Source organism: Eulemur rufifrons, chromosome 3 (assembly GCF_041146395.1).
Source record: "Eulemur rufifrons isolate Redbay chromosome 3, OSU_ERuf_1, whole genome shotgun sequence".
In the NCBI taxonomy this organism is placed as follows: domain Eukaryota; kingdom Metazoa; phylum Chordata; class Mammalia; order Primates; family Lemuridae; genus Eulemur; species Eulemur rufifrons.
The window spans coordinates 96,217,416-96,289,148 of record NC_090985.1 but is presented as its reverse complement, the minus strand read 5'-3'; the positions used below and the strand labels follow the sequence as shown (position 1 = coordinate 96,289,148).

At 38.1% G+C, this 71,733-nt stretch overlaps 1 protein-coding gene and 2 pseudogenes across 1 annotated transcript; all 3 read right to left on the bottom strand.

Annotated features, from left to right (window-relative positions):
* Positions 1 to 18,305: 18,305 nt before the first annotated feature.
* On the bottom strand, positions 18,306 to 29,161 carry LOC138381411 (oligosaccharyltransferase complex subunit OSTC-like; annotated as a pseudogene).
* Positions 29,162 to 32,132: 2,971 nt separating this feature from the next.
* MOS (MOS proto-oncogene, serine/threonine kinase) lies at positions 32,133 to 33,176 on the bottom strand. Its single transcript, XM_069465621.1, has one exon. It carries the CDS (start codon positions 33,174 to 33,176, stop codon positions 32,133 to 32,135), a length of 1,044 nt encoding a protein of 347 aa, XP_069321722.1.
* Positions 33,177 to 46,934: 13,758 nt separating this feature from the next.
* LOC138381873 (cytochrome c, somatic pseudogene) lies at positions 46,935 to 47,252 on the bottom strand (annotated as a pseudogene).
* Positions 47,253 to 71,733: the final 24,481 nt, after the last annotated feature.

Here is a 71,733-nt window from a genome sequence, read left to right as displayed (position 1 = left end):
TTTCAGTTGTGTAACCACAGAGACCAACACATGTCTATTCCGCAGGAGGCATTGGAGCAAAGGGTGGAATAGCAAGAAGGAGCCAGCCACGTCATAATCGGGGGAAGAGCGTCTTAGTCAAGAGGGACAGTGACTGCCAAGTCCCTGGGGTGGGAGTAAGGCCTGCTGTGTTTGAAGAACAGAGAAGGCTTTTGCAGCTTCAACACGGCTAGCGAGCGAGGAGACGGAGAAAGGGAGAAGTCAGGAGCCAGGCAACGTAGTACCTTGTAAAGCAGAATTAGGAGCTTGGGTCTTTTCTGAGCACAATAGGAAACTGCCTGTATTAGTTTCCTAGGGCTACTGTAGAAATTACCACAAACATGATCCCTTGATCATGGTCCCCTCCCAGTTCTGGAGGCCAGAAATCCAAAATCGAGGCATTGGCAGGGTTGGTGCCTTCCGAAGACACTGAGGGAGAGCCTGTCTCTCTTCTGTCTCCTAGTTTCTGCTTGGCGCTCCATGGCTTGTACGGTCATTACTCTGCCTCCGTCCTCACACGGCCTTGTCCCTGTGTCTCTGTGTCAACTCTCCCTCTCCTTTCTAAGGATACCAGCCATTGGATTTAGGGCCCACCCTAAATCCAGAATGATCTCGCCCCAAGATGCTCAACTTTATTACATGTGCAAAGACTCAACTTTATTACATGTGCAAAGACTCTGTTTCCAAAGGTTCGGAGGTACTGGATGTGAGGGCTTGGACATATCACAGTGGGGGACGCTGTTCTATCCAGCACACTCTGAAGGACTTTTGGCAGAGGAGGGATGTGATCTGATTTACATTTTTTTTAAGGAGATGGACTGTAGGAGTGAAAACAAAAAGGTAGGAGGCTTTTGCAGTGATTTAGGTAAGGGATAATCTTGGTGGTATGTACAAAAGTGGTAGGCTTGGAGATGAGGACAATCAGAGAATGGAAACAGCGTGGAAGAATATTCTACTAATATATGCCTTGCTGATGAGTTGCACGTAGGTAGTGAGGAAAAGGGAGGAATCATGAATGACTCTTGGGGCTGGGCGTGGTGGCTCACACCTGTAATCCTAGTGCTCTGGGAGGCCAAGGCTGGAGGATTGCTTAAGGCCAGGAGTTCAAGACCAGCCTGAGCAAGTGAGATCTCATCTCTACAAAAAAATAGAAAAATTAGCTGGGTGTGTTGGCACGTGTCTGTAGTCCTAGCTACCATGAGGCTGAGGCAGGAGGAATGCTTGAGCTTTTGAATTTGAGGTTGCAGTGAGCTATGATGGTGCCACTGCACTCTAGCCCAGGCAACAGAACAAGACCCTGTCTCAAAAAAGAAAAAAAAAAGAATGACTCTTGGGTTTGAGCCCGATGAACCAGGCCATTTGTGGACATGCAGAGGCCTGAGGAAGGAACAGGTTGAGGAAGGCAACCTGAGACCTGTTTAAGATGTGTCAGTCTGAGATGAATGTTAGACATCTAAGCTAAGTGCACTCTGGCTACTAGAGACTGAGGCAAAGGAAAGTCATACTGATGCTGTCTTCATTTAGAATTGTGATATTTGGTTTGTCTTAGATTGTTTTGCTTTTGACTTTTAAAACATTAAATTCCAATATTATTTATCTTGAGTCCTGTTTGTTTTTTTTTTTTTTTTTGGCACCCGTTGAACTGCTATCCCTGGCTCTGAAGGGCACATGCAAGGGCAGAGCAGTGCACGGCACCGGGATGCTGGAGAGGAGGTGAGGACGTGCTGAGTCCAGACTCCTACTCGTTAGGCACTACCTCGCCAGAGCGTCATCTCCACGGGCCCCAGGTTTCTCATTTGTGGAAGGAGGGTGTTCAGCTGGGTGATCTCCCGGCTTGGAAAGGCTATTGCATGGAATCAAACAGATCCAAGGATATCTCTCCACCCCCAAAACATTGCTAGATGTGCCAGATGGCTTCTGCCTTCTCTCTCCCTCCTTCCCACTCCCCAGCATCAGAGTGGCTGGGTTTAGAATCCGCAGGGGGAGAAGCTTGACAGAGTAGAGGAAGGTTCCTCCTCCCTGTTTCAAGTCCTTCAACCTATTTAGGGTGCCTATTTATCCCCTTTGCCCGATAGCCTCAGTCCACGGCCAAGGTACTATTGTTATTACTGGTGCCCACTTTTCACTCAAGAGTGTTACAATTTCTATTTTAAACTGTATGGTACCCTGACTCATACTCAAGTGTAACCAGTTGATAGCAGAGGGGAAAGCTTTGGACTGGATATTACTTTAGAGTTTTAAACTGAACCGGCCTGAGTTTTAATAACCTGAAGTTACCAGAAAGTAATAGACTCTTTCCTAGATTTTTATTAAAGAATGGGAAAAGGTGATTTGACACAATTTAGTTGAAACCAGTAATTAAAATTAAAATAAGACTTTTCTATGTTTATACCCCACTGGGTTGGGACTCACCAGGAAACCAATTGCTAAGAACCACTTTGAGATTAGTTTAAAAAATCATCCCATAGTTTCTTGTAGTAATTTTATGATTTCATTTTGGAATGACTCAGAATTTTATCAAATGACTTTTCAACAACTAAACAGGTGTTCATAGGATTTTTTTGATCAACGAATATGGTGAATAGATTTCTTAATACTGAGACTTTCTTGCATTTGTGGAATAAATATCTCTTTACAAAGTGTATAACAAATGAGGTTTTTAAAAAGATGTGTGTGTATGTGTTGTGTGTGTATTGAAGTTGTGCTGGCATCATAGACACAAAGTTGGGGGCCTTTTATTCATGGCCTGGAAAAGTTTATATAGTAGTGTGGTTATGTGTGCCTTAAAGATTAGGTAGAATGCATGCTTTATTGTCTGGTAACTACATACTTTCTTAATTTATTCAGTGGTAATTGATGTGCCTTGATACCTATTTTTCTGGGTTCAGCTGGGCAATTAATAATTTGAGTAAGCAATTCTCAAACTTTTTGGTCGTAGGAACTCATTACATGCTTAAAAATTATTGAAGATGACAAGGATCTTTTGCTTATATGGGCTATATCTATTAATTCTTGCCATATTAGAAATTAAAACAGAAAAAATTAGAAACATTTATTAATTTTAAAAAATAACAAATCCATTAATTAACATTTTTATGAAAAACAGTTATATTTTTCACAACAAAAAAGTTCAGTGAGAAGAGTGGCATTGTTTTTACATTTTTGCAAGTCTCTTTAATATCTATCTTAATAGAAAACAATTCAATTTTCATATCTGCTCTGCATAAGACTTCTCCATGTTCCATGTCACAATATTTTTGTTGCTTTAGTTGAAGCATGTTATGTGTAGAAAATCTGCGTGAACACAGATATGTGGTTGGAAAAGGGAGGAAGATTTAAATAATCTATTCAGATATTTGTGGATATTCTTCTTTGATTTACACTCGAACTACCTAAGTGGTAGTTTCTTAACAATTAGTTAACAATGGGAAGCTGAACATTCACATTAGCCAACTTTTTGTACTCTGTTACATTAAAATCACCTGGCATCTCTTGTGCTTTGAATGGATCTTTTACCCATGCATGACTTTGTACATCATGCATTGGTCTTTGGGAAAATATTGGTTCACTGACTCATGCAGATTTTCTAAATGTTGACATATGTCTTTACATAAAATCAAAAAATTGCAGTTGTTAACATTGCTACTGATCTTGTCAGAAAAGTCTTTAAGTATTGGGAAGCTCATGGTGACAGATACTAGTTTCCCAAAGTTCTAATTTTAGCTTGAAAGCTCAAATTTTATCATTGACAATTGGCTATTAGTTGTTTTCCTCATAGTGACATGACTACTTTGTTCCTTTCCAGGGAAATATCTGCCAAATATTCATGTCTGAAAAACCATAGTTTTTCAGGTTTTTTTCCAAATAAAAATGGTGTTTCTTGAGAAAAGAGGCTTGTTCACCTTGCAATTCCATTGCACAAGTGCTTTTCCTCCAAGCAACCAGAGTACCTCGGCATGCAGCGGAAGGGCTTTATATACTCTTCCCATTTGGTCATATAGAATATTAAAAGGACAAGGATCAAAATCTAGCAAAATTCATCATTTTATTGCCCACCCTAACTTTAGCAACCACTCAAAGGTGTGTTTCTGTTACTACGAGTGAATTAAGCATCATTTCATATGTTTAAGGGCTATTTGTATTAATATTTCCTTTTCTGTGAATTGTCTGTTCCTATCTTGTACCAGTTTTTTTCTGTTAGGTTACTGATATATCACTCATCAATTTGCTAAGAGCTCTGTTATACAAGTTAGCTCTTAAACTATGATCTGAGTTGCAGAAATTTTGTTTCAGTTTGTCAGCTGTCTTCTGATTTTGGTCATTATAATTTTTACTATGAAGAAATTTTATTTTTATTGTTGCCAAATTAAATGAGCTTTTCTTTTCTTGCTTTGGGTTTTGGGTCATATTTGTCTCTCACAACTTGATTTTTAAAAATCCCCATGGTTTTATTATGGTGTACTTCTTTTTTGTTTGTTTGTTTTTTAATTTTAATTTGACAACAACTCAAAGATATTATGGTACTTCTGAGGTTTCATTATTCATATTTATTTCTTTGCTACTTCTGAGACTTATTCTGGTATAAGATATTAGGGTATTCAAATTATTTTTTCCAGATGTTTACCTAATTGTTTCACTCTATTTTTTTAAAAAAAAAATCTTAGAATTTTTTGATCTCTCTTGTATCTTGTTATGGAAAAAAATTGGTCAACAGTTATTAGCTGACCTCTGAGTGGTGCCCAGCAGTGTGCCACGTGCTGTGTACTTTCCCATATCAAACGTGGTCATCTTTACCTTACCAATGTTGACTTGAAATAGTGATTGAAATAGAGCCTACTGACGTGCATTATTTTTGTTTTAAATAGCTTTACTGAGGTATAATCAACACGAACCACACATATTCACTGACTTATTTTATTTTAAAATTTCAAAAATGCACATGTACTGGTTCTGTCCACTGAAGAGGCCTAGGGGCAATGATAACCCAATTGCAAGGAGCACAGTTCATGCCTGGACTGCAGTCTCTAACTACCATTCCCCACTGGAAAAATCCAGGCCTCACTGGAGGAATAACTGATTCTGAATCTGGGCATGAATTGATAAGATGAGCTTGTAAGAGAAAGCAGAGAGCCAGGAGGATTAGTAGAGTATGTTCAAAGAGCAGGGGCCAATGTGAAGGAACCCCATTCATCAATTATGAGACAATTTGAGCATCAAAAATAATTATGACTAGAATTGACAGACATTGAATATATAAAAACCAATAAGTTTATGATACCGACAGAGAGAGAGAGAGAAGCAATAGAGAAGAAAACAGAAGACCACAATAACTCATTGGAGACCACAATAACTAACTAGGGCACCAACTTCTTACTCTGAATATTGTCAATTAAAAGGAAAAACTTAAACATTTATCTTAACTTTTTTATACTTACTATTTTTCCACAAAATTTCTCTATTTTACGTGGAAGGTTTTTTTTTTTTTTAAAACAGAAGAATTCCAAATAATAAATAGGGTAGAAATGATAAAATTAGGGTAGCTTCATTTTGTAATTGCTAGTTAAATAATCAAGTCAGACATCATGTAATGGATGGAACTATTGCAGGACAGGAAGGTTGAAGGGACGCTTACAATGGAAAGACTTACTGAACCCATTGATCCATCTTATCTCTAAAGGAGAAAAAACCGTGTTCCTCCGGGGATGCAGCACACAGCACCACATGTGAAGTATTCTTCCTCAAAAAGTTGAACTAGAACTTAGTCAAGTCCCTAAAACTAAATTCCACTCACAGGGAATATGGGAGATAATAGAACGAGTTAAATGTCATCACAAAGAAGCCAATAGACAAATACAATACTAGTGTGTGGGACATTCAATAGAAAATTGTCCTGGTTTCTGCAAACAAGCAAACAAACAATGGTGTGGGGGGATCTAGATTAAAAGAAATATGTACACCTTATTTGGATTTTGATATAAACAAAACCATAAAACATTTTTTGAAAAATTAGGGAAGTTTTATTATTGATAAATGATTAGGTATTATCAAGGAATTATTATTAAGGGTGACAATGTCATTATGGCTATATAATAAGATGTCCATATTTTAGAGACGCTTCCTGAAGAATGACTTTTGTGTTTGCTTTAAGATATTTTGGTAAAGAAAAAATAGAAAAATTTAAAAAATGAAATGGAGCATTTTTGGCAAATTGTTAATGACAATGTTAAATAGTGCAACTGCTATGGAAAACAGTATGGCAGTTCCTCAAAAAATTAAAAATAAAATTACCACATGATCCAGCAAAGCAATCCCACTTCTGGGTATATATCCGAAAGCATTGAAAGCAAGATCTTTAGGAGATATTTGCACAGCCAGGTTTATAGCAATCGAAATCAAAACCACAATGAGATATCACCTCATACCCATTACAATAGCCACTATCCAAAAAACAGAAAATAACAACTGTTGGTGAGTATGTGGAGAAATTGGAACCCTTGCACTGTTGATGACATAAAGTCATACTGATGCTGTCTTCATTTAGAATTGTGATTATTATTGTTTTTTCCTTGCCAAAGCCAAAGAGTTCTGAAAAGATTATTGTAGAAATTAAAGCAGGTAATGGTTGTAAGGTTTTTGGAGTGGCCGACGCCAGAGAAAGACAGACAAGCAGAGTTGAAAGGGATAAGTAAAGAGGCTTTATTGGGGCGCTCCCAGGTAGGGGTGACGGGTCCCAAGAGAGGGGCCCAGGCGAGCCTCATGGTCCCACGAGTGGAACCAGAGAAGCTGTCCCACCCAGAAATCTGGGTGGGTTTATATATGTTTTTAGGGGTGGGGGATGGGAGTTTCTCTGGAGGGAAGAGTGAGGAATTTCTTTGTTTCAGCTTTACGGCGGGGATTGAGGAATAGGAGGGGCTTCTGCTTTTTCATTAGGGAGGGGAGGGGTGCCCACCACCAGCCTTACAGTGGTGAGGGCCTAATCTAAGACAAAGACAGTGGACAGCTTTGTGTTCCCAACGACTAGTAAAATGCCTGGTACATACTAGATACTCAGAGCTATTTTTAATGAATATATATTTCCTTTTCTAAATGACAAGTTATTTCAGGAAGGCTACCCTGTTTTTATTGTATTTGTGTCTCAGATGTCCTACTCATTCATTCCTTCAACGAATATTAATTGGGCATCTACTATGTGTCAGATACTGTTTGAAGCCATATTCATTACATCACATAGTGGAGGAAGATGGAGTTTTTTTGTTTTCTGTTTTTTAGAAAGGTGATACAATTTGGATGTTTGGCCCCTCCAAATATCATGCTGAAATTTGATCCCCAGTGTTGGAGGTGGGGCCTGGTGGGAGGTGTTTGGGTCATGGGTGTGGATCCCTCATGAATGGCTTGGTGCCCTCCCTGTGGTAATGAGTGGGTTCTCACTGTATTAGCCCACATGCGAGCTGGTTGTTTAAAAGGGCCTGACACCTCCTCCCCACCCCTTTTCTTGCTCCCTTTCTCGCCATGTGACGCCTTCTCTCCGCTTCACCTTCCGCCTTGATTGGAAGCTCCCTGGAGCCCTCCTCAGAAGCAGATGCTGGCACCAGGCTTCTGCAGTCTGCAGAACCACGAGGCAAATAAACCTCTTCTCTTTATAAATTATTCAGCCTCAGGTATTTCCTACACAAAAGGTAAGCAAATACATAGACTAGTTTCATATCATGATAAATATTATAAAGAAAATAAAGCAGGGTAATGATATAGAATGAAGAGTGGCTGGGGATGGGATAAAGTGTGAGTGTTGCTTCTTAAGATATCAAGAGAAGATTCAGGGTAGAAGACATTTGAGCTAAATTCTGAATGATGAGAAAGAGCCAGACATTCCTTGAGGCAGGAGGAAACTTGGCATGTTGCAGGATGGAACTAAAGACAGTGTGTGTAGGTATGGTGAATGAGGGAGAGGGATGGGACATAGTCAAGGCCCAGATCATGTTGGGTTTTATAGGCCATAGTAAGACGTTGGAGGTTTACTATGATGGAATAGAAAGGCAATGGAATTTTTAATTTTTTTTTTTTGAGACAGAGTCTTCCTCTGTTGCCCAGGCTGGAGTGCAGTGGTGTCATCATAGCTCACTGCAACCTCAAACTCCTGGGCTCCAGCAAGCCTCCTGCCTCAGCCTCCCAAGTAGCTGGAACTACAGGCATGCACTGCCATGCCTGGCTAATTTTTTTATTTTTATTTTTTATAGAGACAGGATCGTGCTATGTTGTACAGGCTGGTCTTGAACTCCTGGCCTCAACTGATGCTCCTGCTTTGGCCTCCCAAAGTGCTGGGATTATAGGCACGTACTGTGCCAGCCAGAATTATTTTTTAAACTCCATCTCCCCATTTTTCCCATCCCCCTCCTTTGCCCCATAACCACTTTTCTATTCTCTGTTTCTATGTGTTTGAGGAGTTTTTGTTTCATTTTGTTTTGTTTTTTGTTTTTTAAGATTCCTTATATAAGTAATATAATACAGTCTTTCTTTGTGTCTGGCTTATTTAACTTAGCATCACGTCCTCTAGTTTCATCCAGGTTGTTGCAAATGGCAGGATCTGCTTCCTCTTTAAGGCTGAATAATATTCTGACAATGGAAATTTTAAAGTAAGTGGTATGATGTGATTTAGTTTTTCAAAACCTAGATTGGGCTGTTTCATGGAGAATTGACAACAGGGAACCAAGGTGTGAGAAAGTTCTTACATTCTCTCCCAGCAGCGTGGGCTGGCCCTTAGCAATGTAGATGATAAGTCGTTGATTCCTGGATACATTTCTGAGGTCCAAATGACAGGATTGGAGGATGGAGGAAAAAGAAGAACTAAGATGATAATTTCTAGTTTCTGGCTTTTAAAAGCAGTGCATTTGGGGGTCATTAACTGAGATAAGGAAGACTTGGAAAGGAGTGGAAAACAATCACTTTGTTTTGAGCAAGTTAAGTTTGAATTGTCAATAGCAAATGTAGATAGAGAGAAAGCAGCAGGATATGCTATGAGCTCAAAAAAGAGACGGGGCTAGAAATGTGTTTGGGGCCCATTAGCATGGAGATGGTCCTGGGACTGATGACATCACTGAGGAGAACACACACAGCCTGAGAAGAGAAGGGAACTCAGAACAAAGCCCTGGGGCACTCAGCATTTAGAAGGAGACTGAGGAAAAAGAACCCAGGAGGTAGGAGGAAAATAGAATAATAAAAGCCAAGAGAAGAAAGTAGAGTAATTTCAACAGGAGGGAATGGTCAATTAATGTATTATACTACAGTAATTTGAAAAAGACAAAAACCACATGATCATCTCAATAAACGCCAGAAAAGCATTTGAGAAAATTCAACACTCCTTCATTATAAAAATACAGCAAACTGGGAACAGAAGGAAACTTCTCCAATCTGATAAAGGGATTCTATGAAAAAGCCACGACTAATATTTTACTTACAGGTGAAAGACTGAACATGTTCCCCCTAAGATCAGAAACAAGACAAGGATATTTGCTCTTGTCACTTCTGCTGACCATTTTACTGGAAGTTCTAGCCAGGGCAATTAGGCAAGAAAACAAAATAAAAGAGATCAAGATTGAAAAAGAATTAAAGCTATTTCTATATACAGATGAAATTATTTTGTATATTGAAAATCCTAAAGAATACATTAAAAAAAACTATTAGAATGAATAAATTCATTCAATAGGTTGCAGGATATAAGATCAATTAAAAATCAATTGTGTTTTTATACACAAGAAATGAACAACCCAAAAGTGAAATTAGGAAAACAACTGCATTTACAATAGCATCAAAATAATAAAATACTTTAGAACAAATTTAACAAAACAAATCCAAAATTTATACTCTTAAAACTACAAATAATTTTGAAAGAAATTTAAAAAGACATAAATAAATGGAAAATACATCCCATGTTCATTGAGTGAGAGACTCAATATTGTTATGATGACAATACTACCAAATTGATCTATAGGTTCAATGCAATCCCTATCAAAATTCCAGCTGACTTCTTTGCCAGAATTGTCAAGCTGATTCTAAACCTGTCAACAGAAAAAAATGCCAAACTCTGTAAAATAATTTTAAAGAGTTTTACTCTGAGCCAAATTTGAGGACCATGACCCAGAGCCATGCTCAAGAAGTCTTGAGCAAGTGGACTCGCTATGGCTGGGTTACAGTTTGGTTTTATACATTTCAGAGAGACACAGGTTACAGGTAAAGTCAAAAATCAATACGTGGAAGGCATACATTGGTTTGGCCTAAAAAGGTGGGCCATCTCTAAGGGGGGGCTTACAGGTTATAGGTGGGTTTAAAGATTCTTTGACTTGTAATTGGTTAAAGACAGGAAGCTTTGCCTAAACGCTTGGAATGTTTTTACATAAGGAGCTGTTTATCAGAGGAAGCTGTTCAAAACCTAGATTGGGCTGTTTCATGGAGAATTGACAACGGGGAACCAAGGTGTGAGAAAGTTCTTACATTCTCTCCCAGCTGTGTGGGCTAGCCCTTAGCAATGTAGATGATAAGTCCTTGATTCCTGGATACATTTCTGAGGTCCAAATGACAGGATTGGAGGATGGAGGAAAAAGAAGAATTAAGATGATTTCTAGTTTCTGGCTTGTCCAGCCAAGCCACGGGACATAGATTTGTTGTGTAAATTGAGGACGTGTAGGTTTGTCTTGCACATTCCTAGGCCTGTTAATGGGTTACAAAGGATGTCCCCAAGAAGAGAGGGGGGCATGATGAGGCATGTCTGACCTTCCTCCTCTTGGCAGGCAATTTAGTTTTAGGATATTCCTTTGGCCACGAGGGCATCTATTCAGTCACCCAGTGGCGGGGGAGGGGGGGTGAGCCTTAAAATTTTATTTTAGTTCACAAACCTCATATGCCTATTGTTAAACTATCTGGAAAAAGCAACATAAAGTTGGAAGACTCACACTTCCTGAGTTAAAAATTTGCTTTAAAGCTACGGTAATCAAGACAGTGTAGTATTGTCATAAGGACTGAGTTATAGCTTAGTGGAATAGAATTGAGAGCCTGGAAGTAAACTCTTAACATTTATAGTCAATAAATTTTTGACAAAGGTGCCTAGAAAATTTAATGGAAATTTAATGTTGCTGACATAATTGGATCTTCTCATGCAAAAGAATGAAGTTGGACCCCTACCTCACACAATATACAAAAAAAAAAAAATTCAAAATGGCTCTAATATCTGCATGCACTCCCATGTTTATTGCAGCACTATTCACAATAGCCAAGATAAGAATCAATATAGGCATCCATCAACAGATGAACAGATTTTTAAAATGTGGTATATATACACAATGATATACTATTCAGCCATTAATAAGAATGAAATGCTGTCATTTGCAACAACATGGATGAACCTAGAGATCATCATAAGTTACATAAGTCAAGCACAGAAAGACAAATACTGCATGATCTCACTCATATGTGGAATCTAAAAAAGTTGATCTCAGAGAAGTAGAGAGTAGAATAGAGGTTACCAGAGGCTAGGGATGGGTGAGGGGAGGGATGGAGAGAGATTGGTCAATGGGTACAAAGTTACAGTTAGACAGGAGGGATAAGTTCCGGTGTTCTATTGCAGAGTAGGGTGACTATAGTTAACAATAATGTATAGTATATTTTAAAAGAGCTAGAAAAGAGAATTTTGAATGTTCTCACCATAAGAAATAACAGGTATTTGAGGTGATGGACATATTAATTATCCTGATCTGATCATTATACAATGTATGCATGCATTAAAACATCACCCTGTGCCCCATAAATATATACAATTATTGTGCCAATTAAAAACAAAATAAGGCCGGGCATGGTGGCCCACGCCAATAGTCCTAGCACCCTGGGAGGCCAAGGCAGGAGGACAGCTTGAGGGCAGGAGTTTGAGACCAACCTGACCAAGAGTGAGACTCCATCTCTACTAAAATTAGAAAAAATTAGCTGGCCACCTAAAAATAGAAACAGGCCAGGTGAGGTGGCTCACGCCTGTAATCCTAGCACTCTGGGAGGCTGAGGCGGGTGGATTGAGCAAGACCCTGTCTCTACTAAAAAAAATAGAAAGAAATTATATGGACAACTAAAAATATATATAGAAAAAATTAGCCGGGCATGGTGGGGCATGCCTGTAGTCCCAGCCACTCAGGAGGCTGAGGCAGGAGGATCGCTTGAGCCCAGGAGTTTGAGGTTGCTGTAGGCTAGGCTGACGCCACGGCACTCTAGCCCGGGCAACAGAGTGAGACTCTGTCTCAAAAAATAAAATAAAATAAATAAATAAATAAAAATAAAAATAGAAATGGAAACAAAAAATTAGCCAGGCATGGTGGCATGTGCCTGTAGTCCCAGCCACTTTGGAGGCTGAGGCTGGAGGATCACTTGAGCTCAGGAGTTTGAAGTTGCTGTGAGCTAGGCTGATGCCTCGGCACTCTGGGCAACAGAGCAAGACTTTGTTTAAAAAAATAAAAAAATACATACATACATAAATAAAATGTAAAACTCTTAAGAAGAAAACATACATTTTTGACCTTGGATTTGGCAATGGTTTTGCAGATATAACACCAAATGCATCAGCAACAAAATAAAAAAAAGATAAATTGGACTTCATCAAAATTAAACACTTTTGTATGGCAAAGGAAAACTACCAGAAAGTGGGAAGACAACCATAGGATGGGAAAATATTTGCAAATCATATATCTGGTAAGGGACTTACATACAGAATGTATAAAGAATTATTGTAATTTTATAATAAAATGACAAATAACTCAATTTAAAAATGGGCAAAAAATTTTGAATAGAAAATTTTTCCAGGAAAATATAAAGATGGCCAACAATCACATGAAAAGATGCTCAACATCATTAGCTATGAAAATGAAATCAAAATCAAAATCAAAATGAGATATCACTTTATGCCTACTAGGAAGGCTACAATTAAAAAAGACAGACAATGACAAGTGTTAGCAAGGATGTGGGGAAATTGGGAACCCTCCTACATTGCTGGTTGGAATGTAAGATGGCTCAGCTGCTTTGGAAAACAATTTTTCATTGCCTCAAAAGTTTAAAAATAGAGTTAACATATGACCCAATAATTCCAATTCTAGGTATATACCCTAGAGAAATGAGAACATACATCTACACAGAAACTTGTATATGAGTGTTCTGAGCAGGATTATTCATAATAGCCAAAAGGTGAAAACAATCCAAATGTCTACCAACTGATGAATGGATGAAACAAATGTGTTATATCCATAAAATGGAGTGTTATTTAGCAATAAAATAGAATTAAGTGCTGATACATGTTATAACAGGGATGAACTTTGAAAACAATAGGATAAGTGAAAGAAGCCAGTCACAAAAGATTACACAGTATATGATTCCATTTGTATGAAATGCCAAGACTAGACAATCCAACAGAGACAGAAAGTAGATTAGTGGTTGCCTAAGGGCTAGAAGGGGAGTGTAAGTGGAGTGGCAGGTACAGGGATTTTTGTAGGGGGAAGGGGAGTTGATGAAAATATTCCTAACATTGATTGTGATGATGGTTGCACAACTTTGTGAATATACTAAAATCCATTTAATTGCATACTGTAAATAGATGAATGATATGATGTGTGAATCATATCTAAATAAAGCTATTATTAAAAAACAAGACTGAAGACAGAATTGAGGATTGATTTCATAAAATGGAAGCAGTGGGGCAACTTTGATATGAGATGTTTCAATAGAATATTAAAGTGGTTTGAAGTAGAGACAACTCTTTCAAAAACTTTCACTTTAAATGGTATACGGGTAGGTGTTCAACAGCCAACAGCCATTTTATTTTATTTTTGACTTCTTAATTTTTTATTAAGATGAGTACTTATTAAGATTTTTATTAAGATTGATACTTACTAAGATTTTTTATTAAATTAATAACAATTAAGATTTATTAAAATGTGAAATAAAATTAATCATCATAACCATTTTAAGGTGTACAGTTCAACGGTATTAAGTATATTCACATGGCTGTGAAAGAGATCTCCAGAACTTTTTCATCTTACAAATATGAAACTCTAATCCATTAAATAATAACTCTCTTTCCCCACTCTTCTCAGCCCCTGTTAACCATTATTCTTCTTTCTGTTTTTATGAGTCTGACTACTTTGGATACCTCACATAAGTGGAATCATACAGTATTTGTCTTTTTGTGACTGGCTTATTTCACTTAACATAATGTCCTCAAAGTCCATCCATTTTGCAGCATGTGACAGAATTTTTGTCCTTTTTAAGGTCCAATAATATTCCACTGTATGCGTAAACCATATTTTATTTAACCATTCATCCCTCAGAGGGCATTTGGGTTGCTTCTACCTCTTGGCTATTGTGAATAGTGTTGCTATAAACCTGGCTGTGCAAATATCTCCTAAAGATCTTGCTTTCAATGCTTTCGGGTATATACCCAGAAGTGGGATTGCTTTGCTGGATCATGTGGTAATTTTATTTTTAATTTTTTGAGGAACTGCCATACTGTTTTCCATAGCAGTTGCACTATTTAACATTGTCATCAACAGTGCAAGGGTTCCAATTTCTCCACATACTCACCAACAGTTGTTATTTTCTATTTTTTGGATAGTGGCTATTGTAATGGGTATGAGGTGATATTTCATTGTGGTTTTGATTTCGATTTCCCTGATGATTAGTGATATTGAGCATCTTTTCATATGCTTGTTGGCTATTTGTTTTTTAATTTTTAAAATTTTTTTTCTAGAATACACTTGGAGATATAAATTTTGTATATGTATTACTGCAAGTTCTTTGCCCATTTTTTAATCAGCTTATTTCATTTTTTGTTGCTGAGTTGTAGGAGTTCTTTATATATTCTGGATATTAACCACTTATCAGATATATGATTTAAAAATATATATTCCATATGTTGCCTTTTCACTCTGTTGATTGTGTCCTTTCATGCACAAAATTTTTTAAGATTGATGTAATTCTATTTGTCTGTTTTTGCTTTTGTTGTTTGTGCTTTTGGTGTCATATCCAATAAATCATTGCCAAATCCCACGTCATGAAGCTTTTCCTCTATGTTTTCTTCTAGGATTTTTAGGTCTTACGTTGTGTCTTTAACCCTTTTGAGTTAATTTTTTATGTGGTATAAGATAAGAGTCCAACTTCATTATTTTGCATGTAGACATCCAGTTTTCTCAATATCGTTTGTTGAAGAGATCATCTTTTCCCCACTGAGTGGTCTTGATGCCCTTGATGAATATCATTTGACCATATAGATAAGGGTTTATTACTGGGCTCTCTATTTTATTCCACTGTTCTACTTGTCTGTTTTTATGCTAGTATCACAATGTTTTGATTACTGTGGCTTTGTAATATGTTTTGGAATCAGGAAGTGTGAGTCCTTTAACTTTGTTCTTCTTTTTCAAAATTGTTTTGGCTATTCAGGATCCTCTAGAATCCATATGAATTTGAGAATGAATTTTTTTTTCCATTTCTGCAAAGAATGCCTTTGAGATTTTGATAGGGACTGCATTGCATCTATAGATTCCTTTAGGTAGTATGGACATCTTTACAATATTAAGTTTTCCAATCCATGAACACAGGATGTCCTTTTATTTATCTGTGTCATCTTTAACTTCTTTCAGCAATGTTTTTTAGCAAATGTACAAGTCTTTCACATCCTTGGTTAGGTTTATTTCTAAGTTTTTGTTCTTTTGGTGCTACTGTAAATGGGATTGTTTTCTCAATTTCCTTTTCAGATTGCTCGTTATTAGTGTACAGAGAAGCAAGTAATTTTATTTTTAAATAGGTGTGTATGTCATAAAGAATTTCTAGAATTTGGAAAACAAGAAAAGTCTAAAAAATAAAGGAAAAAATCCACAGTCCCCCAGACAACTAGCCCCAGACAAGGAAAAATTTTGTTTTCAGTCTTTTCTCTCTGTATGTTTTAAGAAAATTTGTAGATTTAAAAAAACAGTTATAATCAGGCCAGGTGTGGTGGCTCATGCCTGTAATCCTAGCAATCTGGGAGGGCAAGGCGAGAGGATTGCTTGACACTAGGAGTTCGAGACCAGCCTGAGCAAGAGCAAGACCCCATCTCTACAAAAAATAGAAAAATTAGCTGGCTGTGGTGGTACATGCCTGTAGTCCCAGCTATTCAGAAAGTTGAGGCAGGAGGATCACTTGAGTCCAGAAGGTGAAGGTTGCAGTGAGCTATGCTGATGCCACTGTACTCTAAACAGGGGGACAGAGCGAGACCCTGTCTCCAAAAAAAAAAACAAAACCAGTTATAATCAAACTGAATGTGTACTTTTGTACTTTGACCCATTCATTTAACACTGTAGTATTTCTATGTTAGTAATGTTAGTGCAATCATCATAACATTTTGAATCAACTCTTGCATTGTAATTTATTTAATCATTTTTGGACATTTATCTTGCTTTGAATTTCTTTCCAGAATAAATGACTCTTAGTGAATTTTGTCAATTATTAATAAAATTATTTTGCAGTATTTCATAGGATGGATTTCCAGAAGCAAAATTACTAAGTCAGTGAATATAAGCATTTTTTTTTATTATTTTTTTATTATTAATAACAATTTAATTTTACAGAATCAAAGAGTCTAACAGTATATCTTGTTAGATACAGTATGTCCTCATAATGTATACATTATTTCTTGTACAATGATATGAATATGGGAAATATTCATGATAAATTATTAAGTGAACAATGCAAGTTAAAAACAACAGTTTCATATTTTTTTCCCACCCCCCCTTTCCCGAGTCAGCACCTTCAAGTGTTACCACTGCCCAAACGGTGCGCAATGCACTCATTGTGTAGGCATACCCCCATCCCCTCCCCCACCCCCCACCTCAGTCTGATGTCCAATTGGTGTCGTTCCCAGATTTGTATTTAGGTGATGATCAGGGAAACCAATTTTCTGGTGAGTACATGTGATGCTTGTTTTTCCATTCTTGGGATACTTCACTTAATATAATGGGTTCCAACTCTCTCCAGGAGAACCATAGAGATGTCGTATCTTCATCATTCCTTATAGCTGAGTAGAATATAAGCATTTTTGAGGTTCTTGATACACTGTCAAACTACAATTGCTCTCCAAAAAGTTGTGGTAATATATTGTCACTAGCAGTATATAGAAGATCCTGTTACTACATTAAGAAGTTTTTGTGTGTGTTTTAAGATACCTTATTTTTAATTTGCAGTTCTTCAAGTACTCATAAGATAACATTTTCCTATTTTTCATGTTTGTCTACTGAATATGTTTTCTTTATCGTGAATTGACTTTTCAAGATTTTTGTTCATTTCTCCATTAGGGCATGGTGATTTTTCACTTTTATTTGTATGTGTTCTCTCTATATTTTTTTGATTATAAAAATTATGTATTTCCCCTCCTTTCATACATCTTATTGTTCAGGAAACAGTCTCAAACACGTCTCTGAAATAATGTACTGTCACACGCTCTGTTTAAAGGCAAAGCACCGTAGGTAACACTGATGAGCTGTCCGAGTTCTTAGCTTAGGGAAGCTTGCTTACTGATTTTACATTAACTTATGGAAATCAGAAACGTCGTCTCCAAAAGATGTTAAGGAGGTTGTAAAAAATAATCATTTTATTTAATATTATAGTTGTAGATACGGAGTATATTTTAAGAAATGAAAACCTAAAAAGAAAACGCCACTTAACATCATTGGTACGTCAGTATAGGTCTGCAGGAAAAAATACCGTGATAAACTTATCTTTGACATGAAGAAGTTCTAGTCCAAGCTGTAATACACTTCACTAGATACTTTACTGCTGCTCTTCATTCTTTTCCACATTTCTTTTCTTTCTTTCTTTCTTTTTTTTTTTTTTTTGAGACAGAGTCTTGCTCTGTTGCCCGGGTTAGAGTGCCATGGCGTCAGCCTCGCTCACAGCAACCTCAACCTCCTGGGCTCAAGCAATCCTCCTGCCTCAGCCTCCCGAGTAGCTGGGACTACAGGCATGTGCCACCATGCCTGGCTAATTTTTTCCATATATTTTTAGTTGCCCAGCCAATTTCTTTCTATTTTCAGTAGAGATGGGGACGCTCTTGCTCAGACTGGTCTCGAACTCCTGAGCCCAAACGATCCACCCGCCTCAGCCTCCCAGAGTGCTAGGATTACAGGCATGAGCCACCGCACGCGGCCCACACTTCTTATTAGAGGATTGGTACAACCTTTAAAACTTCATTAACAGAAGCAAATCCAGTATCCTTTGATTTCTTCTCAAAAGGCACTCTAACCCGTCAGACAGCTGGGCAGTTTCATTCTCATGAATACTATAGCCATGGAAAAACTCAATAGAACACAGGCAAATCCAATGAATAGAAGAAGAAATCTACTGAGTTTTGGAATATTTGGTGCATTGGATTGGTCCTGGATTATGAAGCCTAAACCTCCCGTTGTCAACAGGAAGCTGATGCGAGTCCTTCCATAATATATTGTCCATTTACTCTGTAGGCCAAGAAAGCTACTGGCCTCTGACGCCCGTGTTCATCAGTCGCAGAGCCAACACTCGGAGGTTCAACAATAACGTCCAAAATTATTCCTCTGGTGATGAGGAATTAAAACACCATCAGCAGAGCACACACCGTCACGGCCCACGGCATGTGCACGCAGGGTGGCTTCTTCAGCTTCAGGTTGGGGACATTCGAGCACTAAGAATGGGACTTGGTACAAAGTCTCCACGTTGATGGCAGCCGGGGCAGCCCTGGGCCTCAAGCCCCACGCGCCACCCGGAAACAGTGTACGTGTTCTCTACATAATAAAAATATTAATTTGTTGTCTCATTTTGACAAAATTTTTCTCAGCCCATTGACTGTATTTGACTCATATTTTAATATACAAAAATTAGCACTTTTGTAATTAAATGTGGCAATCTCCTCTATAGTTTTTCCACTGCTTTTATGCTTAGAAATGCCTTCTCTCTTCCAATTTATAATGACTTTTCAATTCTATGTTTTCCAGTTTTATATATGCTCTTTAATCCATCTGGAAATGATTTTGGTATGTGGTATGTAAAGTATTTATTGAAAAAAAAATATCATTTTAGTAAAACTAATGGTGGTAGTCTGAAAGCTGCCTGAAAACAGGAAGCATGCTTTATTCACTCTTGGGTCCCCTGACTCTCCCAGCCAGAGGAATCACTAAACTCAGCTTCTCTTTCCTCAGCTACCGCAGCCCAAGCTACGTTCCAGAAAGATGGGTCTCCACTCCTCCTATCTGCTCCCTCTGCTAGGAGACACTAACCACCTGTCCCCTTGCTGGGGTCATGACATCTACCCAGGGTTGCTTCCCCGCTTGTCCCTTGTGGGCATCTTCCACCTGAATCTGCGGAATCAGGGAAAAGGCTACCTGCTGCAGGGCTCCCCAGCCTTGGGCCAGCAGCGCCCCCTGGCGCCTCTCGTATTAATCGTTCGTACAACGCTCCACCCTCCCCACAGATAATTCCACCCCCCGCCCCCCAAAGGCCCTTCAAAAGAGCCTCTCCTTCAGCCCCTAGTCTACTTTGCTCTGACATTCTCTTTAGGGTGCATTTCTTCTGCATTTGAACAGCTCCTCCTCAGCTAAGGAGAAGCCATTATTTCCTAGTTGCCTTTTTATTTTTTGATATGGAGAGGTGGAGAGATGTGGGTAGATGCCAACTGTGAACTCCAACTTCTCCATGATCTCTTCCATGAAATCTTTGAGGCTTCCATGAAATCCCAAGGTCTTCCTGCTGCCCACGCTAATGCCTGAAGTTGCAAGTTACAACTACATGTCTGACTCCGAAACTCTCCTTAGAGAGTTTAAAAAAAAAAAAAAAAAAAAAGCCTACAAAATTCTCTAGAATTTAATTTTTATCACCCAAGAAGAAATCTATGAAATAGGGAAGGCTGGGAGTGAGTACGAATGAATGAAACCTAGAAGTAGTCTTCAAATCTAATTAAAACCAATATTGAATAGAGATCCTGTTAGAAAATAGAAAAATAAATTGTTGAATGTATCTGCATCATCTTTTCTCCGAACACCCTAGGGGAGGGCTGATGAGTACCAGAATGGCCAAAATGTGGCATCAGGAAAGCCAGGAGAGAAAATCCTGAACAATCTGCTACTTGCATACTCAGGCCTAAATTCAGTTGACTCTATGTGCAGAAACAGAATCGTCCTAGTGATGGGTTTATTCTAGCTCAAGTTACAACAGCAGGAAACTATGAAATGATTATGGAAAGATACACTCTAGGAGACGATGAATGATAGTCATACAATCTACCATAAACTACCATGGCCCTTGTCACAACATTCATTTGAGAAATATGAGAGAAAGGTTTTTTTCTGTCTTTCTTTTTTTAAGGATTTATTCTTCTGATTGTTTGTGGTAGAATCAAAATTTCTTAAGGCCTTAAAGATTACTCGATGTTAGACAAATGTTTGGTCAGACTGACTGTACAATGTGTTCTAATATGATTCACTGTTCCTGAAAATGGGAAAATCTACTTCCAGTTCTGAAGTCAGGGAAATTCTGTAATTTGACCCCTCTGCGAGGGGACATGCTTCTGGCATTGGTTGCCATTATTCTGTCAAGTTTTTTTCTCCTTTCTCTTTAAATGTCTCCTGGCTGCTCTCTATTCGTCCATAGACCTTTAGGTTTCCCTCTTTGTAATCTGACTCTCCGTGCAGCAGGCTGGGAAGCTGTCTCCTGCTTTAGTCCTGCTCAGCTGCTCGCTGCCTGAGCTGAATGTGTGGCTTGTTTCATCTTGTAGGTTTTCCCCTTTCCAAGGGGCTTGTACGATTTTAACATTCTTTATGAGGAAAGTATGGATTTCACATAATGAATTGATTCACCTGTATCAAAGTAACCAAAAAGAATATTTAGTTGGATCTCTTTGATATTGTTTCTTAAAACACATATTTCACAGAAAAAGGACATTAAAATATTTACCTAGCATCCACCTTCTCCTAAGACATACCCAAACACTCATTTTATTTTTATTTTTTAAATTTAATTTTGATTTTCATGAGTTATACATGAACACCAGTTAAAGAGTCAAATAGTTACACTAGAAGTGTTGTGTAGAACAGCAGGCCTTAGGGTGGTGCCACAACAGCTCCTGGAGTCTCCCAACCATTTTCAACTCCCTTCTACTGTTGATTTTGGTGTCAAAACTTCATACCTCTAGAGAGTGTGCTTATGTGAATATTTCATGATTTTTTAAAAATTTTAGGCAGTATCTATCGACTTCTCTCTTTGGAAAATGAGGATTTAGATTTTCTCCCCTTCTTATCTCCAGTACATCTGGTCACAATTCCCTTCCCTTCATCCTTCCACCATACTTACCTTATAACTTTGGTTAAATCAACATACAGTGTTGCAATATTGTATCTATAAAAGGCTATTTTGAGTTGTACCATTTTTATGCAACTATTTTCTTTTGTTGCCCAAGTTTTTGTTTCTCTTAAAGTTAATAAATTTTTTGTTTCATGTGCTTTGTTTTCTCTGTACTCATCATTGAGTTAACCCCAAACTCTCCTCAAATTGTGGAAATGTTCTTTCAATCCACTCAAATACACGGATTCATTAGTTTTATCTTCTTTGAGTCTTTGGACCTGCTCCAGTCTGCACTGGTACACAATTGACAGCTCATGATCAATCTTCATTTGCCATCATCTTTGGAGATCATTTGTCTCTCCATTGAGTCCCATCTGTTTCCTAGATCCCATGTTCTCTTCTTTCTTCGGTTATGCTCTTGCTTTGGTGTAATACCCGCTCAAGTAACTTCCTGAGAAAGGCTACATAGGAATAAATTTTTGAGATCTGGCATGTCTGAAAAGGTCTTTATTCAACCTGCACAGACTATCAATAGTTTGGCTGGGTATAGAATTCTAAGTTGGAAATGATTTTTGCTCAGAATTTTGGAGGCAGTGTCCTCCACTGTCTTTGTCTTTTGTATGTGACCTGCTTTTGCTTTTAATTTCTGAAAGCTTTTAGAACTTTGCTATTGCCCCAATACTATAAAATTTCATGATTATATGCCTTCTTATAGTCTCTTTTCATTCATTGTCTGGGCAATTGATACATCGTTTCAAACCGAAAACTTTTGTTTCTTAAGTGACTTTTTACAATTTTCTCCTGGAACTTACACTATTTTTATTATTCTATTTTTTAGATGTTGAACTTCTCAGACTGATCCTCCAATTGTCTTATCTTTGCTGTTTTCAATTTTTTTATTTTCTCTACTTTCTGAGAGATTTTCTTATTTGTATTTATCAACTTTTCTAATGAATTTTTATTTAGATTATTATAGTTTTAACTTCCAAGAGCTAATTATTTTTTAGTTTTAAAAAATCTTATTTTTGTTTCATGTAGCCCATAGCTCCTTTTATATGTCTCCGAGGACAGTAAAGATTTTTTTGATCTTCCTCTTTCATATTAAAGGATCTACTCAGAAATAAACTAGGCTGTCTGCTCCCATTTAAGAGTAAGGCACTAAAAGCTGATTGCTAACTCTGCGCATGTAGATGGACTATTAAGAATGAAAACTTCACTGTAAATTATTCTGTTGTTTTACTGGGGAACTTCCATCATCAGTATCTTCATGTCTATTTACTTGGACTATTCATATTTTCCTGCCTAGAGGGTATTAGCTCAGTTGCCAGATCCTGCCAATGACGTGATTTTGGGGCATTCTGTTGTACAACTCAGGTTGCCTCTTAGTTTCCCCTGCTGCTGGCTCAGGATTAAACTTTCTAGAGCATATTGAACTTGCCAGCATCCAAACTTTTGCTCCGATAATTTTCTCTCTCATCCTTTTTGTTTTTGTGAGTTAATGCCTTAAAAAAATCCATTTACTGTCATGTAATGAGGATTTTAGGAGGGAACAGAGATAAATGAGGATGTTTTGCCTTTCATCATTCCCTAGAAGTTCCAACACTTTCCAAGACTATTTATCAAGCAATTTCAAACTTTGGAAGTGTATTCATCATACCAATAATGAAATTGGTATCTATAAAATCTTTTTTTTTTTTTTTTTTGAGACAGAGTCTCATTCTCTTGTCCGGGCTAGAGTGCCATGGCATCAGCCTAGCTCACAGCGCCCTAAAACTCCTGGGCTCAAGTGATCCTCCTGCGTCAGCCTTCTGAGTAGCTGGGACTACAGGCATGCGCCATGATGCCTGGCTAATTTTTCTAGTTTTAGTAGAGACAGGGTCTTGCTCTTGCTCAGGCTGGTCTAGAGCTCTTGAGCTCAAGTGATCTTCCCACCTCAACCTCCTAGAGTGCTAGGATTATAGGTGTGAGCCACCCTGCCCAGTCTGTATCTCTAAAATCTTGAATTAAATTTAGTAGTGGATGATCTCTTCAACTAGAATGTAAAATCAACTCTTGGGACTATGTGTACTTTAGCTTTCCCCCACTGAGACTGGCATGATGCTGAGGATATGTTGATGATGAAATATATGCTTGCAGAATATCTGTCTACATGGATAAGAGTTACTTTATGATCAACGTGAAGGAAAATATTAAGTACACACTATAACTATTTCCTTTTTTTAGCACTGGGCACCACATTGTATTTTTCATGTACCTTTTCTGTCTCAATTACAGTATTCTAATATTTGTATCAAGTAATGTCTTCTATAGTAATTTCTTGGTTTTATTAAATGAGTTAGATAAAATAAATTGTTTAAACATTTGAAATAATGAAGGCGAAAGCAGGGTATTCCCTGCCACCACCACCATCCCAGGTGGTGGAGTGTGGTGGTTAAGGACATGGGTTCTGCCCCCATTACTTGGCTGTGTGACCCTGGACAAGTTACTTATCCTCTCTGGGTCTCAGTCTCCTAATATTTAAAAAAGAAATAATAATAGCAAACATGTTAGTTTAGTTGTGAGGATTTTATTTTTATATATATGTAAAACACTTTACAATTCTTGGCACATAATACTCTCAATAAATTTTAGCTATGATAACAATAAAAATGATGATTTTTTTTCTGAGCAGTGAAGATAGTAATTACAGGAGTGATGAGTGCCATGAAGGAGTGCAGTGCAATGGGAGTGTTTATCAGAGGGGCATAACTTAACTGTGGTGCGTTTTGGTCTTTTTCCTTCAAAGGCTATGGCCCTGTCAGCTGCCCTCTGCTTTGAACCTCAGAAAGTGGTTAGAGAAAAACGAATTTCCTGGCACAGTTAAAGGCATGTTTACGTGATTCAGCTAGCTTGAGGAAAACTGGATGAAGGGAAAGGGAACTAGTGTGGTATACAAGCAAAAGGAACAACTGTGAAAGTGGACTTGTGCAGACTGAGGTTTCACTTTATGTTTCAATATGTGTGACTATTAAATGTTATTCTTTTTGAACAGGCAACACATTGACATAGCTCAAAAATCAAATGTAAAAGGTATGCAGTGAAAACTCTCATGCCTATCCTTGCCACAGATAACTCTTTTCTTTACCACAGATAATGACTTTTTTGTTTTCCTTTCTAGTGTTCTTATGCAAATACAAACAAATATGAATATGTGTTCTTATTTCCTGTCTTTCACGAAAAGCAGCATACTGTGGCACACTCAGTTGCATTCATTACTGTCTTACACTTTGCTTTTAATTTAAAAGTATATTATGCAGATTTTTCATTAACAGTAAAAAGCTTTTTCGTTCTTTCTCTTCATGTGCATAGTATTTTATTATATGGCTATATCGTAATCCAACCAGTTCTTATTGATGGTTACTTGCTTCCATTTTGATCTAACAAAAATCCTGCAAATGAATAAACCTGTTCGTATGTCTGTTGATATGTCAGCAAGATCAAAGTTTTCCTCAAAACGATTTTATACGTTTTTTTATTAAGCTTTGCCTAGGTATTTTAATTTTAATTTTTTAGCTTGAAATAATTTCTAACTTGCAGAAAAAGTTGCAAGAGTATACAAAGATCCCCCAAATTCTCTTCATTCAACAAAGATTACCCGATTGTTAAGTTTGAGCATTTATTCTCTCTGTTTACGATTATTTTTATTCTGAACCATTTGAGAGTAAGTTGCAGACATGATACCTCATTACCCTTTTGGTATTCACTGAGTATTTCCTAAAAACAAGGACACTGTCCAACATAACTGCAGTGTGACTATCAAAACCAAGAAATAGATATAATAGTATATAATCCTGGGACTCCATTCAACTTCATCAGTTGTCCTAATAATCTTCGTTACAGGACCACCTTCCTATCCAGGAGTATGTGTTGCATTGGGTTGTCATGTACTTCCACATACGACAGTTCCTCAGTATTTCTTTGTCTTTTATGACCTTGATAGTTTTGAAGTGTATAGACCAATTTGGGTTTATAATCATTTTCTCGTGATTTGAGTCAGGTTATGTATCTTTCTCAGGACCACCATAGAAGTGGTGCTGTGTTCTCAGTGCCTCACGTGAGGTGGCACACTTGTCCCATTGCTGGTGACATTAACTTGATTAAAATATCTATCTGTGTATCTCTCCATATCACTGCCAGACAATGTCAGCAGGACTTCTTCACTGTGAGGATAATTGATAAGTAATTTGTTATTTATTAGTAATTAAGATTAATTGACATTCTGTTGTAAGGTAGAACATTTCTTTTTCCCATATTTATTTAGCTAATTATTTATATCAGTAGAAATTCCCATTTTATTCACTATGACTATTTGTTCCTATTTTATTTACTATCATCAATTATTTTAATGCTCAAATTCTTTCAGGCTGGCCAGTAGGAGACCCTTCAAGCTAGCCCCTGTGTCCTTTTGACACGTTCCTATCATTCCTGAGCATGTCCTTATTTGGAGTCACGAGATATTTCAGGTTCATTTTGAATTTTCCCTGCTCTGGAATAAGCCATTTTTCCAAGAAGTCCTGGTTTCCTTCTGTTGTGGATAATTAAGAATTCAGAAACTAAAAAGTCAGAATACAGAGACTAAAATCTGGGGGCTAAGTCTACTCCAGAGTGTCATTACTTTAGGCTCTGCCAAAGGACAAAACTAGGAAATCCATGTATGTGCATACACACATATACACACATTTACGTCTATTTCCGTATCTGTCTACATCTCTGAAAAAGTGTGAGGTCATTCTGATACAATTTCAATTTCAATCCAACATTATAGGGGTTACTCCTGACTTCCTTGTTTCTGTTCTTGTAATCCCCTTTGCCAACACTCAACAAAACCTGGCTGTCATCCTCAATATATTTACTTACTTGTTCAGCTCTCCTGTATATAATTAATGTCCCTATCATACTGGCCAAGTGTCCCATCCTCTGGCCTTGGTATCACCAACCATGCAGGCCATGGCTGTGTCAGAGAGAATATTTTATCTTTTTCATTGGTATTGTGAAAGGAATCCTCTTCTTTTATAAATTCTAGCTGTTTTTTGTTTATATGTTTGAAGCCTATTGATTTCTGTATGTTAATTTTATATCCTGTGACCTTGTACAATTCTCTTAATGTTTGAGTTAATATTTCTATTAATTCTCTTGGTTTTTTTTTTTTCCAAGTATACATCCTGAAAATAGAAATCTGCAAAGAGAATTTGTTTTTCCTCTCTATTTACAATTTTTAGATCTCAAATTTCCTTCTCTTTTTTTTAATATCATGACTAATAAAATGTCAAATCATAGCAGCAGTAGTGGGCATTCTCATACTGTTCCTAACCTTAGTGGAAATGCCTCCAGGGATTTCCTGTTAAGATGGTGGCTTTAGGGCCGAAATGTATGTGTTTTTTAAGTTTTTAACTTTTTTTTTTTTTTGACACCTCTATGGCAGGAGATAACTTTTTACTTAGAAATAATTTTAGAAATATAGAGAGTTGCAAAGATAGTACAGAGAATTCTTGTATATCTTTCACTCAGTTTTCCCTAATCTTAAGATCTTATGCAACCAAAACTAAGAAATTTATAAAAACTAAGAAATTAACATTGGTTATGTGTGTGTGTTTTTAAAATCGGGTTAAGGATTCATTCCTCTTTTTGAGTCTCTTTTAATAATTGGGCATGAATGTTTAATTTTGTCGAATGTCTTCTCAGCACACATTCTTATTTTTCTCTTTTGACCTACTAATGTGATGAATTAAATTAATAGACTTCCTCATATTGAATGATCCTTGCATTGCTCTATGCAAGAAACCTTGGAAGAAACCCACATGATTAAAAATATCATGGGCATGATTTTTGAAATTAACTATTAGATTCTGTTCACTAATATTTACTTAGAATTATTAACACTGATAGATGTTTTTTTATTTATTTACTTTTTTTTTTGAGGCAGGGTCTCACTCTGTTGCCTAGGCAAGAGTGCAGTGGTATCATCATAGCTCACTGCAACTTCAAACTACTGGGCTCAAGCAATCCTCCTGCCTCAGCCTCCCGAATAGCTGGGACTACAGTTGCACCCCACCGTACTTGACTAATTTTTCTATTTTTTGTACAGACAGGTTCTCACTATGTTGCCCAGGCTGGTCTCAAACTCCCGACCTTAAGTAATCCTCTTGCCTTGGCCTCCCAAAGTGCTGAGTTTACAGGCGTGAACCACTGCACCCTGCCAACACTGGTAGTTTTAAATAAGATTGATTTGTAATTTCTTTTTTTAAAGCAGTCTTTGTCAGGTTTTGGTGTAAATGTTATCCTTAAAAGGAATTTGGCGATTCCTTCAGTGCTCTGGAATAATTTCAGTAGCATCAAGATGACCTGGTGTTTAAGGTTTGGTAAAAGTCAATGAGACTTTTGGCCTTAATGCTCTGGAGACAGGAGGGATTGGATAACCCTTTCTACTTCTTTAGAAATTGATCTCTTTAGACTTTCTACCGTCATTGGGGCCAGTTTTGGTAATTTATAGTTTCCTAGAAAATTATACATTCTCCTAGGTGTTAAAATTTATTTCTATCATTACAAAAAGTTTCCTCCTAAAATTACAAGCATTTTCCTGTTTTGATCATTATTCTATTTCTAATTTTGTATATATATGATTTTATTTCTTTTAATGATAAGGAAAACCCCCATCAGCCACCTGAGACCCCCACCCCTCACAGAAGACCTGCATCAGCATAATACTAACCTATTACCTGGCCCATCAACTAATCTATTACCTGGCACATCAGCATAATTCTAACCTATTACCTGACACGTCAACTAACCTATTACCTTAGCCACCTGAGACCCCACCCCTCGGACCACCCCAACTTAATAAAAGTGGGAAAAATCGGGTGGATGGGGCTCAGAATTTGGTGGTGGGACCCCTCTGAGCTCACCGGTGAATAGGCCTTGATTCTCCAACTCTCCGAGTGAGGCTGGGTTTGTCCTCGGGACCACCCCCTGTAACACTTGCTGTAACATTAAGTTAGCTAGTGGTTTGTCTGTCTTATTTTTAATTCAACAAAGTATTTTATTTATTCATTTACTTGTTCTATTTCTTTTACTCATGTCTGCTTTAACTCCTGTTTTTAAATTTCCCCATTTTTTTGTTCTTTTCCTAACTTTGACTCATATTTTTAAACTATTTTCTTTTTCTTTTCTTATTAGCACTTGAGACTACAGATTTTATTCTACTTTATTTTTATCCCATAGTTTCTAATATAAGTATTTTCATTATTCTTGCTCTCTAGAATTGGTACAGTTTTGACTAGCATTTTCTTTTGACACATAGTTGCTTGAGTTTTAAAATTTCCAAATAAATGGTGATTTTTCTTTTCTAATTTTGTTAACATTTCAATTTTATGTGTCCCTATTATTTTTCAGTTCTATCATTTGTCTGTATATAATTTTCTTAATCCCGGACCACATTTATCTATTTACTATTTCTAGGAGCAATGATAGCCATGACAGCTTGTATCTTTTCCCTCTTCCCCACCATAACTTCAGTCAATAGTATTATCTTTCCGAATATTTATCTTTGTACTTACTGTTAAATGTGCCTTTACCTCCGATTCGATATGTCAGTTTTAAGTAATATCCGTTGACTCTTAGCTATTGCGGATGGAGCAGTCAGTGGACTTTTAGCTGTTGCAGATGGAGCAGTCAGTGGACTCTTAGCTGTTGCAGATGGAGCAGTCAGTGGACTCTTAGCTATTGCAGATGGAGCAGTCAGTGCGCTCATTCTACCTCCCATCAGGGAGGTATTTCGACAGCTAAGACTTCCTTGTCTGCTTGTTTCCTTTCAATGCCACATTGCTGTGGGTTTCTCCATGCGGCCACAACTTTTTCTCTCCAAAGCAAACTGGGCTCAGGAGGCTTCTGCCCCTGTCTCGTATTCCCTGCCCCCACCCCCAGGGTGACCTTCTCATGTCAGGAGCTGAGCTCTGCGGCCACTCCCTGAGCTCTGCATGGCTGGACCCTCCTTAACAACTTCTGTTCCTTCTTTTCCACCAACTCTTGTAAACTTAGCTGTTTGATCTGAGCCCTGTTCTCAGGAATTTCTTCCCCAACTTTTGCACTTCCCAGCGGGTTTCTGTTCTCCAGGGTGTCTAATTTTGCAGGTCTTTCTGGGATCTGTCACTGCTGGATCCCTTGGTCCCCAACACCGACACCTGATATATCCCCTGCATTCCCTGCACTCTTTCCTGGCAGCTTTGTCCAGGCATCACTGTATACATTTTGGAGTTTGTTTTCTCTCTGTCTCCTACTTTCACTGATTATGGAGTTCACAGAGTTTCTTCTCCCTTGTTTACCTTGTCACGCTGCGTGGTTTGCGGGAGAGAGGCCGATACTTGAATCTAAGCTGTGAAGTCAGTTCTGGATTTTAACACCTTTAATAGAGGATCCTCATGTAGCTCACTGGCAGTTCATTAATGAGGTGTTCAGCAGGAGATTCAGTCTGAGTCTCATTTTAACATACTTGGTGAAACAAAACTGCTCCGTTGTAATTTTTCTTAATTATATTTTAAACTTACCAACATAAACTCCTATTGCTACAATAAACAGAGGAGGGAATTATTTGGATAATTTGTTCCTCAAGCTACCTGGACAAAGTTAGTAGTACTCTGTTAATATTGTACATGGCCATATACAGCTCCCTTTTGCTTTTTAACAGTTCTAAACCATGGTCTCACCCTGCAGACACCCACCCTCAACCAAGCTGAAGAGAAAACGTAGAAATCCACAGGTCGGGCTTCCTCAGCTCCCTTTTTCCTACTTGTCAGGGTGTCTCTAGGGGCAGTCCCCACCCTCACTGGTTTCCATCCTGGGAAGAGATGCCCTCTCTCTCCAGATTGCAATCTCCTTCCCTAGGTACTACACTTCGTCTCTTCTGCAAGTTTGTAAATTTTATTATTTTTGTCTCCTTTGGCTTATTCCATAAATAAACTTACTCTCTTTATCCTAAAAATAAACTAAACCAGACCAAAAGTCCCCAAACATTCCTGTGTCTCTTATACCCCTTTATGGTTTCTGTTTCTCCCTCCTTCCCTGGCAGCCTCTCTGCCTCCAACCCTTGCCGTTCCCTCTCCCTCTCACTGAAACTGCTGAAATAAAGTCAAAGCTGTCCTAATGACAAGATCCAATTACCGCCTTCTTCAAATCCTATGTACCAGTACAGCTAGAATGGCCAATCTAGTTCTGTCTGCTCTCTCGTCCCAGGGTTAATTCCAGTATTCCTCAAGGTTATCATTTGCCCTCACATCATACAATCTTACTTTATATTGTCATCTCCTTCTGAGCCCAAACACCAGGGAAAAGAGACTCAGTTTAAAAGTATTTTAGCAAAATTTTTCTACTCATGGCAATGCACAAATTCAAAATATTACAATATGCCATTTAAGGTATTATTCCTTTGAAAATAAATTTGCCTCAGCTTGTGAATTTTATGTTAAAGGTCATTATAAACAAGAAATTCTATTGGGAGGAGTGGGAAAAATTAATTTTTAAAAAGTTTTTATTGATTTGGTATGGGAGCAAGTACACTGTTAATAGTTTGATCGCTCAACGTGATGGCATGTATTTGTGGTCCCAGCTATTCAGGAGGCTGTGGCGGGAGGGTCACGTGAGCCCAGGAGTTCCAAATCGCAGTGAGCTATGATCATGCCCCGTACTCCAGGCTGGGCGACAGTGAGACCCTGTCTCTAAAAAATAAATTAAAAAAAAAATAGTTTGTATTTAGGTGGTAGGTATGGGGACATGTGAATTTATAGAAAATGTCAGGTTTTAGTCTGAAAATTTCGGTTCTTGGTGCGTCCATGGGCAAAGAATGACCAGAAATCCCAAAGTAAGGCAAGCACAAAAATGAGGGTTACTGAGGAGAGAAAGATAGGATTATAGGGCAAGAGCAAGATATAGGTTTACAGAGCATGACACATGCAGCACAGATGACGACCAGACCCATTGTTGTAGCAAACTGAGAGCCAAAGGAAAGGCGCAAAGAGAGGGATTGGCGATGGTCCGCGTCTTATTTTATAGTGCCTGGAGAGAGACCTCTTTTGTGGTTCAGAGGTCATCATGGAACCACTTTGATTGGACAGTTAGGAGTCATGTGACCTGAGCCTTAACTATGCATGTGGGTTCTAGGTCACTTTCTGGGCTTTATGGTACCCACACTGTTTGGCCCGTGGGCTAGAGAGTCCTCTGCATTCTTTTGCAGCTGGCGCTCCAAGTTCTGATTGGCAGATTCATAGTGTATTCCCTCCTCCCCCAGGTATGGAGAATTAGGGTGGGGCAGGGCCAAGATGGGGGCAACAGCACCAACTTTCGTCCCTCAGAGACCCCAGAATCCCTCGCTATCTACCTAACAAAAATTTAGCATTTCTGCAATGGGGTTCCATTTTGGACAAAGTGGTTTTATCAATAAATTTGAATAAATGCACTACTACGTAATGGTTTAAGTAAGCGCATTGGCCACAGAAAGCAAAGCATATAACTATATAAAATAAAAATGTCAGTTATTAACCACTGAGACAAATACAGGTACCAGATCTGTAGCTTTGCCATTTGTCTTAGAGAAAGCATTTAATACTAAAGGGGTTTTTAGTAACTTTATTTTCTAAAACTCCATACTAGGAATGTTTTCTTCTACATGTCCATTTCTTTAAAAACAAATAGAAACAAAGACAAAAGCTTATCTTGATACAGGTTTGCAGTCAGTCAAATTCAGCTTTTAAAGAGTTAAGATCCACCAAGAGCAGCTCAGCACTTGGCCTCTGAGAAGCGCAGGCCCTCCAGCAGCACTGAATGATGTCCTCGAGTCGCTGCCCAGGCAGGGAGTTGCTGAAGACAGGCGCCGAGAGAGACGGGCGAAGGTTGTAGGCCACCACAGCGTAGAGCACTTGCTGCTGCTCCCCCGAGTAAGGCAGCTCCCCGGTAGTCATTTGCCAGAGGGTGATGGCAAAGGAATAGATGTCCGCCTTGGGTGTTATGGTCTCTCCTTTCAGGAGCTCCGGGGCTCGGTGGGTGTATGTGCCTCCTGGGTGGTAAGGATGAGTCTGGAAGCACAGCAGATCTTCCAGCTTCTGGGAGCAACCAAAGTCACTAATTTTACAGACATCTTGCTCACTGATCAAAATGTTTGCCGGCTTCAGGTCCAAGTGCACGATGCTCTGTGAGTGAAGGAAGAGCAGGCCGTTCACAACATCCAGGGAATACTTCACACACTTCCCCAGACTTAAGTGTCCTCCAGCAGAGCAGTGAGGCTCCCCCGCCTCAGCGTAGCCTGGAGCACCATAGATGACTTGGTGTAAAGTGACATTGCCACCAAACTCCATGATTATGGTACCCAGACTGTTGGAGCCCGCCGGCGTGCGCGTGCTGGCGGCCACAACCTGCACTATGTTGTCGTGGCGCAGCCTTGCTACGTTGAGCTCAGCCCAGAAACTCCGCTGGGATGCTAGGCGGTTCTTGGTGCACTTGTTCACTTGCTTCAAGGCCACAGGGACACCGTGGTAGGTCGCCTTGTACACCGAGCCAAACCCTCCAGCTCCCAACTTCTGCAGCAAGCACACCTGCTCCCAGTCTATAGAGCACCAGGCCAGCCGGCGAGGCAGCCGCGGGGCCCGGGGAGGAGTGGCCCCCAGGAAGAGCTTCCCCACCTTCCCGGGGAGCTCGGCAGGGCTGCTGCAGGGCCGCGAGTCCAGGGACGGGGACAACTCTCCCGGGAGGTAGGGCCGCAGGGCGAGAGGCGAGGGCATCGCACTTTCCAGGTGGACCTCAGAGTCGCTCCGGTGAATGAAAGCAGGAAAAACCGCGGGAGTTTGGGAGCATAACTGACTACTCCTTCATTCCACCCCAGCCCTTTTCTCCTCTCCCTTCATTTCTCCAAATGAGATACATCTGTGCTGTCAATCAGCAAGGACTTTTATCGGATGGGGGCCGGGAATCAGAACGAAGCACAACAATCCCTTTCAGATGAAAGCATTTCCTTGCCACACGTAAAGTGAAGTCTTATAAAAACAAGCTCTCACCAGATGAACAGCACTGAGCTGCCCTAGAACTCACTCTCCTTTTTACACTAGTTCTTTAATTTATAATAAAACGGGCTTTTTTCAAGTCTCATTTGCTGAACATTATCAGTCCTTAGGGTAAGAAGACCACAAAGTGGAATGAGATCGTTTCACACTTCGCAGGCTAAGATGATTGTTTGTGTTATTCTCCAGCTGCATCAAATCGCTCCCAGCAGTTATGGGCTGGAAGGGTTGAAATACAAACAGCAGACATTTGTTTAACCAATTATGGTGAAAATTAGGTGCAATATTCATATGGATGAAAACGTGTATCCTTAAAGTAATCAATCCAAATAGAATCACTGATACAGGTCAACACATACACACATCCCAATTCATCAGGGGGAAGGAGAATTCTCTTACACTTTATTCAGCTCATATAGCAAATTAGCAAGACTTCTTAGCAACATACTGACTTCTTAACAACCCTTCTGTTCCAAGGCAATTCACAATTTGCCTCACTGGGTAAGCTGCTTGCAAGAGAGATTCCAGACTGCACAGCAGAAGAGTGGCAGAAGTTTTGAATCAGAGTTGGGGGATGCAAAAAGAACGAAATTCAGAGCCATGATCAGACCTTGAAATAATAACAGATATTGGAGAATAGCAGAAGAGGAAAAATCTGAAGAAATAAAAATGGCGCAGAATCACTGGTACCTATATATAATGTGGAAAATCAGATGTTGAAATTAAATTCAGGGTCTTGCCATCAAACAATAAATGCTTCCTTTCTGATTTCTATAATAAAAAATTAATTTTCATACCACGTCTTTGGGAAAAAGATCAACAACATTACCCTGTTCATTAAAAAAACACACAAAAGTGTTAAGATCTACATTTTAAAAATTAAATGGTAAAGTTCCTTCTTCTAAAGCACCCTGTAAAGAACCTCTGTGTTTTAGAGCACAAAGGTGATGTGGGTAACCACATTTTTATGATGACAGTTGTATGCTTCTGAAGTATATTGACTCTGAAAGGGTAAGTTAATAAACATGAGCATTTACATAAACAATTTGAAGTCCGTGAAGCCCTAGAATAGGATTTCTATTCTATACTATCTGTGTGGCTTAGTATATGATCTTATGTATAATGTTTAAGCTGTCTGAGCCTTAATCTTTTCATGTAAGAAATTAGGCTAATAATTATCAAAATAAACATTATTTTGGAATAAAAGTTGGGGAGTTCTGTCCAGATTAACAACAACAAAAATCTTAAAAAATGTAAAATGTGGAATATTTTATTATTTTTTTTGACACAGTGTCTCTCTCTGTTTCCCAGGATAGAGTGCAGTGGTAACATCATAGCTCACTGCAACCTCAAATGCCTAGGCTCAAGTGATCCCCCTGCCTCAGGGACTACAGGTGCTGGCCCACCATGCCTGGCTAATTTTTTTTTTTTTTTCCATAGAGATGATGTCTCACTATGTTGCTCAGGCTAGTCTGGAACTCATGGGCTCAAGTGATTGGCCCACTTTGGCCTCCCAAAGTACTAAGATTACCAGCAAAAGCCACCATACCCAGCCAACTGTGGAATTTTAGTAGAAATGCAGTTGTGTGTAATTGTAGCAATCCCAAAACATAAAAGGATGACAATAAATAGAGAAAAATACAAAAGAAATACAATCATATTCTATAATAAATCTACATTGCAAAATTTACTCAATAGCCATCACATAGTTGGAATTATAATCCAGGGCTCTGAAAAGATTTTATATTAGGAGTGCTGTGAATAAGAGCAGAATAAGAGCAATAGAGTGCCTTAGCTCCCTAGGTATTACACATAATGCAAAATGATGTGATTTGTTATATAATCTTTATTTTTAAGATAATCACATAAACAATTCATTTTCAAAGTTGATATTACTATTTACATAAAACATAAGATATTAAAAATGTGGTACTCTGTGTATCCACAAACCCCAAGTTCATTAGATCTGTCATCTGCCAATCTGCCCAACAATATTTATTTGAGTGACCACTTTACAAGAGCTTTTGTTTCCTTTTTTAGGGATCTTAAAATAGTTCTCTTACTTAGCAAACTGCAGTTACCCTGAAAGCAGGATCTATCTCCCTATTTTTTCTCCCTGTGAGTAGCAAAGTGCCTAGCACATAAATTCTTATGTTCTTACTTAAATTTAATGTTTAATCCTGATTTTGTTATCACACATATGTGCACTATATAGTATTTCGTATGTGAGAAAGGGTACAGCCTAAGCATGGTGGTAAGGAAGGAGCAAAGGCTTCGGGGGCCAGATGGCCTGGGTTCCTTACCATGCCAGAGTTTCAGTTTCCTCACTTGCAGGTGAGGAAAACATGCCCACCTCAGGATTGTTGTGAAGATTAATAGAGTTTCAAATACTTAGATCAGGCCCTGACTTAGCGTGGGTAACACCTAAATGCTAATTATTATTTGTGAAACTCATTAAAAACATGCATGGGCTTATATTAATGCGGAACAGATTTGTTAGATAGTGTTGGTTTAAAACTATACCAGGGCGGAAGTAACTTATTTTAAGTTAAACTAATTTAAAGTTTAACTTAAGTATTTTTCCTGCTCTTAAATTTTGAGGTTAAAGATATAAAAGCACGCTGCATTATTGGTACAGAATATACTAAAAACGTGGAGGGCTATTACTAATCTGATAAATACAGTGAGTTTATGTCATCCCTAAACAAAGGCAAAGAACGAAATTTGATAACAGGGTAGGCACCACATGGAAATAGAAACGAAACAAAGGAGAGGAAGCAGAGACTGCGTGTGAGACCGTGTCACCTCCTGGGGAGCGGGCAAACTCTCGAGTTCTTGGCGTAAAGGCTTTTACGTTTTCTGCCCTTTCATTGGCAGCATGATTGTTAAGATACTTCAATATCTGCCAAACAGCAAATTCATCATAAGATTTGGCAAAAGATATCAGAAGTAACAGCTCCTTTAACCCGATTTTAATCAAGGAGCCTGAGGCTCCAGGGTCGCCGGAGGCTTGCTGCGCGCACAGGGCTGCAGTCGCCGCAGCGCCGGGGCGCGCACGGGGTTCCGGGACGCCGGGGCTGCGGAGGTGGTTCTTCCTTCCCGGATTCCGGAGTCTCCGGGAGACCGGCCTCCGTCGCCGCCGCCCCTGTGCGCGCTGCGCCTCGTCGGCTGCGGAGTTTATGCGCGTCTCACAAACCGGCCCGTCCGCCCGATGCACGTGGACGGGGCCCTCTTCCCCCTAAAAGACGATCAAAGATGGGTCCTGCTTGCCCTTCTGCGTACGCAGTAACTTTTCACTTCAGTTCGGAGCCGTCACGTCATCCCTTGGAAGACATTTTTAAAAGGCCACAAAACCCCACAGGCGTAACAACGACGCACAGAGCCGGGCTGATGACGGCCGCGTTGCGCGGGCGCCGGCCGCGAGTGCGCTTGCGCGCGGGTGCGGCCGTGCTCGAGTCTGCGCCCGGGACCTCGCCGAGCTCTGGCTACCGCCGGTGTCCGTGTCGGTGTCGGGGCGTAGAGGGGCGCGGGCTGGAGCCCTGGGAGCGTTGTTAGCAGTCACAACCATGGGTTAAGTCGGACCATAAAGATGTAGATGAATACATATGCTTTACTAAAAATTCCAATACAAAGGTTGTAGAGTCAAACCTGAAAACCGTATCATTAATTCTTTTTTTTTTTTTACTTAAGTGGACTTTTAATATTATTCTGAAATTTGAATTGTATACCCAGCAATATAACACAGACTGTTTCCATATCAGAAAAGTACATATACAGCCAGTATAGTTTTTCCATGGTCAGCACAGTATGATGGGGCAGATCCCCGGAGGTAACCTAAGCTCACTGCCTGTTTCCCCTGTCCATTCACGGAGGTTGGTTGCTTCCCTATGGCCTGGTCACTCGGATTCTGGATTTTTTACTCTTAAGATACATGATATATTTTTACTTCTTCTCTAATACCTTTTAACTTGACAAGATTTTAAGACAGGCAAACGTCTTTCAAAGTGGCTTTAGAGACTTTTGAGTTTAATGGTATCTTGCAATTTTCTCGTATTAAGACCGTAAAATACTCATAGATATTTGCAATTTTATCTGATTGAATGAAATTTGGCTGTCTTGAATGACTTTGTCCAACTTATGGTCACAATTTACAGGATCGTTCTATTGACATCTTCCCTTAAGCCAGAAAGCGCTTTCTATATATTTAATATTTACTAAATTTTGTACTTTTCACTGATAAAGCAAATGAGTCAAAATAATAGTATGTTTGAATAAAGGATTCAAAAGTAATATAATCTATTCATTTCACCATCTTTTTTCAACTTTATGCAAATCTTTCTCCTGTATATTATGATGGACTCATGGCTTTTTATAGATTCAATGTGATTTAATCAACTGCAGTAATACTTATATTTTATTGCTCAAATTGACACACTTTGGCCAGTGAGGGGCCCTGGCTAGTTTAAATTTTTTTTTTTTTTTTTTTTGGTAGAGACAAGACTCTCACTATGTTGCCTAGGCTGGTCTCAAACTCCTGGCCTCAAGTGATCCTCCAGGCTCAGGCTCCCAAAATGCTGGGATTGCAGGCATGAGCCCCCTCATCCGGCTTCCTATTGATATTTCTAATTTGGTTCTGACATTACAGTTCCCAATTAAAGCATTTTGATTTTATTAGTTCCCTCTCCTTACTTTATACTTAAAATCTTGATTCCAAACAAAATCAATCTAATTACTTGTTATCTGATAAAATTATTAAATATAGTTTAAGATTTCTTTGCAGTTATTTTTATCCTTATACTCTATGCCATTAATGATGTGTAATCAAATTATTTTCTTGTAGAGTTATGCATCATAACTCATTCCGTGAGGCTTTGTATTCCATGGGTCATGTGTGATTATGTTTTCAGTTCTGGGAAGATATCGGTATAACTAGCTGGCAGTTCTCTCAGAAGGTGGTAGTTTTCAAACAAGAGATTTTTTTCTTTTGTGATAATAAAACCCTTGAGGATGGTAGAAAAGTATTCTCAGAGTCTACCTTATGAGATAGAGGTGAAGGGAAAATCAAGCGAATGAATTTCCCCCGTTCTGTATAAAAATTTCATTTAGCCATATCTGGTCCATATGTAGTTACCAAGTGCAATATTTGTGCATAAGATTCATACACACACGTTCTGGATAGGCACTCCAATTCTGGCTTCTACTATTCAATTTCTTGAAATATTAGAACACACATAATTTCATGTATTTCATTAAAATTTGATGTAGTAAATATTAAGTGGTATCAAAGCCTCTAAAATTTTTTATTGTCTCTTTTTTGAGCTTCCTCCTATAATATGTAGCATTTTCCTACTGACTGAATATTATTTTATTATTCCAAAGTTTACAATGTATAAATCCAAATGCATCTCTAAACTGATTATAAAAAAATAATAATAATAATCCAGTCCCCAAATCTTTAATTTTCCTCCCTTTATATATAATTTCTCTTAGTATATATAGAAAATATATCTTCTCAATACATCTTATTTGACTAAGTTTTTTTTTTTTTAAATACAAATAATTTCCTTCTCACCTGGCCTTCTGCAGTCTAGATTTATTTGAGGAGAGATTTACTTCATTTTTCATCTATTCTAAAATATTCAAATATTCTGCCTTTACTGGATGAAAAATATTCTAATTATTTCTGGGGTGTGCCTTCTTAATGGCTTAAGGATTTCAGTGCTAATGCTTTGAGGCTTAATTTTATGTGAGATTAAGAGGCACTTTATAGCAAAGCTCCTGGCATCTCCGGCTGGCATCTTCGGAAGTGGAACATCGGCAAACTTGTTGCAACTCCATGCAAGGTGATTTTAGGTGACTCTGGGGGCAGAGAAGGGGGAGGAACCCAGTGATTAGGTCTTCAGCTCTTGTTGAGATGGGAGGCTGGGGTACGGTCTTAGGGGTCGTACTTGGACAGGAAATGGAGAGAGAACCTTCTTGAGGGCTTCTCCCCAGTTCTTCTGTCAACATCTTTAATGAGGTTTTGGCCACTTTCTTGGCAACTTGTGTCAGAGCCTCATCTTGTCACATACACCATGAGTCAATCTGGCTGGCATGGTGATTTCCCTGGTTCTCCTTTAGACATTTCAGGATATCATAGTTTGGGATCTATAAAGGGGATTAAATTAAAATTCAGGCCCACCCGTGGTATACCAATAACAGATTTTATAGACCATTCACTATAAATGATCCAGCACAAATTGAGGAAGGCTAGAAATGCCTTCCTGCTATTTAGACATGGTGATACCCAAGGCTAGTCAGTCTAGTCTAGGGAGGAAGACAGGATATTCAATCCTTTTATTGGATGTTATGGGAAAGAGATGGGGGGTGGGGTGTGAAACACTAGGCTAGACAAAAATGTTTCATTTATGATTCCTACCTGAGACGAGAGGTTCTGAACTAAATAGAGGCGAGTGTAAACATGGTAACCCGGGGCTGGAGAGGGCACTTGCGGAGGGCAAGTGCACAGGAAGACGGGAGCTTAGCAAAGCCAGATCATTCTGCAGCCTCCTGAGGTCAGCTTCCCTGCTGCTCTGAATTCTTGTGGAAATTCTATGCCAAATTCTTGTGGAAATAAAGATCATGGTTTCAAACTTTAAGACTGTGCCATGTACTACTAATCTGTGCATGGAAGGAGAAATAGAGAAGCACACACACACCGGAGGCTCCACTGCCAGGCTTCTTAGAATCAAGTTTTGTTTGCTCTTTTAATATTTGTGTGTGTGTGTGTGTGTGTGTGTGTGTGTAACAAATATGAAGGACTTTTAATTTAACAACTTTAGCAACCCATTTACTGGGCAACCCAGAATATTTCTGGGAATCATTTTGCTCTTTGTGGAGGGGACCCCTGGGGAGAGGGACGTGTGTGGGGAGGGACACCCGTGTCAAGGGGCTGTGGGTGCTTCTGAGAGGGACGGGCAGGATCTCTATCAAATGATATCCTTGAGCTTCAACCCAGGATACCAGTGGACACTTAGTAGATATTTCCCTTTTAGTCACAGAAATATTTGATTTAGGCTTTTGTATTTATTAGAGCACGGCAATGTAATTTTTAATTATCCATGGAATGAACCGCCAGAGGCTGATTTGGGGTTTATGTAGCCCAATTGTTGTTGACACTTTTTTTTCAAAAAAGTGATTTACTAATTACCAAAAAGAACAGTTTGGTCCCTTCCACAATTGAGTGTAATCCCCTCTGGCCCAGCTCTTGCCCATTGACAATGTCCAATTATATAAGCAGATGTTATTAATAACTTGAGTTCATATTGGTCCCCACATTCAGCCCAATGAAAGCATGTGTGTGTGTGTGTGTGTGTGTGTGTGTGTGTGTGTGTGTTGGGGGAGGGTTACACAATAATTTGTCCCAGACGGCCGCAGAGGAGATAGCAGACATTCTGTAAGTTGTCTTATTTTTCCACCAAAAGGAATAGTTTTGAGTTAGCACATTAGCAACATTGTTAGATCCAGGTGAAGTAGGACTGTGACTCTAGCTTTGAACAGCCACGAATGCCAGAAGCAGCAGGGCCAGGGAAACATAGTAGGAGACAGGAAATTGCTATAACTCACTATTTTAAAAGACTTTGGGTTTTAGGTTGTATTGTCTCTTATTCAATTCTGTTTCCTCTGTATTTATTTATTTATGAGACAGGGTCTTGCTCTGTCACCTGGGCTAGAGTGCAGTGGTGTCATCATAGCTCACTACAACCTCAAACTCCTAGGCTCCAGCAATCCTCCTGCCTCAGCCTCCCAAGTAACTGGGACTACAGGTGCGCACCACCACACCCAGCTAATTTTTAAATTTTTTGTAGAGATGGGGTCTCACTCTTGCTCAGGCTGGTCTCAAACTCCTGGCCTCAAGCGATCCTCCTGGCTGGGCCTCCCAGAGTGCTAGGATTATAGGCATGAGCCACGAAGTCTGGCCTGTTTCCTGTGCTTTTAACTTACACTTTTTTTTTTGGTGTAATTACCCTATATCTTGTCCTCCATGTTTGCATTTTCCCTAATAAATATATTATCAGTGTCATGGGTAATTATAATATTTGGATCTAGTTTAGGCCATCGGTTTAAATTCCATTACACCATATTATGACACAAAAATGAGGAGTGTATATATTAAATTACCATTGATTGCTAGTGGTGTTAACAGAGAGAGAGAGAAGATTATATTAGCCTGATTTATAAGAGCTTACAAAAACTGGCAGGAGGTATAATAATCTTACAAAATAGAAACAAAATTAGACATAGCATTGATACAGTGGGAACGGCATAATTCAATTTACTGTAATCCACAGTTATTAGTTAGGGTTGTTAGGTTCCAAGAAGCAGTAGAAACCAATTTAATCAAACTTAAGCAAAGAGAAAATTTTTGGATTTTTCAGAATCACAGACTCAATGGGAACCTGAAGAACTGTGCTCCAAAGTGGGCAAGAACCAAAACACACTTAGAGAACTAGGAAGCAGGAGCCACGGTAACAGTCCCTGCAGGAAGATATGGCCAGGATACCACCACCAAACTGAATGTCCCTCAGCCTTTTCTTTAGGAAGCAGCCCATAGGCCAGTTTTGTTTGCTTTCTGACTCCCTGGCTGCACCAGTGTAGAGAAAAATAAGATGTGAGCCTTTGGCCCTCTCTTGTTGGCAGGCAAGCACCTGGATATGCTATTTCAACCAGACCTTGATCTTTTGGGGAGAAGCAATTTCTCAAATGTAGATCAAGGTGCTGCTAGGAAGGACTAGATATTGTGCAGCCAAAGGCAACAAATGTCCTGTTCCCTCACCAGGGACCTATCTCTGGCAAAGAACAGGGGAACAGAAGGGAGTGGAGGTGTAAACTAGCCTCGGGTATCCAGTTCCTGTATTCAGCTGTGATGACTTTCAGTTCTCTAGGCCCCTCATGCTGTTTCATGTTTATAGTTTGGGTTGGGGTAGAGGATTCCAAAGACTCCAGTTTTGCATGGCCTAGTTACACTCATTCCCTTCCAAAATGTGCTGTCTACCCCTTCAAGGGTAATTTTCCTTTTTTCCTCAAGACCATAATAAATCAATTCATGGGAAGAGGAAAGCTATCACAGGTAATTCACCAGGCCCGCCCACCTGGCTCACTTGGCGTGTTCGCACAATTCAGTCATTTTGGACACTCACTTCTCCTTAAGTTTCAGTGGTTATGGAGGCTCTTTTCATGTATTCGGGTCTGCAGGCCTGGCTAATCATCACATTCTCTTTCTCTTGGTTATCGTGATTGGTTCAATGAGACTCAGTTGCAGGAGTTTTCTAGAGCAATGAAGAAACAGTGCCTTTGGGAGCATGCTTGCTTGAGAGTGAAATGAATGCAGAATAAAGCAGAGCAAAAATCTGGTAAAAAAGAGATGGAGAACGTTTAACAATGTTTGAACTCTTAGGACTGATTCTGTGTGAAGCTAGATCTTCTCATGGACACATCAGTTATGTAACCCAGGAAATAAATTATATTTGGAGAAATGGTGGATGTGAGGAAGTCCCGATAGGGGTTAAGATAGAATTTCCTCACAGGTTGGTGAGATAGGAGTGCCTTGCTCCACACCATCTCCCATCCTTACCTAGTTCTTGTCACCCAGGTACAACTAATTTCAACTTTTTGAGCTGTATATTGGGTATTTATTTCTTATCCTGGCATACATTTCTCTAGCTCATCTATTCCAAAGTGGATGGTTGTTCTGGCCTACTGCATAGCTAACATATTGGGTTTTTCCCTTTACTTTTATTCTTGGAATTCTCTTCACCTCAGTCTTGGTTTAGATCCACTTTTTCCTGAATTCTGTGCCTTCCTCTTATCTGGTCTATTTTCTTGTTTTGGTGGAACATATCCTTCAGTAGCTTACTGAAAAAGAATGCATGGGAGATAATTGGTTCCAGTTGCTACATGTCTGATAATGTATTTTACTCTGACATTTGATTAAAAAATTGGCTGGTCCAAATTGTGTATTGGAATTAATTTTCCCTCACAATTTTAAGAACAGCTCTTGAGAAGTCTAATGCTTTCTTCCTGGTACTTTGCATGTAACTAATTTTTTTTTCATGGAAGTTTTTAGGATATTCTCTGAATTAGATAGCTATTGTGGCATAACACATTACCTCACAACTTAGTGTGGGTTATGTCTCACATTTATTAGCTCATAGTTTCCATGTGATCAGGAATCTAGGTACAGTTTAGCTTGGCCCTCTGGTTCAGGGGCTCTCAAAACACTGCAATCAAGCTTTCAGCTGGGGTTGCAGTAAGGTTTGTTATAATTAATATAATTTTCTTATGCTTTCACAGACATCTTATCAGAAACTATTCAAGCTAGAGGATAAAGGAACAATCCTTAAACTGCTGAGAGAGAGAAAAAAGTAAGCATCACCCTGTTATTCTTTATGTAGCAAATATATTGTTCAAAAATGAAGATGAAATAGACTTCTTTAGGCAAATAAAAGCTGAGAGAATTTGTTGCTTGCAGACCTGCAATACCAGAAATGTTAAGGGAAGTACATGTGCAAAAAGAGAAATTATACCAGGTAGAAACCTGGACATATACAAAGCAATAAAGAATATTGGAAATGGTAAAAAAAATAGGCTAAAGTAAAAGATTTTTATTTTAAAAATTTCTTTAAAAGACTACTGAATGTTTAAAGTAGTAGTAGTAGTAATAACAATAATGCATTGTTGGGTTTAGAACCTATGTTGAAAGCAAGAAAACAATGGCCCAAAGGAGAGGAAGGGGAAATGGAAGCCTGTTGTTGTAAGGTTCACATTATAACTGAAGTGATATAATATTATATGAAGGTAGATGATGATAAATTAAGGATGCATATTGAAACCGTAGAGGAACCACTAAAACAATAAAACAAAGAGGTATAGCTAATAAGCCAATAGTGGAGATTTTAAAAAATCTTAAAACTTATTCAATTAATCCAAAAAAAAATGAGAGAAAAAGGAACAAAATATCTATATTATAGATAGAAAGGAAATTGTTAGATGTTATATTTAAACCTAAATCTATCAATAGTCAAATTAAATATAAGTGGCCTAAACATTCCAATTAAAAGGCTGAGATTGTTGAGATTGTTGGACTGCATAAAATGGCAAAACCCAACTCTATGTTGTCTGTAAGAAAACTAATTTAAATACAAAGATACATACAATATAAAAGTAAAAAGATGGAAAATGAAATATTATCCGAAGACTAATGAAAAGAAAGCTGGATTGGTTATATTAATAGCAAGAAAAAGCAGACTTTAAAATAGAACTATTAACAAAAATTAATGATACTTCAAAATGGTAAAGGAATCAAGAAACTTAATAATCTTAAATGGGTATGATAAAGCTCCAAAATTAATAAAGCACAAAAGACAAAACTGAAAGAAATAAGACTACTAATAATTGAAGATATCAACACTCTTTCCTTAGTGATTGATGAAACAAGCAGACAAAAAATCATCAAGTATACAGAAAAAGTGAACAACACTCTTGTATTAGAGTTCTCCAGAGAAAAAGAAATAACAGGATCTATCTATCTACTGAGATTTATTTCAAGGAACTAACTCACATGATTGTAGGGGCTTGGCAAGTCCAAGATCTGTAGGACAGGCTGACAGGGAAGAGTTGCAGTTCAAGCTCACAAGTAGTCTCCTGGCAAAATTTCTTCTTGCTTGGAGGAAGCCAGGCTGTGTTCTATTAAGGCCTTCAACTGATTGGATAAGGCCTGCTCACATTATGAAGGGTAATCTGCTTTACTTAATGTCCATAGATTCAAATGTTTATCTCATCTAAAACAAAAGTGATATTTCTCACAGAAGCATCCAGAATAATGTTTGATCAAATATCTGGGCACTGTGGCCCAGCCAAGCCAAGACACACAAAGTAACCATCATGACTTTTAATGAACTTGTCCCCAAAACTGCCAAAATACAAATTTTTATGAAGTGTGTATGGAACATTTACCAAGATAAGCCATAAAACAAGTTTAAATTTAAAATGATTAATATCAAACAGAGTAAATTTATACATGACAATAAAGTTAAGTTAGAAATCATCAAGAGAAAGATATCTGGAAGATCCTTCAATATCTGGAAATTAAACAACATGTTTCTAAAGAATCCATGAATCCAAGAAGAAATCACAAGAAAGTTATAAAATATTTTTAACTAAGGAAAAATGAAAACTCAGCATATCAAATTTTTTTTTCATGATCTGTGATTTTGTTTTTAATTAAATTATGATCACACATAATTTTTAAATTTGTGTTTATCTCCTCTATTTTAATCCTTCTAATGAGTTGGTAAAAGCACCATTACCAATCACACATATACAGAAGTCCTACAGTTTTATGTGTTCCTGAAGAGCTGTTTAAAGGCAATCCTAAGTTATAACTTAGTCTGACTTAGGTAGTAAAGAATTCAGAAGTTTAATTTGCTATTTCTTGTCACATTGACTTTTAAAAGCATTTAACCTTATAGATTGTCTATAAAATGTGAGAAGTGTTAAATATTTTTTATTTGATATTATACATAAACCACACTAAAATGCCTTTCAATAAATAAAAGGAAGCATTTTAGTAGACACAGGGAAATTAGATTGGCATAGCGAAGACCAAAAATATATAAAGTAAACATTGCTACCTTATCTCCAGCCTTCACCTTTAACAGGTTAATAAACACAAATTAAAACACTAGTGAGGCCTGGCATGGTGGCGCACGCCTGTAATCCTAGCACTCTGGGAGGCCAAAGTGGGCGGATCGTTTGAGCTCAGGAGTTCGAGACCAGCCTGAGCAAGAGCGAGACCCCGTCTCTACAAAAAATAGAAAGAAACTAGCTGGACAACTAAAAATATATAGAAAAAATTAGCCGGGCATGGTAGCACATGCCTGTAGTCCCAGCTACTTAGGAGGCTGAGGCAGGAGGATCACTTGAGCCCAGGAGTTTGAGGTTGCTGTGAGCTAGGCTGATGCCATGGCACTCTAGCCTGCGCAACAGAGTGAGACTCTGTCTCAAAAAAAAAAAAAAAAAAAAAAAAAAAATCAAAAAACACCAGTGAGTCTTGCTTGGTTCCAAGACAGTGAAGGGATTTCCCTAGTATTTAAATATATTCACATAACCAGTTATATAAATCTAAATATAAAACCAATCTTCAACAGGTTTTGAAATGGCAATTTACCATCCTTGTGAAAAGTTGAACATCACTAATTAATCCAATCATATCTTCAGAAGGGGAAAACAGTGATAGCATTTACTGTATTGGAATTACTATCAAAATGCAAAAAACCGGATTAACCACAAGCCAGTCTTAGTTAAATCAGGACTGTCCAACAAAAATATTCTGTCACTCTTTCATGATCTGAATTCTGGTGTATGAACCAATTAAATTATGGTACACATTAAAAAAGTTATGAGAGATTTCTGTTTTGTAAAAAACAAGGCAGTGGCCAATTATTACTCATTAGTGGCTTTTTTGAGATAAGCTATCAAGTCTGCCCTTTCTCCCTTCTTCTTAATGCAGGTGAAGATCATTTTTGTTCCAGGGATGTACTTCTTGGGATTCTCCAAATACTCCATCAGTGTATCCTCTCCCCAGGTGATGCCTTTGTTCTTATTGGCATCTGTGTAAGAGAATCCAGCAGCCTCACCTGTCTTCCGCCCAAAGAGACCATGGAGATTTGGCCCAGTCTTGTGCTTGCCTCCCTTTCCCACAGTGTGGCACTGGGCACGCTTCTGAACAAAAATTTTCTTGCCTTTCTCAACATCACCCATATTTGTCTCTTTGGTTGCTGATGGCGTGAAGGTTCCCAGTCAGAAGCCGGAAGTCCCACTCTCAATATATCAAAATTTTTGGTATTCAGCTCAACTTAGAGAAAGGCATATAGCTTTAAATGTTTACATTAGGAAAAAAAGAAAGGTCTAAAGTCATTCATCTAAGCTTTCATCTCAACAAACTAGAAACAGAAGTAAATAGTGAAGAGAAGATTTTAAATCAATAAAATGGAAGATAACCAACCGAAGAAAATCAATGAAACAAAAGAACTTTTTTTAAACAAAATTCACATTTTATTTTTTTTTACATCTGAACTTTGTTACCTCTACTATTTTCCCTTTCTTTTCTTTTACATTCTTTGTTTTTTTATGAGTTGTTTATTTATTTATTTAAGACAGAGTCTTGCTCTGTTGCCCAGGCTGGGGTGCAGTGGCATCATCATAGCTCACTGCAACTATGAACTCCTGGGCTCACCCAATCCTCTTGCTTTAGCCTCTGGAGTAGCTGACACTACAGGCGCAAGCCACCGTACCCAGCTATTTTTTTTCTATTTTTATTAGAGATGGGTCTCACCCTTGCTCAGGTTGGTCTCAAACTCCTGTCCTCAAGCAATCCTCCCACCTCAGCCTTCCAGAGTACTAGGATTACAGATGTGAACCACTGTGCCCAGACAAAATTCACATTTTATATCTTAATAGATTGAAATAAACTAAACAAAATTGATTTTCTTCACCAAAAATAACAGGAATATTTTCTGTATTGTTTCTAGATAAACCACAAAACACTTATTTTTATAGATATTCCAGGGTTTGTTTATAAATCAAGCTAAGGCAATAGATATAGTCAAGGAAAAATAGAGAAGAAAACAGACGAGTCAGTTGTCAGTATCCATGACCTCTGATTCTGTCTTAACTATGAAACAGAAGTGTTTAACATATATCTGCTAAAAAGCTTATGAAGATGTAGGCTCAAAAAAGAAATGTAAACAGCAACAACCAGGTGTGGAACAACAATGGCAGCCTCTTCTCTTCAAACGTTAACTGTAACTTCTTCATTTAACTTCAGTTGATAATGACAAAATCTACCTTGAAATCCTTGTTTGGTGAGCTCACCTGCTTCTCTCTCTGGTCATTTCTTTTAACTGTCCATTAAAATCTGTTTTATTTAAAAAAAAATCAATAAATTGATAAACCTCAAGCTAGACTGATCAAGAAAAATGGAGAGTAGACACAAATTACCAATATTTGGAGTGAATAAGGGCATATCGCTACAGAGCCTACACAACTTAAAAGGACATTGAGGAAATACTATGAACAACTTTATGCTAATATATTTGACAACCTGAGTAAAGTGGCTACATTCCTTTAGGAAAAAAAAACCAAAATTGACTTAAGAAGGAATACAAAAATTGAATAGCCTTATATTTACTAAGTAATATTTATTTGTAATTAAAGATATTCCTATAAACAATACTCTAGAACCATGTGGATTCGCTGGTGAATTGTATTAAACATTTAAGGAAAACAGTTATACCAATTTTATTTATAGTCTTTCAGAAAATAGAGAAGGAGGGTACATTTTTCCAACTCATTTTAGAAGACAGCATCATTCTAATATTAAAGCCAAACAAAAAAGGCAAGGAAGAAGAAGAAGGAGGAGGGAGAGGGCAAGAAGGAGGGAGAAAAAGGTGACCAGAGGGCAATATTTCTCGTGAACACAAATACAAAATTTTTTAAAGTATTAGCAAATTAAATTTAGCTACATATACAAAAGAGACTATATTGTAATCAAGTGGGGTTTATGCTAGAAGTCCAAGGTTGATTTAACTTTAAAAAGTCAACAAATTAAGTCACCAAGTTAATGAATAAAGGACACAAGTCACGTTATTATTTTAATAAATGCCAAAAAGCATGTGATATTTAAACCCATTTAAGATGTCTCTGGAACTCAGTAGTAAAAGGGAACTTCTCAACCTGATAAAGAGCATTGAATTCTTTCACCCAAAAACTGAGAACAAGGCAAGAATGTCTGCTTTCAGTCTTTAAATTAACACAGTATTGAAGGTCCTAGGCAGTGCAAAATAAGGCAAGAGAAAGAAAAAGAGGTATAGATACTGGAAAGAAAGAAGCAAAACTTTCTTTATTCTTGTATAAAATAATCACATATATAAAAATCTTAAGGAATCTACAAAAAGTCTAGAAATAATAAATGAATCTAGCAAGGTAGCAGGATACAAGGTCAATATATTAGCAATTAATTTACAGTAGCATCACAAATCATGCAAACAGGGATTAATTTAACAAAATGTGTGTAAGATAAAACTAAACACTAAAACTACAAACCTTCCTTAGAGAGATTAAAGGAGACCTAAATAAATGGAGAGATACACCATGTTCATTGATTGGAAGACTAAATACTAAGACGTCAATCATTGCTAATTTTTTTTTATATAGATTCAATGCAGTACTAATCAAATTTTCAGCAGTTGTTTTTAGGAATTGATCATATGATTTTAAAAAGTATATACGGAAATGCAAAGGATCTAGAATAGCCAACATAACTTTGAAAGAGAAGAACAAGGTTGGACAATTAGCACTTATCTGATTTCAAGACTTATGATAAAGCAAAGTAATCCTGACAGTGTAGTACTGGCATAGGAATGGACATATGGATTAATAAAACATAATAAGGAGCTCAGAAATATATAAATATATATTGTCAATTGATTTTTGACAAAGTAACCAAGGTGTTAATAATTGGAAGGTAAGAAAGGCAGTCTTTTGAAAAATGGTATTGGAACAACTAGATATCCACATGGAAAAAAATTAACTTTGATCCTTATACCATCCACAAAAACTAAATAAAAATGAATAATAAAAAATTATAAACTTCAACATAAACAATAAAACTATAAAATACTTGCAAGAAAATGTAGGATAAAATCTTCACAATCTTAGGATAGGCAAAGACTTCTTAGATTGGCCATGGAAATCATGAATCAATTCAAAAGATACTATTAAGAAAAGGAACTTTTTGATAAAGGCCATTCTCACTGGAGTTAAGCGATATCTCATTGTGGTTTTGATTTGCATTTCCCTGATGATTAGAGATGTTGAGCATTTTTTCATGTTTGTTAGCGAATCCTATATCTTCTTTTGAAAAATTTCTATTCATGTCCTTTGCCCACTTTTTGAGAGGGTTGTTTGATTTTTTCTTACTGATTTTCCTGAGTTCTAAATAGATTCTTGGCCGGGCACGGTGGCTCATGCCTGTAATCCTAGCACTCTGGGAGGCTGAGGCTAGCGGATTGCTCGAGGTCAGGAGTTCGAGACCAGCCTGAGCAAGAGCGAGACCCCGTCTCTACTAAAAATAGAAAGAAATGATCTGGACAGCTAAAAATATATATATTAAAAAAAAATTAGCCGGGCATGGTGACGCATGCCTGTAGTCCCAGCTACTTGGGAGGCTGAGGCAGGAGGATTGCTTGAGCCTAGGAAGTTGAGGTTCCTGTGAGCTAGGCTGATGCCACGGCACTCTAGCCTGGGCAACAGAGTGAGACTCTGTCTCAAGAAAAATAAATAAATAAATAAATAAATTCTTGTTCTCAGTCCTTTATCGGATGTGCAGCATGTGAAAATTTTTTCCCTTTCTGTAGGTTGTCTGTTTGCTCTTGTGACTGTTTCTTTGGCCTTTATCAAAAAGTCCCAAAACAATACATGTTGGCATGGATGCGGAGAGACAGGAACACTCATACACTGCTTGTGGGACTGTAAACTAGTGCAACCCCTGTGGAAAGCAATATAGAGATACCTTAAACAGATTCAAGTAGACCTACCATTTGATCCAGCAATCCCATTATTGGGCATCTACCCAAAAGAACAAAAGACATTCTATTACAAAGACATCTGCACCCGAATGTTTATAACAGCACAATTCACAATTGCAAAGACGTGGAAACAACCCAAATGCTCATCAATACATGAGTGGATTAGTAAAATGTGGTATATGTATACCATGGAGTATTACTCAGCTATAAGAAATAGCGGTGATATAGAATCTCTTATGTTCTCCTGGAGAGAGTTGGAACCCATTCTACTAAGGTGAAGTATCCCAAGAATGGGAAAATAAGCACCACATGTACTCACCAGCAAATTGGTTTCCCTGATCATCACCTAAGTGCACATTTGGGAATAACGCCAATTGGGTGTCGGACAGATGTGGGGGGTGGGGGGAGGAGGATGGGTGTATACCTACATAATGAGTGCGATGTGCACTGTCTGGGGAATGGACACGCTTGAAGCTCTGACTCGGGGGGGGGTTTGGGGGGGGCATGGGCAATATACATAACCTAAACTTTTGTACCCCCATAATAAGCTGAAATAAAAAAAAGGAAAATGAAGATGTAAGCCATATATTGGGGGAAAAAGGTATTTGTAATACATATATTTGATATGTCTCTGGCTGCAGGAGATAAATGTCTCCATATATGCTACCAAGGAGGCTGGCCCTCTGGCTTTTACATTTAGCTTTTAATTGCTGATTTATCACTTCTAGACTTTCTTCATCTTTTGTCAAAGATTCTACTGCATTTAGCAATAGCCACCCAATTCCACTGCTCTTATTGTTACTATTTCCCCTATATTTCCCAAATGCCTGATAGGTTGCATGATATCATCCCATTCCAGTTTATCACAGGTGAAAGTTTTAACAAATTCTCTGCTAGCTTGTACCAGAACCTACTGGTACCCCATATCTAACCAGGAATCCTCACTGCCAGCATGTATGGGTGACCCAGCCCCAATATCCCACCTTAGCATCTATTTTCTCACTACTGACTCAACACTGTAGCAGGTTGGATTCCCTGGGAAAACAGTCTGACATCGAGATTATTGTGCAGGGTGTTCATTAGGGAGTGTTCTTGGGATCAATATCCATGGTAGGGAAGAAAATGGAAGCAGGATTGGGCAGACAATTAAGCTGGGCTTTGAGGATGCAGTGTTATGGAAGGCCTCTGCCAACCCCACAGAGGGCTCTGGAAATGCAACAGTCCTTCAGAAGTGTCTCAAATTGAGGCAAGGGGACCCGGAATTTGAACACCTACATTGACTAGTCATTGGATGAGGACCGCCCCTGCAAAAGAGGGTGTGACCTTCGACAAGGTGGCACTTTTCCCGTGAGGCAGTTTTCAAATAAGGCTGACCGTGGAGGAATATCTGCCAGCAGCACTCTAGTACCTGGAAAAAGAAGCCTTGAGTACTGGAGAGGAATACAGGCAGTGCATCCCAGTGTCCCAGACACCTTGCCTGAAAGACTCACTTTTTGGAGGACTCATGTTCTGGTTGTCAGGACTCTGGTTGTCAGGTCATTCCACCAAGTCTTCTGGAAGTAGAAGAATTCTTGGACAATGTCTCAACAGCCTTTGGCCGCCAGGTTTTCTGGATTCTGATCCTTCATCAATTCAAAGCATTATGGGGTCTATAGCATCTTTATAATTAAGCCTACTTATGAGTAAGAACATGCAATATTTGTCTCTTTGTGCCTAGTTTGTATCACTTATAATAATGACCTCCAGTTCCATTCATGTTGCTTCATAAAGCATGATTTCATTCTTTCTTATGGCTGAATAGTAATCCATTGTGTATACAAAGTCTGTCTGGAAAGTATCCAGCCATTGTTAATATAACAAGAATGGCTTGCACGATATCGATGTAACCTGGCAGCCAAGAAGAGTGGACTGGGATGTGCAGAAGTGAACAATGATGACGTCACTGTGCTAGTTAGTGGGGTGTTAGATGCTGTTGAGTGAGCATGTGTACTGTGTGGCTGTCGCATTCAAAATGTCTGAGCTAATAGAGTAATGAATCTGCATCACATTTTGCATTAAACTTGAACATTCCTCTGCAGAAACTATCTGGATTATTCAGAAGCCTTTTGAAGGAGGATGCAATGAATGCAGCACAAATAAAAGTGTGGCACAAACACTTCAAAGGTGGTTGAGAATCTGTTGAAAGTAATCCATGTTCTGGAAGGCCTGCAACAAGCAGAACACCTGAGAATATATGGCTTAGGTTAAGAGACACTGGAAGAACTGTGTGAGGTCACACAGTGCCTACTTTCAAGGGGACTGAGGCATCATTGTCCTATGTACAATGTTTCTTATATCTTGTATCTTCTTCAACAAATGTCTCTATTTTTCATATTACATAGCTGGATACTTTCTGGACAGACCTTGTATATACCACATTTTCTTTATCCATTCATCCGTTGATGACACTTAGTTGATTCCATATCTTTGCTGTTGTGAATAGTGCTTCAATAAACATACAAGTGCAGATATCTTTTTGATATATTGATTTCTTTTCCTTTGGGTAGATACCCAGTAGTGGGATTGCTGGATCAAATGGTAGTTCTATTTTCAGTTCTTTGAGAAATCTACTTACTGTTTTCCATAGAGTATATACTAGTTTACATTCCCACCAACAGTGTATAAGAATTCCCCTTTCTCTGCATTCTTGTCAATATCTATTATTCTTTGTCTTCTTAATATTAATAATAGCTATTCTGACTGTAAGATGATATCTCATTGTGGTTTTGATTTGCATTTCTCTGATGATTAGAGATGTTGAGCATTTTTTCATATACTTGTGGGCCATTTGCATGTCTTCTTTTGAAAAATGTCTATTCATATTTTTCGCCTACTTTTTAATGGGATTATTTGTTTGTTTTTTTACTGAGTTGAATTCCTTATATATTCTGGATATTAGTCCGCTGTCAGATGAATAGATTACAAATATTTTCTCCCATTTAACAGGTTGTCTCTTCACTCTGTTAATTATTTCTTTTGCTGTGCAGAAGCTTTTTAGTTTAATTGAGTCCCATTTGTCTATTTTTGTTTTTGTTGCCTGTGCTTTTGAGGTCTTAGTCATAACTTCTTGCCTAGACCAATGTCCAGAAACATTTTCCTTGGGTTTTCTTCTCATAGTTTTACAGTTTTGGGTCTTACATTTAAGACTTTAATCTCTCTTGAGTTGATTTTTGTATATGTTAAGAGATTGGGATCCAGTTTAATTGTTTGGCATATGGCTATCTACTTTTCCCAGAACCATTTATTGAAAAGGGTGTCCTTTCCCCAGTGTTCTTGCTGGCTTTGTTGAAGATCAGTTAACTGTGAATATGTGGCTTTATTTCTGGGTTCTCTATTCTGTTCCATTAATCTCTGTGTGTATTTTTATACCAGTACCATGCTGTTTGGTTACTAGAGCCTTGCAATATAATTTGAAGTTAGGTAATGTGATTCCTCCAGCTTTGTTCTTTTTGCCCAGGATTGCTATGGCTATTCAGGCTCTTTTTTGGTTCCATATGAATTTTAGAATTTTTTTTTAATTCTGTGAACAATGACATTGGTATTAAATTTTTCAATTGCATTGAATCTGTAGATTGTTTTGGACTGTATGGTCATTTCAATGATTATTCATTTTGTTTGTTTTTTTTGAGACAGAGTCTTGCTCTGTCACCTGGGTGAGAGTGCCGTGGCATCAGCCTAGCTCACAGCAACCTCAAACTCCTGGGCTCAAGCGATCCTCCTGCCTCAGCCTCCAGAGTAGCTGGGACTACAGGCATGCACCACCATTCCCGGCCAATTTTTTCTATTTTTTCATTGGCTGCCTAATTGTTTTCTATTTTTTGTAGAGAAGGGGTCTTATTCTTGCTCAGGCTGGTCTCAAACTCTTGAGCTCAAGTGATCCTCCCACTTTAGCCTCCCAGAGTGCTAGGATTATAGGCATGAGCCACTGCACTTGGCCTTCAATGATTTTAATTCTTCTGATCCATGAGCATGGGATGTCTTTCCATTTGTTTGTGTCATCTTCAATTTCTTTCATCAGTGTTTGTAGTTTTCCTTGTAGAGATCTTTCACCTCCTTGGTTAAATATATTCGTAGGTGTATTGGCTTTTTTTAGCTATTATAAATGGAGTGGTCTGCTTGATTTCTTTCTCAGCTACATTGTTATTGGTGTATAGAAATGCTACTGATTTTCATACATTGATTTTGTTTCCTGAAACATTACTGAATTTATTTATCAAATCTAAGAGGTTTTTTTTGGTGATGTTCTTGAATTTTTCTAGACACAAGATCACATCATCAGCAAACAGGGATGATTTGACTTCCTCTTTTCCAATTTGAATGCTTTTTATTTCTTTTTCTTGCCTGACTGGCTACGACTTCCAGTACTATGTTAAATATGAGTGGTGAAATTGGGCATCCTTTTCTTGTTCTAGTTCTTAGAGGAAATTCTTTCAAATTTTCCCCATTCAGTATGATGTTATTAATAGCTGTCAGTTTGTCATATATGGCCTTTATTATTTTGAGGTATGTTCCTTTTATGCCTAATTTTTTTGGGGTTTTTATCATGAATGGATGTTGAATTTTATCAGACGCTTTTTCTGCATCTATTGAGATGATCATATTTTTTTGTCCTTGATTCTGCTTGTGATGTATCACATTTATTGATTTGCATATGTTGAACCATCCTTGCATCCCTGGTATAAAACTCACTTGATCATGGTGCATTATGTTTTTGATGTGTTCTTGGATTTGGTTTGCTAGTATTTTGTTGAGGATTTTTGCATCTATGTTCATCAAGGATATTGGTCTATAGTTTTGTGTGTGTGTATCTGTGTGTGCGTGGTGTGTATCCTTGTCCAGTTTGGGTATCAAGGTGATACTGGCCTCATGGAATGAATTAGAGAGAATTCCCTCCTCCTCAATTTTTTGGAATAGTTTCAGGAGGGTTGGTATGAGTTCTGTGTATGTTTGATAAAAGTTGGCTGTGAATTCATCTGGTCTTGGGCTTTTCATTGTTGGGAGGGTTTTTTTTTTATTATTATTCATTCAATCTTGTTACTTCTTATTGTTCTGTTTAAGTTTCTATTTCTTCCTGGTTTGATCCGGGGAGGTTGTATGTTTCTAGGAATTTATCCATTTCCTCTAGGTTTTCTAGTTTGTAAGTGTATAGTTGTTCAAAATAGTTTCTGATGTTTTTTTTTTTATTTCTGTGGTATCAGTTTTAATGTCTCCTTTTTTCATTTCTGATTTTGTTTATTTGGGTCTTCTCTCTTGTTTTTTTGGTTAGTCTAGCTAGTGATTTATCAATTTTGTTTATCTTTTTGAAGAACCAACCTTTCATTTTGTTGATCCTTTGCACTTTTTTAGTTTCTGTTTCATTTACTATTGCTCTGATCTTTGTTACATTTTCTTCTGCTACTTTTGGGTTTGGTTTTTTTCTTGCTTTTCTAGTTCCTTGAGGTATATAATTAGATTGTTAATTTGTGATCTTTCTACTTTTTTGATGTAGGCATTTATTTCTATAAACTTCCTTCTTGGCTCTGCTTTTGTTGTGTCCCATAGGTTTTGGTATGTTGTGTTTCCATTTTCATTTATTTCAAATTTTTTTTAATTTCCATCTTAATTTCTTTGTTAACCCAGTGGTCATTCAGGAGCATGTTGTTTAATTTCCATGTGTTTGTATAGTTTCCTAAGTTTCTCTTGGTATTGAATTCTTGTTTTGTTCCATTGTGGTCTGAGAAGATACTTGCTATGATTTTTAAAAATTTATTGAGACTAGTTTTTTGGCCTAACATATGGTCTATCATGGAGAATGTTTTATGAGCTGATGGAAAAAAATATATATTCTGCAGTTGTTGGGTAAAATGTTCTGTAAGTGTCTATTAGGGCCATTTGTTCTAAACTCAAATTTAAATCCAATGTTTCTGTCTAGATGATCTAATGCTGGGACTGGGGTGCTGAAGTTCCCCATTATTATTGTATTGCAGTCTATCTCTTTAGGTCTAGTAATATCTGTTTTATGAATCTGGGTGCTCTAGTGTTGGGTGGGTATATATTTAGAATTGTTATATTCACATGCTGAATTGATCCCTTTATCATTATATAATAACACTCTTTGTCTTCTTATGCTGTTTTTGACTTAAAGTCTGTTTTATCTAAGTATAGCTACTCCTGATAACTTTTGATTTCCATTTGTGTAGAGTATCTTTTTCCACCCTCTTACCTTCAAAATGTATCTTTACAGAGAAGACGAGTTTCTTGTATTTAGCATATAATTGAATCATGTTATCATGTTTTTTTTAAAAATCTACTCAGCCAATTTACATCTTTTAAATGGAGCATTTAATCCATTCATGTTCATTATTGATATGTGAGGTTTTGTTCCTACCGTTGTTAATTGTTTTCTGGTTGTTTTATAAATTCTTTTTCTTTTACTGTTTGTCATTGTGCATTGGTGGATTTCTGTAGTGCTTCTTCCTTTGTGCGATTGCTTTACCAGTGAGTTTTATACTTTCAAGTTTTCATGATTTTAAATGTCATCCATTCCTTCCTAAGTTTAGCTTTCCCTAAACTTAGAAGGTCTCTTTTGTAGGGCTAGTCAAGTGGTGACTAATTCACTCAGCATTTGTGCATCTGGGAAATACTTTTTTTCCTCCTTCATTTAAGAAAGATAACCTTGCTGGATATAATATTCTTGGTTGGCAGATTTTTTTTCTTGCAGCACTTTGAATATATCATCCCATTCTCTTCTGGCCTGTAAAGTTTCTGCTGAGAAGTCCACTGTTAGTCTGATGGGTTTCCTTTATAAGTGACTACATGCTTTCCTCTTGCCATTTGTAGAATTCACTCTTTTACTTTGACTTTAGAAAGTCTGATTGTAATGTGCCATGGTAAAGAGCTTTTTGTGTTGTATTTGTTCAGGAATTGATGAGTCTCCTGTATCTGGATGTATAAATCTCTTACTAGACTCAGGAAGTTTTCATTTATAATTTTGTTAAATAGGTTTTCTAAATCTTTTGCTCTCTTTTCACTCTTGGGAATACCAATAATTCAAATATTCAGTCACTTTATGTTGCCTAAATGTCTTGACGGCTTTGTTTATTATTATTATTTTTAGTTTTTGTCTAACTAGATTATTTCAAAAGACATGTCCTCAAGTTCTGAAATTTTTTCTTCTTTCTTGGCCTAATCTATTGTTGAAGCTTTTGAGTATATAGTGTATTTCCTTCAATAAATTCTTCAGTTCCAGAATGTCTGTTTGATTTTTAAAAATATATACCTCTTTGGTAAATTTCTCATTCACACCCTGAATTGTTATTCTGAGCTCTTTGTTTTGGTTTTTGGATTTCTGTTGCATCTCATTGAGCTTCTTTAAAATCAATATTTTGAATTCTTCATCAGGGATTTTAAGAACTTCATTTTCATTAAGATCTATTGCTGGAGAATTAATGTGTTCCTTTGGGGACATTATATTTCCTTGCTTTTTTGTGTTTTCTGTGTCTTTACGTTGATATCTATGCATCAGGTATAACAGCCATTTCTTCCTATTTTTTAATTTATTTTCATTGGTGGGGTGGGGCTTTTTCCTGAAGATATGTCTATGGTGTTGGTTGGGTAGGGCCCTTTGGCTTTGCTTCTGGGTACATGTGGTAGTGAAGTCTGTGTATGATTTCTCTATTAACAGTGTTAGTGATATCTGTTATTTTCTCAGTGTGTAAGGGTGCAGTTATTAGTGGAGGCTATGGTTAAATTGTGCTGGGGATTGGAATGCCACATGGGCCCATCTTTAGGCTTCAGTGGTACTGATGGTGGGCTAAGCATGTCTGTCCTTGTGCCATAGGGCAGCATACACTGGTAGCTGTGTTGACGGTTCTAGGTGGGCTGATTCTTTGACCTTTAGGTGGCTTTCTCAAATGCCAGTTGTGGTAGAGATGGACCAGGTGGATGAGAAGGCTCTAGAGTCCATGAGCGGTGGGAGTGGCCTGGGCAATGGTGGTAAAAATGTGAGAAGGTCTTCCGGGACCCAAGAGTTGTGCACTTGTGTTGGTAGTGGTTGTGATGGGCTGTGTGGGCTTTCGGGCCAGCAGGTAGCACTTGCAGGTAGGAGCCAGCTGAGGTGGTAGCAAGCAGGAGGGTGTTTAGGTCCAAACTCTGTCCCCAGGAGAAGTGCTTGAGTGCCCCAGGTGGTGGATTGGGTTGTGCAATCCCCAGGACACCAGACCATATACTCTGTCTTGCTGGGAGAGTGAAGTCAGTGAAACTTGTTCTCAGGTCCCCCAATGGCGAGTGCGTGCACCAACCATGACAGGTGGGGATGGGGCAATCCTCAGGCCTCTGGCAGAATGCTTGGCTGACGGGCGGCAGCTGCTGTGCTGAAGCCCTGTCCTGGGGGGTGTGGGGCTGGTCCCAGTGGCCACAGCCTTGGCTGGGGTGAGGGATGCATGTCCCTCTCACGCATCCCACTCTGCGAGTTGCTGGTGAAGAAAGAAAAGAGTAGAGCACTAAGCCTGGAAGTATTTCCATCTTTAGAGGTTGAGCAGAGGAGGAGGATCCAGGAAAGGAAACTGAGAAGAAGTGGCTAACAAGTAAAAAGAGAAGCAAGAGGAATAAAGTGTCATTACAAGCATGAGGACGTTCATAGTGTCAGGGAAGAAGACTGATCTCAGTGTGTTAACAATAGATGATAAGTGAGGAAATGGTTGTATTAACCATGTCTTTTATTTTCTATATTCTGATGCTTTGAAATCCAGGCCTTTGCTGACTCTGAAGAGACTCCCAGGGCTAGTCAAGACCTAGAGAGTAAATGAATCACTTGTAAGTAAACTTTTCAAATGCAAAGCAACCAATGCAGAGCTTGTACCCCCAACTCTCACACTCCAGGCCACTATCTGCTACCCTAATACTGCAGGGCCAAGGTACCAGACAACCAGTGATACCCCTATGCCCCAGAGCCTGCTAAAATTATTCACATCAGTCAATCCTTAGCCTGATTACCCTGCCTTGCTTGTTCTTTCCCACGGAAACCACAGTAGAGGCTCTTGCCCACAGTTTCTCACTCTCTCTGCCTCCTGGTGTGCAAACTCCTCTTTGGAAATGTAAGTAATAAACTATCTTTTCAATGGAAATTGTCCCTGATCTGTTGGCCTATCATACCTCAAATTTTCTATTAATACACTGTATTTTAAACAATGGTGAGAATAAAGACGAGTCTTCCTTGGCATTTTAGCATGGAGTGGAATAGAACACTGGGGAAACTGGAGGGGGATGTGAGATCAAGATAATACAGTATGAGCGTATGCTGGTGGTGATGATCTTATGAAAAGTGGAAAAAGTAATGATCCAGGACATGGATGAGATCCAGTGCAGAAATGGAGCAGGTATGTAGATAATTTATTTTAACAAGAGGGAAGGCAGAGTGCAGATGCAGGCAGATTGTTAGATTTGGTGGTCAAAAGAAGTGGAAATTCTCTTCTATTTGCATTTATTTTCTTGGTAAAATGAGAAGTAAGACAACTAGCTTGGAATGGGCTGGGGAGAAGTTTGTAGGAGACATAAGGAGAAAGGAGATGTGACTTGAAAAGAGAAAATTGATTAGGACAAGGTAGTAAGACTCCCAGACAATGCCGAGGACCCATCTGAGACTTAGGATCATAAATGTTAAATGAGGTGAGTTAGCCTGACTGCGTGTTTTTCACAGGAAAATATGAGGAATACACAGAAAATTTTCAGTAAACTTTTAATGTTAGAACAGTTTTAGACTTACAGAAAAATAGTGAACAGAGTACAGAGAATTCTCAAACACTCTGCATTGATTTTCCCCTTTCTAACAGCACGTTTATAATTAATGACCAATATTGACGTTATTAACAACAACCCACACTTTACTCAGATTGCCTTAGTTTTTACCTAACCTCCTTTTTAATGTCGATGGCACCCTCGATGGCACCACATCCCATTTAGTCATCAAGTCTCTTTAGGCTCCTCTTGGCTGTGGCAGTTTCTCAGGCTTTCCTTGCATTATATGACCTTGACAGTTTAGAGGAGTCAGGTATTCGGTAGAGTGTCCCTCATTTGGGATTTGTCTGACATTTTTCTCACGATTGTACTGGGGTTACAGGATTTTGGAAGGAAGACCACACTGGTAAAGTGCCATTCTCATCACCTCACATCAAGGTTCATACTGTCAAAATGACCAATCACTGTTGATGTTGACCTTGATCACCTGGCTGAGATGGTGTTTGTCAGATGCCTCCACTGTAAAATTACTTTTCCCTCCTTTCCATACTGTACTCTAGAAGGAAGTCACTATGCGCAGCTCACTTAAGAAGTGGGGATTTAAGGTTCCCTTCTTTGAGGGTGAAGTATCTACATAAATTATTTGAAGTTCTTCTGCACAGAAGATTTGCCTCTTCTCCCTCATTCATTTATGTGTTCAATCACGTATTTATATTAGTATGGACTCATGGATGCTTACTTTTTACCGTGGGTTATCATCCAATAATACTTTTTATCTTGTTGTTCAAATTGTTCCAGGTTTGGCCACTGAGAGCTCTTTCAGTTGGCTACTACGTCCCTTTGACCTACCACTATCATCGTGGATATTTTTATTTCTGCTTTTGAGCACTTCTTCACTTTCTGGTAATAAAAGATACTATAAGATAATTTTTGTTTTGTTTTGTTTTTTTGTATTTCCTTTCCCAGTCTTAGAATCAGCTATTTCCCCAGTGCTATTAGTTTTTGTATTTTGTAGTTTATTTTTTTTTACCTTTTTAATTGTAAGATAAACAAAAAAATTAAATGTATAGCTCAGTAAATTATTATAAGGAACACACTCTTTTAGTGTTGTACTGGAGTTGGCTCACACAGGCTCCTAAAAGCAATCTCTCACCAACTCCACATTCAGTGACATCATGCTTAGAGTTTGAATTTGTCCACGGTGGTAATATTTACAAGACAGAAATCAAGGAATGTTATAAATCAGGGCTTTCTTGTTCCCCTGGAGAGCCAGTTACTAAATACCAGCACACCACTGCTTGCCAACCACCACCCAAGTCAAGAAATAAAACCATAAGCCAATAAATAAAACTTTGCTAGCTATTCCAGTAACACTTTTCATCTACCCCCGTCTCTCCAAAAGTAGCCACTCCCCTAATCACTTTCTTGTGTGTTTGTGTGTGTGTGTATGACTATTTTTTTATGACAGGGTCTCAATCTGTCACCCAGGCTGGAGTGCAGGGTGTGTGATCATAGCTCACCATAACCTTGAATTCCTAGGTTCAAGCAAACTTCTTGCCTTAGCCTCCCAAGTAGCTAGGACTACAGGCACGTGCCACCACTTCCAGCTAATTTTTAAATTTTTATGTAGATAGGGAGTCTTGCTATATTGCCCCTGCTGATCTTGAACTTCTGACCTCAAGCAATCCTGTCTTGGACTCCCAAAGTGCTAGATTACAGGCATGAGCCACTGTGCCCAGGCCTGTGTATGTGTTATTAATGGTTTTATCACCCATGTGTCCATTCCTGGATACTGTGGTTTAATATCATACCTTATTTTTACCTTGATGTGTATTTTAAGGCCTCTACTCTATGGAGTCCCCCTCTATCCTTTTCTTTTCCTTACACTTTATCTGTTGAGGCATGTGGACTGCTTTATCTGTAGACTTTCCCCAGTCTGGATTTTACTGATTGATACTCATGGTGTAATTCAGCAGTTCCTTTGTCTCCCATTATTCACAATATCATGTTAACATTGATAGAACCTTTCACCTAACAACAGCAGCATGCACACTCTTTTCAAGTGCCCATGGAATATACCAAGAAAGAACATATCCATAGAACAAATCTCAACAAATGTCAAAGAACTGAAACCAGTGTGTTCTCTGATCACAATTGAATTAAACTGAAAAAGAATAACAGAAAGTTAAGAGGAAACTATCCAAACATTTGGCAACCAAATAATACATTTCAAAATAATCCATGTGGAAATTTAAAAAAATCATTGAATTGAATAAAAATGAAATTTTAAAAATTTTAAAGGAAATTAAAAAAAGCTATTGAACTGAATAAAAATGAAAATACCAAAATTTTGGGACACAACTAAAGCAGTGCTAAAAAGCATATTTGTAACACAGAATGCTCACATTAGGAAAGAAGAAAAGTCTCAGATCAATAACCTACACTCCCACCTCAAGAACCTAAAAAAGGAAGAGCAAAATATGCAAAGGAAGCTTAAGGAAATAAATATTAAAGTTCAGAAATCAATAAAATTGTAAATATAAAAACAATAGAGCAAATCAGTGGAATAAAACTAGTTCTTTGAAATGATCAACAAAATTGACAAACCTGTAGCAAGACTGCCATGTAAAAGAGAAGACACAAATTACCAATATCAAGAATGAAACAGGGGATATCACTACCGACCCTATAGACATCAAAAATATGATAAGGGTATACTATGAACAGTTCTATACATATAATTTTGGAAAATTAGATGAAATAGAACAATTCCTAAAAAAACCACAAGCTACTATAATTCACCCAATATAAAATACATAATTTGAATTTCCCTATATGTATTAAGAAACTTGAATTCTTAATTTTAAAACTCTTCCACACCAAGCAAACCTTGAGGCCCAGAGAATTTCACTGGAGAATTCTCCCTGAGGTCTAAGGAAAATTTTGCACCAGTTCTACACAGTCTATTCCAAAAAATAGAAGGGAAGGGAACAATTCCCAATTCATTTGATAAAGGTATTATTAAGCTGATACCCAAACCAAAGACAGTACAACAAAAGCAAACTACAGATTAATATCCCTCATGAACTTTGATGCAAAAATCCTTAACAAAATATTAACAAATGGGATTCAGCAACATATAAAGAAAAATTGTATACCATAACCAAAAGGTGTTTATTCAAAGGATACAAGGCTAGTTCAAAATTTGGAAATCAAACAATGTAATCTACTGTATTAATGACTGAATAACAAGTTATCTCAGCATATCAATTGATGCAGAAAAACTCCTTGAAAAATTCAACACCTATTTGTGACAAAACTCTTTAAAAACTAGGGATAGAGGGAAACTTCCTCAAGTTGATGTAGGTTATTTATAAAAATCTACACTTAACAGTATACTTAATGTAAAAGGCCAAATCTTATCTCCTATGATCAGAAATAAGGCAAGGATGTCTGCTGTCACCATTTTTATTCAATAGAGTATTAGAAGTTGTAGCCAATGCAATAAAGCCAGAAAAGAAAAGGAAAAGTCAAAGAGATCAGAAATGAAGAAACAAAATTATTCCCATTTGCTAATGACATGCTTGTTTATGTAGAAAATGCTCCCCCCAAATCTACAAAAAATTAAAATAAGGCAGGCACAGTGGCTCACACCTGTAATCCCAGCACTTTGGGAGGCCAAGGTGGGAGGATTGTTTGAGGCCAGGAGTTCCAGAACAGCCTGTAGACCCCCTGTCTCTACAATAAATAAATAAATGAATGAATAAATAAATAAACCCTAGAACTAATAAATGAGTTCAGTAAGTTTATGCAAACAAGAGAAACATAAAGAAATCAATTATACTTCTATATATTAGCAACAAACATGTGCAAACCAAAATTAAAAATGCAATCCTGCTTAAAATCACTCCAAAATAATACTGAAGTGTAAATCTAAAAAAAAAACCACATACATGGCCTGGTGCGGTGACTCATGCCTGTAACCCTAGCACTCTGGGAGGCTGAGGCAGGAAACTTGTTTGCAGTCAGGAGTTTGAGAACAGCCTGAACAAAAGCAAGACCCTGTCTCTACCAAAAATAGAAAAAATTATCTGGGGGTAGTGGTGCATACCTGTGGTCCCAACTACTCGGGAGGCTGAGGCAGGAGGATTACTTGAGCTGAGGAGTTTGAGGTTGCAGTGAGCTATGATCACGCCATTACACTCTTCCCGGGAAGACAGAGCAAGACTCTGTCTCAAAAGAAAAAAATAGCAAAAAAAACATATATAGGACTTGTGTGTTGATAACTCTAAGACAACTGATGAATGAAATCAAAGACCTAAAGAAATAAAGAGACATGCCATGTTTATGGATTGGAAGACTCAACATAGTAAAGATGTCAATTCTCTCCAAATTTATATTCAGGTGTAACACAATTCCTATCAAATTCCCAGCAAGACTTTTTTTGTAGATATAAACAAGAGTGTTCTAAAATTTATATAGGGTTGGGCATGGTGGCTCACACCTGTAATCCCAGCACTTTGGGAGGCCAAGATGGGAGGATCACTTGAGGCCAGGAGTTGAAGACCAGACTAGGCAACATAGCAAGACTCTGTCTCTACAAAAAATAATAATAAAATATTAGCCAGGTGTAGTGGCACATGCCTGTAGTCCTAGCCACTTGGGAGGCTGAGGTGGGAGGACTGCTTGAGGCCAGGAATTCAAGGATGTAGTGTGCTATGATCACACTGGTGAATAGCCATTGCACTCCAGCCTGGGCAACAGAGAGAGACTCTTTCTCTAAAAAAAGAAACCAAATAAACAAAATTTTTAAAAATGGGCAAGAAGTATGAAGAGACATTCCACTAATGACGATATACAGATGACAAAAATCACATGCTAAGAAGTGTTACTGAGAAACTCACTATCACTAGGAGTATTGACTATCTCCTACACCCTGCTTTGTCTCTGTCTACAGTGTTCATTGTCACAATATGTACCGTGTATTTATTTGTGTGTTTATTTATTATCTGTCTCCCTCTAGTAAAATGTAATCTCCGTGCGGGTGGGACTGGGTTTTGATCACTGCTTTTTCACCAGGGCCAGAATTCTGCCTGGCCAGTAGTAAGTACTCAGTAAATATTTATGGAATGAATGAATACATGCTCTTGCAAGTTTAGATGGAACTCAGCTAAGAGTTTTTTCCAAGGGGTCCTGGTCTTTTAAAATAATAGATTTTTAAATTACTTTTCCTTTCTTGCCTATAGTAATTTAATATAAATTTCTACTCCTTGCATCTTTGTAATTTAATTAATATTTTGCTAGAAAACTATCCATTTCCTCTAAATTTTCTTTTTCTTTTTTTTTTTTTTTAATTTTTTTTTTTTTTTTTTTTGAGACAGAGTCTCACTTTGTTGCCCAGGCTAGATGAGTGCCGTGGCGTCAGCCTAGCTCACAGCAACCTCAAACTCCTGAGCTCAAGGGATCCTCCTGTCTCAGCCTCCCAAGTAGTTGGGACTACAGGCATGCACCACCATGCCCGGCTAATTTTTTTTCTATATATATTTTTTAGCTGTCCATATAATTTCTCTCTATTTTTAGTAGAGATGGGGTCTCGCTCTTGCTCAGGCTGGTCTCGAACTCCTGAGCTCAAACAATCCGCCCACCTCGGCCTCCCAGAGTGCTAGGATTACAGGCGTGAGCCACCGCGCCCGGCCATTTCCTCTAAATTTTCAAAATAATTTCCATAGATTTAGATGTAGCAGTCTCTTATAATTCTTTTACTGTCTTTTAAAAATCTATATCTTTTTCTTTAACAAGGATCACCAAGAGTTTATCTATTTTGTTGGCTTTTTGTTTTAATGCATTAATTTTCATTTATTTCTCTTAATTTTTTATTGTATTTTACCTCACTGAATTCATCTTTATTTTATCTATATACTTTATTCTGATTTATTTTATTTTTTCCTAATTTCTTAAGGTGATGCATTAGTCAGGTTGAAGACTAAAGTGCTGTGTCAAAGGGATCCCAAAACCTCTTTGTTTTTTTTTTTTTTTTTGAGACAGAGTCTCACTTTGTTGCCCAGGCTAGAGTGAGTGCCATGGCGTCAGCCTAGCTCACAGCAACCTCAAACTCCTGAGCTCAAGGGATCCTCCTGTCTCAGCCTCCCGAGTAGTTGGGACTACAGGCATGCACCACCATGTCCGGCTAATTTTTTCTATATATATTTTTAGCTGTCCATATAATTTCTGTCTATTTTTAGTAGAGATGGGGTCTCGCTCTTGCTCAGGCTGGTCTCGAACTCCTGAGCTCAAACGATCCGCCCACCTCGGCCTCCCAGAGTGCTAGGATTACAGGCGTGAGCCACCGCGCCCGGCAGCAAAACCTCTTTGTTGTCTCTCTTTCATGCAACAGTCCAGGATAGGTAGGTGATCTATTTCACAAATTCATTCCGGAACATAAGCACACAGGGGGACACTGCCCCTCTCTAAGGTAGGGGCCAGCACACCACAACATGCGGGACTAATCCTACCTGCTGCCTGTTTTTGCAAATCACCCAGGCTGATTTGTCTACACATTGCCCACGGCTGCTTCTGATGTACAGTGGCAGAGTTAAGTAGTTACTGCCGACACCAGGTGGCCCACAAAACCTAAAGTATCTTCTCTCTGGTTTGTTTCAGAAGAAATTTGCTCATGCTACCCTAAGGCAACACGGTGTTTGCATGATCAATACTGGGTCACCAGCGTGCCCTGGTTCCAGTTGGTGGGGAGGGAAAAGGAAATGTGGACAAGTCATGGCCACTGTGCCTGGAAGTGCTACATGACCTTTCCACTCACATTGTGTTGGTGAAACTAGTGGCATGGCCACTTCTAACTGTAATGGAGTCTGGAGAATGTAGTGTAGTGGGACTCCAGCTACACACACCATGTGCCCACCTACTGTTCTTTCGCTGTGGTAAAGGAGAGAAAGGATTTTGGAGAAAAGTTACCAGTTTCCCCCACAGATAAACATGAAGTTCCTGTATTTTTTCTTTCTCCTTTAATAATGAAGAGATTTCAAGCAATGAATTTTTTTTCCAGAGAAACGTAAACTTTGACTTGGAGATTCTGGTATGACACAGTCTCCTTTTCATTGCGTTCTTTAGGTAGTTAGTATAATACTTTCAATTTGCATTCATTTAGAATGATGTTTCTTAGTTTTCAAGTAGTTATACACATTTTAAAGTCATATTTTTGTTACTTATTTCTAGTTTTGTTAAGAGAATGTGGTCCTAAAATTTATACTTTAAAATGTGTTTACATTTTATTTATGATCAAATGAATAAGGGATTTTGTAATACCTGGACATACATGTGTGTGTATGTATTCCTTTTTCAAATGGCAAAGATTTATCTAATAAATATATGTCAAGTTTGATTATATTATCAGATTTTATGTACTTCCTTATTTTTGTCTTTTAAATCTATTTCTGAAAGAATTATTAAACTCCCTCATTCTAATAGAATTTTTAGAATTGAGTTATTGTATTTCCAATAATTTCCATTTCTGTATTTACCTGCCATGTTTTTTTGTGAATGAGTTTATAAATATTTTGTTTTAAAAATTGTTCATTTAATGTTACTTTGGTATTCTTGTTTTTCTTTTTTGAATGTTTTAATCTTAAATTCTGTTCTCTGATATTAATAATGCCACTTGTGATGTCTTTTTTGCTAGTATTCATTTAGCAATGAAAATGTTCATGCATTTTTTTCTAAGTCTTACTTCCCTAGTCTGTAAAATGAGGATAATAAAATATACTCTGCCTTTTGCAAGGATGAAAGAATATAACATCTGAGGGAGTGTTTGTAAACCATAAAAAATTACACCTACGAGTAGTATTGTTCCCCCTGCTACTGGGTCTATGAATCTGTCTCAGTTGTTGCTTTCTGACTTAAATTATACATTTCCGGGAAGACCAGATCTATACATCTATCTATCTATCCATTTAACCATCCTGATCATCATTCTTTAAAAAGGAAGTAGAGAAAGAGATTCAGGTAGAAAGTTTATAGAGATAGTAATAGAGAACTTTCCAAACCTAGAGAAAGATATCAATATTCATGTATGAGAGAGTCTTAGAACACCAAGAAGATTTAACCCATTCAAAGCTACCTCAAGACATTTAATAATCAAGCTTCCAAAGGTCATGGATAATGAAAAGTTCCTAAAGGAAGCAAGGAAAAAGAAAAAAAATAACATATAATGAGGCTCCAAAAAATAAATAAATAAATAAATAAATAAAGAGGCTCCACTATGTCTGGCAGCAGGCTTCTTGGTGGAAACTTTATAGACCAGGACAGAATGGCATGACATATTCAAAGTGCTGAAGGAAAAACCCTTAACTCTAGAATATTACATCCTGCAAAAACATCCTTCAAACATGAAGGAGAAATAAAGACTTTCCCAAACAAAAGCTGAGGGATTTCTTCAACACCAGACCTGTCCTACAAGAAATGCTAAAAGAAGTTCTTCAATCTGAAAGAAAAAGGTGTTAATGAACAATAAGAAATCTTCTGAAGGTATACAACTCACTGGTGACAGTGTGGACACAGACACAGAATACTGTATTGCTATAATCGTGGTACATTCTGATCATCATCCTAACCAATGTAATCAATCATTAGCCAGTGAACTGTGTCTACTATTCCAACATAACTATATGAAGCACCTGCCCATTCTCATTGCCAATACCAGGTAGAATATTTATACTATTAGTATTTTGGAACCCATAAAGTATTGAATAAAAATATGTTTATTTAAAAAAATGCTTATTTTTATTCCTACTATTGTTATCTAAAAATGTGCAGGGTTTAAAGAAAACCAGCTAAGGAATACTCTGGTGGGAGATTCAGGAGGGGAGCCAGGATTAAAAAATTGTTCTTAAATCACAACAAAGTAATAGTTGCAAGCAGTCACATGACAAAACATCTGTAGCACAACTTCCACTGGGTCCCCATGCAGTTGAGAAAAGATAAAATTACAGGCTCGGAAAGCTTGTCCTTGCTTTCTTTGCCATATTTCTACCTTGTCCCTAGCCACTTCTTTCTGTGTCCAAAATCTAATTGCTTCTTAGTTTCTTAACAAACTTCTGGGTATTAAAAAAAGGAAGATTAGTTTTATTCTTACTTTATCCCTTGATTTTAAGTGTGGTTCTTGTAAACAACATGTATAAGTTAAAAAAATCCACTATGACGGTGTATATCTTTTTATAGGAGAATGTAACCTATTTATTATAATACAGTTGCATTCACACTGATATTCAAATTGTATGTTTATGTTTAGTATACATGTTAGTCTGGGTTCTCCAGAGAAACAGAACCAATAGGAACACACACACACACACACACACACACACACACACACATTTACTAAAAGGAATTGACTCACATGATTATGAAGGCTGAGAAACCCAAGATCGGCAGCTGGCAAACTGGAGGCCCAGGAGAGTTCGTGGTGTAAGTTTCGACTGAATCTGAGTCTGAGACTGAAGGCAGGAGAAGACTGACATCTCAGCTCAAAGTCAGGTAGAGAGAAAGAATTCTTTCTTATTTAGCCTTTTATTCTATTCCATCCATCCAATGGATTACATGAGTTTCAGCCACATTGGGGAGGGCAATCTGTTTTCCTCAGTTTGTCATTTCAATGTTAATCTTATCCAGGAACATCCTTGCAGACATACCCAGAAATAATGTTTAGCCAAATATCTGGGCATCCATGGCCCAGTCAAGCTGACACATAAAATTAACCATCACAAGCTTAGCCCTTGTCAACCTGGCACCCATATGCATCTCCTTAAAACATACCTAATCTCCAAATAAAGGCAATAACGAGGTCATAATTCTGCCTAACAGGATACAACTATCCTGCATACAACCAGAAACACACTAACCCTTTCCTCAGAAAGTGAGGTAAAATTCTAGAGGGATGTTCACTCCTCTCCTGATATCCTATAATTTAAGTACTATGATTGAAATACTTAACAATACTATAAATACTATGATATAAAGTTAATTCATCTTATGTTACATGATAAGGGAATAAAGCAAAGGTATTTGCATATACATGTGTATACATATATATGTTAATGCACACACATAAACATACTCACAGATAAGTAAGGAGGAATACTCATGATAATTACGATCCTCATTTCTGCAACTGATCACATGGTTGTAGCTGGTATTTATAACTACATATTTCTACTACCCATTGGGTATTCCCTTTGCCATCAGCAAGCACCTCAGCTGGTTTGGTTCTTTACTTGGTGGGGTGACCCAAACCTTCATTCCTGAAGGGTCTGGGCCTTTAGGAATCCAGCCTGTGTTGGTGGTTGTAGTTTTCCATTGATCTCAGCCATGGAGCATGGGAACACTAAAAGAAGCCCCAAGAGACCTCCTGTATTCCAGACATTCTCTCCCTTAGCTCCATTGTGGAGTAGCCGTCCAGTCTCCCCCAGGTAGTCAGGATCGAGCACCCCAGCCAGCACAGTAACTCCCTTTTCGCCTGCTGATTCAGAGGTATGGGTGTCCTAAGTGGCTGGGCAGCTGTCTTTCACCCTGCAATTTTCACCTTGATGGTGACACTATCTCTGCAATCCCTGCAAGGATGTGGCACTATTACTATTTTCCTAGGTAGAGGCAGCTCTACTGGCTTCCTCTTGGCCTTTCCCATGATAGTAGCCCTCACTTCAGAGGGAACCAGTGTGAGGATTCTGCCATTGGCTGACTATTTCTATTCCAATTACACATTGCAGAACTGGAAAAATAACCGCATGGGTTCAGGGACACACCCGGCTTACTGTGAATTGGACCTGGGCTAAACTCCATTGATCACCTGACCTCCATAAGCCCCTGCTCTGCCTGGTGTCCCACAGTGACACATG

Coding starts and splice junctions, on each gene's coding strand:
- MOS (XM_069465621.1), bottom strand. CDS start 33,176: ATGCCCTCGCCTCTCGCCCTGCGGCCCTACCTCCCGGGAGAGTTGTCC.